The sequence below is a fragment of the Budorcas taxicolor genome, chromosome 15, assembly GCF_023091745.1.
Source record: "Budorcas taxicolor isolate Tak-1 chromosome 15, Takin1.1, whole genome shotgun sequence".
Lineage (NCBI taxonomy): Eukaryota > Metazoa > Chordata > Mammalia > Artiodactyla > Bovidae > Budorcas > Budorcas taxicolor.
Window position 1 is genome coordinate 75,762,076 of NC_068924.1, and position 71,635 is coordinate 75,833,710.

Here is a 71,635-nt window from a genome sequence, read left to right on the forward strand (position 1 = left end):
AGGACACAGACTGGAGTCAGACTGCCTGGGTTCAGACCCTGGTGCTATGGCTCAGTAGGGACCTGTGCCTCCCGTTTAGGGCTGTTCGGAAGAGTGAATGAGTTAGTGTCTGAAAGCACTCAGAACAGTGCTCTGTGCGTACTGGGCCAAAGGCGCTGAGAATACGGAGTCAAAGCACGATTCTAATCTTGGGAAACTTGCGTTTGGCCATGACTGTGACTCTTGGAATTTCATCTGTAGAACTCAGAGCTCTTTGACACGTTGTCCTGTGTCGTGACCAGCAGCCAGTCAGTGTTTGCCGAGTCTCGGACTGCAGAGGACCCAGACTGACGTGCACAGACGCTCTTCCCCTTCCGGGTGTGCCTCCCCTGACTTCCCTCGGCAGGTGGTACCGACCCCAGGGCACACTCCATCCGTCCCCTCCCTCCCTCGCTTCACCATGGGGCCCGGGACTCGAGGCCTGTCTGCTTTGGTTCTGAGGTTTTAGCCCAGTGCTTGGCACACACGGGCGCTCAAGAGTTGCTTGTTAAATGTCAGTACTTTCTACCTTGACTGACTGATTTACAGACGTGTCTCATTTCCCTTCCTTTTCTGTAAACAGTTTGAAGACAAGATCTTTATTGCTTTAGGCAATATTTGGTGGCATGGATGGGTGGTTGAATGGCTTCCCGGTGAGGACACAGCCCACAGATGCCCAGGCAGAGAGATGGTAACATTGTAAAGGGCTGGGACGTGCCACCCGAGGGTCACAACTCCAGGGCAAAAAAAAAAAAAAAAGTGTACTGCCCTGTGCTGCTTACCTAGCGACCCATTCCTCCTTTTTCTCCCTCGTGTGGTCCATCCTGGGTGGCGTGGGGTGCGGAGCATAGAGTGAGGGCGAGGGCTGGAGGGAGGAAGGCGAGCTGGAAACGCTTAGGCCTGAGATGAGGCGGGTTGAAGGCTACATGGCGGTGGTGGGAATGGAAAGTTTGAGAGTGGAGTGTGAGCAGGAAGGGAAATCAACAGGGCTCGCCCACCCCTTGCCTGCCCGCTCCTGCCCCCGGCACTCCGTCCCACAGGCTGGCAGGGAGTGAGGAGAGGAGGAATGCTGGATTCCTTTGAGTACTGGTGCCTGGGTCACTGGGAGACAGGGATGGGGCCAGGCCCCCCTTCTGCCCATCAACCTCATGAGACGAGAGCGAATGATCTTGTTTTCTCCGTTTGATAAGTGCAAACTTGTGGGATAAGTGGGAGGAATACGGGGCTGAGTAATCGGGCCCCTGGGACCTGACCGGCCTTGGCCTTGTCCTTGCTGTGGAACCTTGGGCAAATCTTTCCCTTCACTGGGCCTTAGAGATTGGCTCCTCTGCAGAATGAGAGGCTCGTTTGTTCCTTCGTGCCACGTACTGAGTGCCTACTGTGTGTAATAGCCTAAGCGTGGGCACAGACGCAGTTTCTCTCCTGGAGTGTGCATTTCAGTCGGAGGAGACTGACGATGACTCAGGTGAAGGCTGGGAGAAAACGCACCAGTCAAGCAGTGTGACTGGGGCTCATTTCCATCGGCTGCTGGCACCATCTGGGAAGGTCTGGATGGTGGGGTTGGGGGGTGAGGGCAGAGTGTTTTTGGAGAAGGGAATCAGTGCATAAAGGCTCCCGCGGAGAACCAGCTTCAAGAACATTGCAAAGGGCATGAGAGGTGATAACAGAGGGAACCTGTAGGCTGTGGTTAAGAGTTTGCATTTTATTCTAAGTGTGATGGGAGGTTTGAGGACATTTTTTCCACTGGAGTCTCTTTTGATTATTTTCCACTTTACAAGGGCCGTAGTTGGAAATATCCCACTAACCAGAAAGGTGTGATTTTACTAAACAACAGATTGAACAGTCTTGAATTAATTTAGGCTTTTAAAGTGTGGGGAAATAATAGGGACTTGATAAATATCTTTGAGGATCCTCAGGGATCTAAACAGATGGCAGATGGAGACACCCTCTGGTTCAAACATTTATTCTTCACAAAGTCGTTTGCCGAATGATTTTTAAAAAGATTCCTGCCGCCTCCTGATAGAAGATGGCCTTTTGCACAGTGAACATCTCTAACACGGTGGATTTCTGCTGCCACCTGTCTGGCTTCATATCCTCCGTTCTCAACCCAAAGTGGCTCTGGGGAAGGGGCGATGGGGGTGGGGATGGCCCTGCCTTCTTTCTTGGGGTCCAAAGAATCTCAACTCCTGTTGCGGTGTCCTTTTGCCTCAGAGTACAGTGTAATGACGGGAAGGAGCGCGGACCTGGGGAGTTGCTCTTATTGGGTGTTTCCAGGGGAAGAAACGCTGGGTAGCCAACAGCCGTTTGATCTGCCTATAACTGAGTTCATCCGTTGTTTGCAGATGGCTGGCGCTTACCCTGAATTCCCATGTTCAGTGGCCTCACACCCTAACCCTGGCTGGCAGGCCTTTGCTTAATGCATTTCTTAACACCCCACCCCAGTCATTAAATTTTCATCTGCTTTATTTCTGATTTGCAGTTTGCCCAGGCTGGAGGAATCTACTGACTTCCTTTTTCTTTTTCTGTTACAGATCCTGTGTGCAGGTGACTGTAGTAAGTACCACGGCCCACTCTGCTCGTGTGTTGTTCGCTACTGCCCCCTAATGGACGCATCAATATTAACAGGACAGTGAAAAATCGCAGAAGATGCTAATTTGCTAAAACTTGCTTAGTTCCAGTATTTCTTTGGAAGTGGGGTGAGGGTGGAAACAGCAAATGAAAGAAAAAATTTGATCAGTTGTGCAACCCTGACAAATACAAATTTTTTTTCTGTGATTTTTTTTTTCTAGCCTACATTTGTGAGTGATTTTTTTTTAAACAGACAACTTAGTTTTCATAATGTAGTATGATATATATTTGTTTCATGCACTGTTACCCTGTAAGTATTTTCTTGTGTTGCTGAATCACCCCATGATTTTTTAAATGATGTACAGGTTTTGTATATAATCTTTGGAAAACCAGACGTAGCCTCCTGTGTATTGTGCTTCCATGTGGAGGGTTGAGTCTCAGTTGCTAATTAGTTCCTGGTCCATTGACGTCTTCCCTGGTCTATAGTAAAATGAGAAAAATGGGGTTGCTATAGGAAATTTTTAATGGAACTTAATATATTCAGTTGAAAGCACTATTTACTCTGGGGTTATGTCCTCACCAGTTTTTTGATCATTATTCACTTCTATAAGAAATAAAATGAACAATATTTAGTAATTTTTTAATGTACCTCTTTGAAAATTAAAAATCGGTGGCTTTTGTCTGTCATCAAAATTCGAGGACTACTTTTTTTTTTCCCCCAGTTGGTAAAATCTCGGCCTGTGAACCATAAAGATAAAATTCTTAGAATATTCTTACAGTGTCATACAAAGGGGGCATCCTTGCTGAAACCTTCTAATAAAGAGAATCTCACTTAACAACAGTAATTATGCAAAGCCTGTGCAAACAATACGAAGAGTTCTGTAATTGCTTTCTCTTCCTTGTTAATCAGTTTGGTAAATAAGCTGGTAGGTTCCTTGCACAGGCTCAAATCACTGGTGCAAAAGAAGAAAAATCTGTGTGTAGAGGCCATATTGTAAGGTGGGGGAGGGGAGATGAAAGAACTGTGATGCATTTAAAAAATTATAGTTAAAAGTCTGTTGTACGGCCTGTATGTGGTGGTGGGGGGTGCCGTTTTATTAGCTTGCATTTTGTTTTCCTTTCCTATGTTCTAGGCACCAGCTGCAATGTGACTACATTCTCATCTACAACCAGTGAGAGTGCATGGACCGCAGCCCCAGAAAAGCTTGTAACAACAACTGTAATGGGTTTGAATGGCCAGTCCACTCCAGCCGACAGTGGGACATTTTCACCCCTGGATCCTGGTATGCACTATCTTCTCACCCTTTAAAATGGCTCCAGTCAGTTCCGTTGCTCAGCTGTGTCTGACTCTTTGTGATCCCATGGGTTATAGCATGCCACGTTTCCCTGTCCGTCACCAACTCCTGGAGCTCGCTCAAACTCATGTCCATTGAGTTGGTGATGCCATCTGACCATCTCATCCTCTGTCATCCCCTTCTCCTCCTGCCTTCAATCTTTCCCAGCATCAGGGTCTTTTCTAATGAGTCAGTTCTTCACATCAGGTGGCCAAAGTATTGGAGTTTCAGCCTCAGCATCAGTCCTTCTAATGAATATTCAGGACTGATTTCCTTTAGGATGAACTGGTTGGATCTCCTTGCAGTCCAAGGGACTCTCAAGAGTCTTCTCCAGCATCACAGTTCAAAAGCATCAATTCTTTGGCGCTCAGCTTTCTTTATAGTCCAACTCCCACATCCATACATGACTACTGGAAAAACCATAGCTTTGACTATACGGACCTTGATTGGCAAAGTAATATCTCTGCTTTTTAATATGCTGTCTAGGTTAGTCATAACTTTCCTTCTAAGGAGTAAGCGTCTTTTAATTTCATGGCTGCAGTCACCTTCTTCAGTGATTTTGGTTCCCAAGAAATAAACTCTGTCACTGTTTCCACTGTTTGCCCATCTATTGGCCATGAAGTGATGGGACCGGATGTCATGATCTTAGTTTTCTGAATGTCGAGTTTTAAGCCAGCTTTTTCATTTTCCTCTTTCACTTTCATCAAGAGGCTCTTTAATTCTTTTTCACTTTTTACCATAAGGGTGGTGTCATCTGCGTATCTGAAGTTATTGATATTTCTCCCAGCAATCTTGATTCCAGCTTGTGCTTCATCCAGGCTGGCATTTCTCATGATGTACTCTGCATATAAGTTAAATAAGCAGGGTGACGATATACAGCCTTGACATACTCCTTTCCCAGATTGGAACCGATCTGTTGTTCCGTGTCCATTTCTAACTGTTGTTTCTTGACCTGCATTTAAATTTCTCAGGAGGCAGGTAGGGTGGTCTAGTATCCCCATCTCTTTAAGAATTTTCCACAGTTTGTTGTGATCCACAGAGTCAAAGGGTTTGGCGTAGTCAATAAAGCAGAAGTAGATGTTTTTCTGGAACTCTTGTGCTTTTTCAATGATCTAGTGGATGTTGGCAATTTGATCTCTGGTTCCTGTGCCTTTTCTAAAACCAGCTTGAACATCTGGAAGTTCATAGTTCACGGTTCACGTACTGCTGAAGCCTGGCTGGGAGAATTTTAAGCACTATTTTACTAGTGTGTGAGATGAGTGCAATTGTGCAGTAGTTTGAGCATTCTTTGGCATTGCCTTTCTTTGGGATTGGAATGAAAACTGACCTTTTCCAGTCCTGTGGCCACTGCTGATTTTTCCAAATTTGCTGGCATATTGAGTGCAGCACTTTCACAGCATCATCTTTCAGGATTTGAAATAGCTCAACTGGAATTCCATCACCTCCACTAGCTTTGTTCATAGTGATGCTTCCTAAGACTCCCTTGACTTCACATTCCAGGATGTCTGGCTCTTGGTGAGTGATCACACTATCATGATTATCTTGGTCGTGAAGATCTTTTTTGTACAGTTCTTCCGTGTATTCTTGCCACCTCTTCTTAACATCTTCTGCTTCTGTTAGGTCCATACCATTTCTGTCCTTTATTGTGCCCATCTTTGAATGAAATGTTCCCTTGGTATCTCTAATTTTCTTGAAGAGATCTCTAGTCTTTCCCATTGTAATGTTTTCCTCTATTTCTTTGCATTGATCACTCATTGCTGTTCTTTGGAACTCTGCATTCAAATGGGTATATCTTTCCCTTTCTCCTTTGCCTTTAGCTTCTCTTCTTTTTTCAGCTATTTGTAAGGCCTCCTCAGACAACCATTTTGCCTTTTTGCATTTCTTTTTCTTGGCTGCCTCCTGTACAGTGTCACAAAGCTCCATCCAAAGTTCTTCAGGGACTCTGTCTATCAGATCTAATCCCTTGAATCTATTTGTCACTTCCACTGTATAATCATAAGGGGTTTGATTTAGGTCATACTTGAATGGTCTAGTGGTTTTCCCTACTTTCTTCAATTTAAGTCTCAATTTAGCAATAAAGAGCTCATGATCTGAACCATAGTCAATTCCTGGTCTTATGTTTGCTGACTGTATAGAGCTTCTCCATCTTTGGCTGCAAAGAATATATTCACTCTGATTTCGGTATTGACCATCTGGTGATGTCCACGTGTAGAGAGTTCTCTTGTGTTTTTGGAAGAGGGTGTTTGCTATGACCAGTGCGTTCTCTTGGCAAAGCTCTGTTAGCCTTTGCCCTGTTTCATTTTGTAATCCAAGGCCAAATTTGCCTGTTACTCCAGGTATCTCTTGACTTCCTACTTTTGCATTCCAGTCCCCTATAATGAAAAAGACACCTTTTTTGAATGTTAGTCCTGAAAATTCTTGGAGGTCTTCACTGAGCCATTCAACTTCAGCTTCTTTAGCATTACTGGTTGGGGCATAGACTTGGATTACTGTGATATTGAACGGTTTGCCTTGGAAATGAAGAGAGATCATTCTGTCATTTTTGAGACAGCATCCAAGTACTGCATTTCGGACTCATTGTTGACCATGAAGGCTGTTCCATTTCTTCTAAGAGATTCTTGCCCACAGTAGTAGGTATAATGGTCATCTGAGTTAATTTCATCCATTCCAGTCCATTTTTGTTCCCTGATTCTGAAAATGTACCTGGTGCCCAAAAGTGCAAACACATGAGCAAGACCTCTGGGTTAGGTTGTGGGTTTTGGAGAATGCCAATATCTTCATATGTGCACTGTATTCAAGATCACTTCATCTAGGCTTCAGTAGTAAAACGCAACTACTTATATCTCTTTGCTCCCTATTCTTGGCCTCATAGCCTGGCTCCCCTGGGAGCTGGTTTAACATGTGTCTTTCTGTCTGCCCTCTGAGCAGCACTCCAGTGGTGTAGTGGTTAAGAGCCCAGACTGAAAATCAGAGTCCTAGCTTTGCTTCCTGGATCTGTCCCTGTCTCACTGTGTGACCCAGGGCTAGTTTTACTCTTAGTTTATTGATTTATGTTTTTGCCCTCACCACACAGCTTGTGGGATCTTAGTTCCCCAAGAAAGTGAAAGTGAAGTTGCTCAGTCATGTCCGACTCTTTGCGACCCCGTGGACTGTAGCCCACCAGGCTCCTCCGTCCATGGGATTCTCCAGGCAAGAGTACTGGAGTGGGTTGCCATTGCCTCCTCCAGGGGATCTTCCCAACCTGGGATTGAACCTGGGTTTCCTGCATTGTAGGCAGACGCTTTTACCATCTGAGCCACCAGGGAAGTCCCTAAAAGAAATACTAAGTAATTTATTGAGGTTGGTTGGGCTTGAAGGGAACCCAGGAATCGAACCGGCATCTCCTGCATTAGCAGGTGGAATCTTCACCACTAAACCACCAGGGAAGCCCCTGGCCCTTCCAGCCAGGAACTGAACCTGTGGCTCCTGCCATGGGAGCCCAGAGTCTTGACCACTGGACCACTGGGTGAGTCCCTCACTGGTCCTCTTAGACCTCAGATTCTTCATCTTTATCACCAAAAATACATACATACACACACATATTTTTAAAAGATATTTTAAGATGTACTTTGTTTGCTGAACTATTGAAAGTTCAGAACTTGCTTTTTCAGGAATTCCCTGGCGGTCCAGTGGTTAGGACTCCACACTTCCACTGTAGAGGGCACAAGTTTGATCCCTGGTCTAGGAACCTAAGGTTCCATATGTCATGTGGCATGGCCAAAAAAAAAAAAAGAACTTGCTTTTCTAAAATCTTCCCAGAATCCTTGTGTTAATCAGAATTTAGGTCTTAGCACATTTCTTTTCCTTCTTAAAATGGTGCCGTCGCCTCCTTCGTGATTGTTATGACGCACACTTGGGACAATGTGTGCACAGCCCTGTGGCGTGGTCCTTGGGACCCGGCCAGCCTCCAGAATAGGGCTGCGGCTGTTCCTGCCGCCTCCGCGCTGTGACCGAGGCCGTTGTTTTATCATTCTCCTCCTCGCCATCATCATCACTGACTGCACATGGCATCCCAGTGATAACCCGCCAAAATGCTACTCTGACGCTGTGAGCGGTCACGTTTTAAAGAGGAGCTTCACGACTGGAGGGGATTCCTAACCTGCAGTTTATTGAAGTGAGGGCCACTAGTGGTCCCTTTCTCTTGTTTCCTCTCCTGCCCTTCTTCGATTGGGCAATGTTTGCGTCTCCCTGGCTCCCGATGGGGCACACCCCCGTGCTGTCGTTTGAAGGGCACGTCCATGCAGAGATGGTGTTGCCTGTAACCCCAGCCCTGGGTCCTTGAGAAGGGCCTTACTGCTTGTGTGTATGCTTCTGTTTCGAGTTGTTGCTCCTCCATCTAGGCTGTAATTAGGAAACACCCATCTTGAAGTTTTAATTCCTGTTAGTAACCATCATGGCTTCCATTGTGTTAAGATCCCATACATCTGCAGTTTGACAGAGGAGGAAGTGACGTTCAGAGCAGTGAATTTTACTCTGAGTAAAATCACATGCCAGTGACTAACCGGATTGGACTCTGAGCCCTGACTTTTGAATGTCCAAATCCAGTGACTGTGTTTACAATGTCGTGGTGTCTTAATAATAATCCTTTATGTTTAAATATAACATTCTTGAGCTGTCAGCAGAGGAAAGTGAGACTGAGATGTTCTCAGGGGCTACTTCCTGGTCACACAGCCACGGGGCAGAGCAGGTCCTTACATCCAAGCTTGGATTCCAAGGCCAGCCCTTTCTTCTTTATGCTCATCTGCCCTATGCCATCTTTATGCCAGAGAGCTGTGGAGCTTCCTCCTAAGATCTGAGTTTGGGAAAAAAGCTATCACATGCACAAAGTTTAGGTCTTTACGCAGTTTTTTCCTTCTTAAAATGGTGCCATAGCCTCCTTCATGAAGTCGTCATCAAGCATACATGGGAGAATGTGTGCACGGCCCCTTGGCAGGGTCCTGGGGACCATGTAGTGTATACACCTCTCCATAAGCAGCATTTTCTGAACGTCAGAGATGGATGCATTTAGCATCTCAGGTCAGCTTCTGTACAGATTTAACTCCATGTTCAAGTCGTAGCCAACAAGGCCAGATTCTATTATTTTTATCTTTAAAAAAACCTTTTTATTTTGTATTGGGGTATATGTTTGATTAACAAACAATGTTGTGACAATTTCAGGTGAACAGCAAAGAGACTCAGCCAGGTATCTGTTCTCCCCCAAACTCCCCTCCCATCCAAGCCACCACTTAACATTGAGCAGAGTTCCCCGTGCTATACAGTGGGTCCTTGTGGTTATTCCTTTTAAATACATCCTGTGTATGTGTGCACCCTAAACTCCCCAACTGTCCCTTCTCCCCATTCCTTTCCCTGCCAGCCATAAACGTGTTCTCCAAGTCTGTGGATCTCTTTCTGTTTTGTAGCTTCCACACACAAGGGATGTCATATAGTATTTCTCCTCTGTCTGACTTTCTTCATTCAGTGTGAATATCTAGGTCCATGCTTATTTTTATCTTTATTTTGTAGCCTTCTGTCTCACTGACACATATGTATGTATTATATACATATATGTATCTATCTATCTATCTATCTAAATACATGGAAATCTAAATGTATTTTGTTGGAGGGAAGTCCAGGAGGCAAATAAAGAGAAATGAAATTTTGTAGTTGCAAAACTCACTTCTGGAAAGTAGACATACAGAACAGCCTTTGCTCTTACATTTCTTTTTAAAAAATAATTTTTTTCTGTCCTTTTTTTTGGAAACAATATTAAAATAGACTCCAGTCCTATGAAAGCGGTTACCATCAGTCCAACCAGTGTGACCCCAACTTGGACAAACAACACAACTGCTTCTAATTCCATGGGTGGCATAAAGAGTACGAATGAGAATCTGCAGATGAGCTTTGCAAATCAGATAGGTGATAACAGCACGGATTCAGGTCCAGGAAGCAATGGGACTTCAGGAGATACCACAGCAGGTAAGATGAGTGGCTCCCAGGGCTGATCATGAACTGTCCTTCTCATCCTGTACCCTAGAGCCTTGCCCATTTCAAGTTGCCTGTTGGAAAGAGATTGATTTTTGTTGACTGTGGAAGATGAGGAAAAATTCTGTGTGGTTCATGCCCAGGAGTTCAGGTGGCAGGATCATTTAATACTAAGGTCCTGTGTGTTTTGGGGTATTTTAACTGCTTCCAACTGTTTGGTTTTTAAAAAAATGTATCATTATTAATGGTGAATACTTACTTTTCTGCGAAGACTCGGGAACAGGGACCTTGTTAGAAATGTGTCTTGATGCTGTCGGTAACTACTAGGCTTCTTTTAAGCTTCCCAGGAAAGTTGATGCTGTGTTTGTATTTCCAGAAGCTTCTGTTGGGCATGAAAGTTTGGATACTTTATAGAGGAGTATGTACTTCAAATGCAATAAGAGCCCAGTGACATTGGATTAAGCTTAGATTTTTATTTAGCTTAGGTGTCAGTACCCTGAGCCACCTGTTATAATTGCAAATAACAGCTTTTTTTTTTTAAGCTGAGAAGAACCAAAAACATAAAAAAGAGTTGAGATGATTTTTTTTTTTTTTTAAGAAAAAGAGGTCCTGTGTTGCTTTTCTGATCTGGAGGGGCGGTGATGTCATTGGCTGGTGGAAGCCACGGGAAGCTGACCTCTCGAGCCCAGGGCTTGAAGTGGCCCCCTGGCACAGCACCTTCTGCACACAAAGCCAGCCAGTGCTAGATCAGTGGTTTTGAACATGGCTTTTTTCCAAGCCAGGAAATCATTTCTTTAAATAAAACGTTGCCCAGGTGCCCAGAAACTGCAAAGAACTGGAGAAAGAGGAGCTACAGGCACCTTTTAAAGGTGTTGCAGGCACCTTTAAAAACTCCTGGAGGTCCTCAGAGCACAGTTTTAGAGACAACAAAACCTGCAGGAAAGCTTCACCGTATTGTGAGAGAGGCAGGAAAAGAAGGACAGGGCAGAGAGGAGATGGAAGAGAATGGAGGAGGAAGAAGAAAGGAGAATTTAGAGTTGGTAATGGGACAAGGTGACACAGAATTGGTGACTATGGGAACAGGGAGGTGAGCAGGTGACCCGAAGCCCCCAGCTCAGGGGCTGAGGCTCCTTACTCCAGCTTAAGACCCCCGAGGCCAAGGCTGTGTTTATCAGCTGCTATTTATTGAACATGTACTATGTGCTTCAGTTCAGTTTAGTCACTTAGTCGTGTCCTAGACTCTTTGCGACCCCATGGACTGTAGCATGCCAGGCCTCCCTGTCCATCCATCACCAACGCCTAGAGCTTGCTCAGACTCATGTGCATTGAGTCGGTGATGCCATCCAACCATCTCATCCTCTGTCGCCCCCTTTTCCTCCTGCCTTCAATCTTTCCGAGCATCAGGGTCTTTTCCAGTGAGTCTTTTCAATGTGCTTAGCTGCCCCTAATACATCAGAGTGCCCTCACAGTAACCCTGAGGGCTACAGAGGACGAATCTGTAATGCTGAGAAGCTAAGTTTCTTCTGCGCTCCTGGGGTCCTTGAGCACCATGTGGTGGGATCCCAGGAGCCTGATTCCAGAGCACCGTGGTACAGTAGTGTCCATAGCGGTCACCCAGATCACTGAGCTGGCTGGTTTATTCACGTTCCATTTCTTTAAAAAAGACACCTGCATGACCCAGTTCAGAAATCTTGGCCTCAGATATTGTTTGACATGAAGAATAAAGTCGTAGAAGGGATCAGTGCGCCTCAGAGCTGGATGGGGCCTGACGGGCATGCACGCCAGTGCCTTTGGGTTGAGCCTCCTCAGGCAGGGTTGCGGCTTCGTCTGCAGTGCTGTTGCTGCGGTTACTGTCTAGTTGCCAAGTCGCATCTGACTCTTTGCGACCCCATGCTTAAAGCTAGAGCCCTGGGTTCTAGTTCCCCGATGCTCCAAGTATGCTGTTTGATCTTGAGCAAGTCACCCTGCCGTTCTGAATTTCCATGCTCTCATCTCAAGACTGAAGGATGTGGATGTCATCTTGGCCAAAGTGGTTTGGTTTCGGTCACAATCAGCCAAATAAAGTGACAGAAAGGATGGTAGGGGGATAGTATAGATTGGAAGTCTTCAGAAAATTCCCCTTGGGGTTGGAATATGGGGATGAGGGTCTCGGTACTCTGACATATTTGTATTATCTGGAATTGAGACCTTTAGATGTAGCAGATGGTAACTTTTTTAGATGCTGCTTTCTGATACCTAAAACAAATATTAAAAGCTGCTGTTTAAAAGGGCAATTTAAAAGAGTGTCAAATCACTGTAGCAGTTGACTGTCTTGGAGAATAGTTCCTATCCTAAAAAGTTATGGCTTTAAGGATCATCCTTTTCTCCTTTTTCCTGCATAACGGTAAGTTTTCTCCCACTGTGAAGTGATAGAATTACACTGGACTCTGACATATAGGAAGTATCTGTAGTGGGCCCCACTGAATCATTGGTGCCCCCAGTCATTCATAATGAAGGGTGACTGCAGGCTTCTCGTTCCATCGGTGCCCACTGTGTGCTTTTCTTTTTTTTTTTTCCACTGTGTGCTTTTCAAATAGAACCTCATCCAGTGATGGATCTGCATGCTGCCTTCGTGGGGGTGACGCACGTGACTCTTACCTGGAAGAGTGATAACATCACGGACACCTGCCAGATGCTCCTTGAAGGAAGCCAGGAGTCAACCGAAAACTTAATGGTCAATATTTCTGACCTGAAGCTGGGGAGTCAGTACACGGTCACCCTGTATCCTTTAGGATCAAATGAAACACAGGGAAGCCCCCTGTCGACAGAAAATGGCTTGGGTGAGTCACAGAGGTGGGCTTCTGACCCACAAGGCCTTGAAGGAGGAGTTGAGGTGACTCTGGTCTCTCTTCCTGCTTCTTTTAACCGGCCTTCCCCCTGGTCCAGCAGTTCTGCCTTTTACCCTCTCTCCGGAGGGATCTGGTCCAGGGAAAGAATGCCTTGAGTGGGGCTCTGCTTAGCCCAGTATGAATCATAGGGTTGTCCCTGGAAATCCATGTTTGGAGTTGGGTGGGAGAAGATGGGTTCTTGGAAGAAGTTGGGGGGCAATGCAAGTATCTGCTTTGGAGAGAAAAGCACGTGTATCTGTGGTGCTACCTGGTCTTCCCCGGTGGCTCAGATGATAGAGTCTGCCTGCAATGCAGGAGAAGACCCGGGTTCAATCCCTGGGTTGGGAAGATCCCCTGGAGAAGGAAATGGCAACCCACTCTTGCCCGGAGAATCCCATAGACAGAGGAGCCTGGCGGGCTACAGTCCATAGGGTCACAAATACGCAAGTAAGCGACTTAACACACCTGTGCTAAAAGTACAATGCAAAATACCTGCCAAAAATGAGGCTCCTGGGACTCCCCCGGCAGGTCAGTGGTTAAGAAGCCACCTTGCAACCCTGGGGAGCGTGGGTTCAGTTCCTGACCGTTAAACTAGGATCTCACGTGTGTCACACAATCAATGAATCAGTCAGTACACACATACACACCCCCCTAATCCATTGCTTAAAAATATCAGGCTTCTTCCAGGAGCGTGGATCTCTTTCTGGGGAGAAAGGGAACAGGTGCTCGTGGAATGCCAGCTGTGGGCCCTGTCTGATGTGGCATCCTTCGCTGGGGAGGGCAGCGGCGCTGAAAGCAAGCAGGATGCACTCTGTCTCAGGTCACGTCTTCACCTTTTGTGTTTCAAACAGATGCCGGCAACACAGACAGCTTGCCTGGGGGTCCCGCGACCCCTGGGTCCAAATACCGACTGGAACGTGCAGGCCCGTCCTCTGACCCTTCTCTGGCCCAGGACACCGTGAAAGTCTTGCTTCTCAGGTTAAAGCCTGACACACAGTACAAGGCCACAGTCTATCCCCGAGCTGTTAATGGTGCTGAAGGACAGCCCCAGGCTACAGAGTTCAAAACGAGTATGTGGAGTTTTGTGAAATGGCTTCAGCCAGAGTTTCCTAGCGCAAAGTCTGTCTCCTGTGATTCTGGTCCTGAGTTATCTCTTGCTTCATAAGTCAGTTTGTGGTTGGCGAGAATTTTCTGGAAGCGATTTTGGACAGAGCAGGTCCAGTGAGTTTCTTCTGAGCTCTGTGGCCGAGGCTCTTCTTCCCTTGACCTCATCGTACAGCGTGTTGAGCAGCTACTGTGCGCGGATGCGAGGGGCCCCCTTGCTCATTCTTTTATGGCTCTGCATACTGGCCAGGGAGGCACACTGGCGTAAGGTTTTTCTCTTGAAAGTTGTTATTCATTTTGTCCACGTTGGTTAAGTATTTTCACCCTGAGAGGAGAAAATGAGTTTTCTTTTTTGACCTAAACTTGAAAGGCATACTGACCTTCCTGTGTCACTTGCTGACGTGCACGCTGCTGCTTTTTTAACCTAGAATCTGTCAGCATTCTTACTCTGTAAATTGAACAGTTTTGGAGACTTTTTGGATTAGCGCAAATGAGGGCATAAAGAAATGCATGGTTCCCAGGCTCAGGAAATTTCAGAACAGAAGGGGAGTTGAGGTAGAATACATGGAAAAGCACACAGCCGTGCTCAGTGGGTTCAGAAACGAATGCTGTAGCCTGTAGCCTTCGGGGGCTTGCTTGCAGGTGATACAGACCGATTTGGGTTATCTTATCAAAAAATACATCTATTTTGCATGGCAGTCTCTCTGCTGCACAGCAGAAACTAACACATTATAGATCAAATATATTCCAATAAAAACTAAAGCAAGCAAACACACACCCCCTCTCCTCCAAATGTATCTATTCTGGAAGGCTGTCATAGATCCGTAGAACAGAGGGAGGAGGGTGGAGGCTGGAGGACCAAGGTCAGAACACCGAGTAGCAGGCAGGAAACTGGCAGGCTGGACCACGCTGGACCTGGTGACCCGGAACAGGAGGTGGTCAGGAGAAGGCTCCAGTGGCTTTCTCCTTCAGCCCCCACTAGCCTGCCTGTTTCACTCACTGGTGGAACCTGGCTCCAGCTCGCCCGGCGGAGTGCCCCAGTGATGCAGTGTGTGGGGGTCAGCATTGCGGGGACACAGAGCAGGCAGGAGAAGCACAGAGGGTGGATTGGGAGGGTGGGGCGGACAAGGGATGAACGGCTAGCGCTCCTGTGTTTCCTTTCCTGGAGTTACGGCTGTTATCTTGATTTTTTTTAATAGATGAGGAAACTGAGCTCAGTGATTTTCCTCAGATCTACTAGGCTCTTCAATAGAGCTCACCTTGAAACCCAGACCTGCCTCGTGCGAAAGTCTGTGATCTTTACTTGATCGTGTAGATAGTGTTAATTCTTGGATGGATCTATGCCTGAGAACTTTTGGGGCCACCCAGCACTTAGACGGGCACGTGTAGAGTCTGTATTGTGGTCTGAGGCATCTATTGCATCTCTAGGATTAGTCAGCTTAACAGGGAGAATGAAGGGTAAATCAACTACGCAGTTGCAAATAGCCAGGCTGTTTCTTCACTGAAGATGCTGTCTGACTTTTGCTGGGACCCTGTCTACACTTGGGTCTGCTGTGTTAAATGGTGTCGAACAGGAAGAAGAATTGCTGAGAGTGTTTCTTGGATGAGATGCCTTGATGACAGCATCTCTCTCTCTGTCTCTCTCTCTGACTTGGCCATCCTGGTGGTGGTGAACCCTTCTTGTGTCTTCACAGATCCCAGTCAGGTTTTTGACATCAAATTTGTGAACATCAGTGCCACCAGCTTGACCATGACCTGGAAGATCAATGATAATGAGTCATCTTCAGTCTATACCTACAAGATACAAGTTGTGGGCGAGACAGATTCCTTCAATCTCACAGTCAATGAGACTTACGCCGTCATCACTGCGCTCAGCTCAGGCACCTTGTACAACATCACGGTGTACCCTTTCCTCGACGGTTCCGAGGGCACACCAGGCTTCATCCAGGTTTACACCCGTGAGTCCACTCATGGCTTTGCTAACCTTTCTTCCTGCCGGCCGTGTGCCTGGCCCAGATACGAGACAAACCCCATTCCTTTTTCGAGGAACGCACAGTGCAGCGTGTGGGTCCACAGGGACTCTTAGCACCTTCAAGATTTTCAGTCCTATAATGGTGACTGTTGACTGACCCTGCCCACACGCCCAGCATCGTGTGACATGTTTTCCTTTAATGTTCACACATCTGTGACGTGGTTGGCATTGGCCTCATTTTGTGGATGAGGAATTCCAGGCTGAGAGAGATGCTGTGGGCAGGTATCACATCTTGTAAGTGTCTGAGGTGGGATCAGACAGCTGGGCTCTCTCAGCCCCAGTCTGTGCTGGTGGCAACCATCCTAGCAAGGTGGAGATGGGGAGCAAATTGGTATGTGGAGATGAAAAGAACCTGGATATTCACATGCTTTTGTCCTTTGAATGTTGACAAAATAATGAAGCAGGAAGCAGCTATCTCTTTTTTTTTTCCTTCTCATTCGAGTCTCTCTTAAAGATAAGGTGATTGGCAGCAATGAAAACCTTTCTGTTCCAAAGAAGGGCCAATAATTAAAACAATAATGGTCTGCCAGTAATGTAATAATACAGTGTATTAATATTACACAATGGTATTGGTGTCACATTGTGCCAGGAGCTTTGCATATATCACAGGGGTCTTCATGGTAGCTGTTAGGATCCCTGTTTTTTTTAAAATTTAATTTAATTTTTTAACTTTTTATTTTGTATTGGGGTATAGCTGATTGGAAATGGCAACCCACTCCAGTGTTCTTGCCTGGAGAATCCCAGGGACGGGAGAGCCTGGTGGGCAGCCGTCTTATGGGGTCGCACAGAGTGGGACACGACTGAAGCGACTTAGCAGCATAGCTGATTAACAATGCTCTGATTGTTTCGGGTGAACAGCGAAGGGACTCAGCCATACCTATATATGTATCCATTCTTCCCCAAACAGGATCCCTGTTTTACAGATGAAAAACCTGCAGCCCAACATGGCTGAAGAATTTGCCTAAGACCAGAGAGCTGGCAAGCGGCAGGGCAGGGACTTGAATCCAGGGGTGCCTGGCTCTGGACCCAGGGCTCATCCCATCAGAATGCTTTATTCGAGTGTCTGATGCTTCCTGCAAGGCACCTTAGGCATTCTTACAAATGTCTTCTGACTGGGTCTTTGGAGTAAATGAAATCTGCTTCCTTTTTTTTCACCTTCTACTTTTTTAAAAAAAATATTTAATCTCTCTGTTAAGATTAGGTTCACTGTGAGTAACAAACTCCCCAAGTATCCGAGACAGGAGTTTGTTTCTCTCTCACTGTAAAAGAAGCCCAATGCTAAGCCCAGGGCTAAGGACAGGATGGTAGAGTCTTAGCTACGGCTCAGAGCAAGAAACAGGAACCGTGAGCTCACTGCAGTGTTTTTGTTTTTTATTTTAACTTGTGGAAAATTGCTTTCCAGTGTTGAGTTGGTTTCTGCCGTACGACGACAAGAGTCAGTCGTAGTTCTCTCTATATATATATCCCTTACCTCTTGAGCCCCCCTCTCCTCCCCTCATCGCACCCTTCTAGGCCATCCCTGAGTGCCAGGCTGGCTGGGCTCCCTGTGTCATATAACGGTTCCCCACTAACTGTTTTACACCTGACAGTATATATATGTCAATGCTACTTTCTCAGTCTGTCCCAGCCTCACCTCCCCCACTGTGCGCACAAGCCCGTTTCTACTGGGTTCATCAGTGCTGTTTCTCTAGAGTCCATATACATGTGTTAATGTATGATCCTTGCTTTCCTGACTTCACTTCAGCCTATATAACAGGCTCTAGGTTCCCTCACAGCACTATAACTGACTCAAATTCATTCCTTTTTGTGGCTGAGAGACTATGAGCTATTTGAGGCTGAGAAGGATCCAATCTTGGGAATTGAGAGTTTATAGAATCATTGGAAGGGCTGATGTGTTAATTTGCTAGGGCTGCCGTAACAAGCACCACAGATTGGGAGGCTTTAGCAGCAGAAATCTGCTCTCTCACAGTCTGGAGGCAAATAGTCTGAGATCAAGTGATTCAGGGCTGGTTTCTTCCGAGATCTGCCTTCTTGGTTTTGCAATGACCAGCTCCTCCCTGTGTCTTCACATGACTGTCCTTTTGTCTGTGCGTGCCTGTGTCCCAATCACCTCTTTATTTTATTTTATTGAAACACTGTTGATTTACCATGTTGTATTTCTGCTGTATAGCAAAGTGACTCAGTTAAACATATTTATATTCCTTTCCATTATGGTTTATCACAGGATATTGAATATAGTCCCTTCCAATTTCTTCTTATAAGGATACTAATTGTTGTGATTTAGGACCTACCTTAATGGCCTCATTTTACCTTAAACACTTCTTTAAAAACCTTATCTCCAAGTATAGTCAGATTCTGAGGTACTATGGGTTGGGACTTTAATATAAGAATTTTGAGGGGACATAATTCAGCTCATAACATGTGAGGTGCAGGGTCTAGGCTGGGACCCAGAAGTGACCCCCAGTCTAAGGGTGCAGAACTCCCCACCCAGGGAGTCCCCAGCAGTGTCACAGTCAGTACCAGGCTGTAGTTGTTGGCTCTTAGAATGTATACAGTTGTTTGCTGGGCATCACGAGGCTGCAGCTACTGCCACATTGTTGGTTCTAGAGCCAGGTAGCCTGAGTCCAGGGATCACACCCACAGTTCAGCTACAAGGAGTAGAAAGGATAGAAAATAGTGCTCCCTCCTTTAAGGTTGCTTCTTAGGAGCCATATTGTTCTTATACTCACATCCCATTGGCCGAAACTTAGTCAACATGGCTAGTTTCAAGGGAGGCCGGGAAATGTAGTTTTTTAAATCTCCAAGAGTCATGTGCTGCTGCTGCTGCTGCTAAGTCACTTCAGTCGTGTCCGACTCTGTGCGACCCCATAGACGGCAGCCCACCAGGCTCCTCTGTCCCTGGGATTCTCCAGGCAAGAATATTGGAGTGGGTTGCCATGTCCTTCTCCAATGCATGAAAGTGAAGAGTGAAAGTGAAGTCGCTCAGTCATGTCGGACTCTTAGCGACCCCATGGTCTGCAGCCAATCAGGCTCCTCCACCCATGGGATTTTTCCAGGCAAGAATACTGGAGTGGGTTGCCATTGCCTTCCCCGCCAAGAGTCATGTACATTGCTAAAAATCTGGGAGTGTATGTTTAAAGAAAATGGAGGGGGATGAATTTTGGGAGTCAACAGCACCTTCTGCTGTACATCGTTAAAAAAAGACTCTGGGTGGCTAAGTGTTGTATGCAAGATAAAACTGCTGGCAGTGGCCAAGGACCCACTCCAGGGTCCGAGCCCCTAACCCTCGGGGATTCATGCCTCTTCTCATTTCCTTTGAATGACTTTGTACAACTTAACTGGTGTCTGAACTCCTGTGGCCAATTGTTCTCCTGATGGTTAGAAACATGAGTTCCTAAGGGGCTTATGTTGCAGATGATGATAAAAAGAAGAGGAAAAGAGAGGTCAGGTGTTACCAAGTGTACATTTAATCTCTGTGTAAATATTTTGTGAGATTCAGTCACCCTTGTCTTCTGGAGAAATAGATTCTTAATCTAGTCATTTGCTTTCTGCACACAGCCCCCAGTCCAGTTTCTGACTTTAGAGTGACAAGTGTCAGCACAAGGGAAATTGGCTTAGCATGGAACAGCAGTGACTCTCATTCTTTTGAGATACATATCACACCTCGTGAAGCTGGAAAACCTCCAATCATCACCACCACCAAACAAAGTATTGTTATTGGTGACTTATACCCTGGAACCAAGTATCATTTTGACATATATCCACAAGGACCAAATGGAACTAAAGGGGATTCCCAAACAGTTTCCACTACAACTGGTAAGCAAATAGGCTATATTTTCTGTGAATTAGTTATGTTTCTCAAGGGAAATCAGTATAAACCTTCCATGTCAAAATTTCCAAATATTGCTCTTCGATTAATTATCTAAGAAAGACCTTTTAAAAAATTGTTAATGACAGCAATGCATATTCATTATCTAAAATACAGATAAACAAAAAGAAAAATCGCCTGTAAACCAACAGCCAGAAATAGTCACTAATAGCTTTTGATGCATGATGTTTTAGAACAGGGGTCCCCATCCCCCGGGCCACAGACTGGTACTGATCTGTGTCCTGTTAGGAACCAGGCTGCACAGCAGGAGGTGAGTGGTGGGTGAAGGAGTCACTCCCCATTGCTCGCATTTACTGCCTGACCTCCACCTCCTGTCAGATCGGCCATGGCCTTAGATTCTCATAGGAGTGTGAACCCTCCTGTGAACTGCGCATGCGAGGGGTGTACGTTGTGTGCTCTTTATGAAAATCATCCCCAAACCACCCCTCTATGGAAACCGCCCCTGTCTGTGGAAAAATGTCTTCCATGAAACCAGTCCATGGTGCCAAAAAGGCTGTGGACTGCTCTTCTAGAATGTTAAGATATATAAAGGTGTATGTATGTATGTGTGCATGTGTGTTTAACACGTATTAAAATCCTCTACACGTGTTTTTTAAAATCTGCTTTTTTTTCTATTCAAGTTTATTATGACTGTTCTTCCCTATCAGCATAAATATTCCTGCAGATTAATTTTAATATCTGCCTGGCATTCCATTGTCCAAATCAGGAGTCAGCAGACAGTAGTGGTCCATGGGTCAAATCTGGCTCACTGCCTGTTTTTTTTTATTTGGTGAAGTTGCTCAGTCGTGTCCGACTCTTTGCGACCCCATGGACTATAGCCTACCAGGCTCTGTCCATGGGATTTTCCAGGCAATAGTCCTGGAGTGGATTGCCATTTCCTTCCCGACCCAGGGATGGAACCCAGGCCTCCCGCATTGTAGACAGACGCTTTACCATCTGAGCCGCCAGGGAAGTCATGAGCATGAAGCCATGCTCATTTCTTTATATAAAGTCTCTGACTTCTTTCATGCTAGAAACGAATAGTTGCAACAGAGAATACATGGCCTGCAAAGCCTAGGATATTTGTTCTGTGGTCCATATAGAAAAAGTTTGCTGACCCTTGGTTAGATCAGTGGTTCTCAAAGTGTGGTCCAGGGACCTCTGGGGTGGTCCGCTAGACTCTTTCAAGGGGGTCTGTGAGGTATTAGTATTATCATAATACTACTAGAATACTATGTGGCTTTTTCACTCTCATTCTCTCATGATAAGTGTACAGTGGAGTTTTCCAGATGCAGTGTGACGTGGGATGACATCATCCTTCTGTTGGCTCATGGAATGTATGATTTGTATTCTTACATTTTAAGCATTTCCTCATTAAAGATGTTCTGTTACAGCATACATAAATATAACCTAAATAAATAAAAATTCCCTGAGAGCCTCAATATTTTTTCAGAAGGTGAAGAGGTTCAGGCTGCTGGTCTGGATGTATTATAAATTGCTTGACCATTTGCCTGTTGTTGGACAGGGAGATCATTACAGTCTTTTATGAACAATATTGTGATGCAATGGTCTTGTTAGTTTTATGAGGCTGATTGATGTTGATAAAAGTATTTCATGAAACCAATTCATTGTTCATTATTGTTACCTTTGAAATTTGAAGTGAAATTTTTTGGGAAACCTTGGAGAACATCCAGTATCCTTGCTCTTTGATTGAAGGGGACTTGAAATCCTTTCTACAGAAGGAAAGAGTAAAGAAATGGGACTGATTCCTTGAGCCATGTGTGAAGTCAGTTGGGCTTTTGAGATTCTCCTTGTGTGGGTTTTCTCAGCTCTGTTGGTTGGATTAAGCATTGATGGTTATTTGGAAGATCTGCTTCCAAAATAAGGGAACTGCTAAAATGCATGCCTCAGATGAAGTGCATAATTCCTTTTCAAGTCTCATTTTCAGATTAGACTTTTGAGATCAGGTTATAGTATCAACATATATATTTTTTCTCTCTTTTTGAGAATGTAGCTAATGGTAAGGGGATCACAATTTGGGTCCCTTTGATGTGTGACTTGCCAATTCCCAGGGTTTAATCCAATAATAACATTATGTAGTGGGGGTCTACAAAGTGCTGGGCTCTCAGCCTTTGTATTTAAACATTTTGAACACAACTCTATGAGGTAGGTACTATTATCATCTCTATTTTATAGAGTAGGAAACGGGGAGTCTGTGAACTTAAGTAACTGACCCAGGGTGACAAGGGAGTGAACTGGCCTCTGTCTGACTTTGAAGACTGAGGTCTTAACCACGGTGTGGACTGCACTTCGATATGGAGCAACTGCAGAAGTAATTTAGGACTATTTGTAAGGAGAAGGCATCTCTTGTACTATTGCTTATAATCGTCCCAATGAATGGAAATCAAGAGCTGTTACTGGGGGAGAATCAATGTAACAGCATTAAAGGTGATTTTGAAAAAGGGAAGCAAGTACTGGATGACCCAGCAATTCCACTCTTACATGTATACATATTTCTAAGAGAATTGAAATCAGGGACTTGAACATATTTCTCTACACTAACATTCATAGTAGCATGATTCACAATAGCTAGAAGGTGGAGGCAGCCAAGTGTCCATCAGCAGATGAAATGTGTTATATCCATACAATAGAATAGTTGTTGTTATTTAGTTGCTAAGTCGTGCCTGACTCGTGAGCCCCGTGGACTGTAGTCCACCAGCCTCCCCTGTCCATGGGATTCTGCAGGCAAGAATCCTAGAGTGGGTTGCCCTTTCCTCCCGCAGGGTAGCTTCCAGTCCGAGGGACTGAACCCGCGTCTCCTGCGTTGCAGGTGGATTCTTTACCATTGAGCCACCAGGGACGCCCCACAATAGAATGTTATTTAGCCACACAGGAATGATGTACCAAGACATGCTACAGTGACAATAAGCCTTGAAAGCATTATGCTAGGCGAAAAAAGCCCGACATAGAAGAACAGCTACCACGTAAATCCACTTATGTGAGGCGCCTGGAACTGGCGCATTCATAGAGACGGAAGATAGAGGAGCGGGGAGAAGGGAGGAACGAGAAGTTCTTATTTCACGGGAACAGAGTTTGTGTTGGGCATCATGAAACGCTTTGTGTTTAGACAGTGATGATGGTGTTACCACACTGTGAATGTATTTAACGCTGCTGAGTTGTACACTTACAAATGGTTCAGATGCTAACTATTGCACCCTTTTTATTTTACTCCCACAAAATTCAATAAAGACTTTAAAGATGTCCTAGTTAAAAAAAAAAATCTTAAAAAAAAAAAGATTCTGTGCAATTATATTGCGGCTGGTTCAGTGTGTAGAGGTGAGACGGTGAGTGCAGAGCCCAGAGCACTCTGGGTAGTTTCGCTTCTGACTCCCTGCTGTGAGGATGCGGCCCCGTGGCTTCTCCGCCTTCCGCACTCCAGCCTCAAGTGATCCCACACAGTGTCAGCTCTCCATTTCAGTTTTTCTCTTCAGTATGCCTGCCTATGTTATAGAAAGATGTTTTCTTCCGAGGGAGTGGTTTTTAAAAAACTTTGCTGAGATATAATACACACGTTGAAACGCACACACATCCTAAGTGCATAATTTGATGCATCTTTACAAACCGAACCCATCTGGTCACTAGCACTCAGATTAAGAAAAACTGAGCATGGTTTCCACTCTAGAAGACCCCCTCCCAACCACCCCCAAACCAAGGGGATGTCTCTATGACAAAAGCAAAAGGCCAGAGAACTGATAGGATAGGTTGGTAAATTCATTGGTGTTGCAGAAGAGCCAAGATTCTTGAAAGAAACTGTTTCTCGCCTACGTGTTAGAGAGGTTGCCCTTTGTGAACTCATTTGATGACAGAAGAGCAGGTTCTCTGGGCAGATACTTTAGAATAAAGCTGGACATTACGATGGTCATTGACAGACTTCCCTTTTTCTTCCTTTCCTCTGCCCAGATCCCAGTGCAGTGTTTGACATCCATGTTGTTAACGTCACCACAACCGACATGCAGCTGCAGTGGCGGAACACAGACAACGCTACCGGGTACATCTACAGCGTAGAAATATGGTCTGAACATGGCTCTGATTTGAAAAACAGTTCTCACACAGGGATCACCTTCCACGGCCTGACCCCGGGCACCTTATATACAATCACAGTCACCCCTAAGATGAACTTGGTCCAGGGGGTGGCCAACTCCACTCTGCAGTACACACGTGAGTGTTTTAGGACACCCTCCTGAGGAAGCATTTTCCCAGCCTTTCACCTGGAGGAGGGGAAATAAGCACAGGTTCAGTGATGAGGCAAGAGGCCCTTATGTTTCTGGGCTCCAGGTACAATGTGAAACCAAGTAAGCTGAAGACATTGGGCTCAGCCAACGTTCTGCCCTGCCCTGGCAGCACTGGTGCTAAGCCATGTGAACTTGGAATTGTCTTCCGAAGCAGAGGGGCATCCCATAAGCATGGGAAGCATCACTATTCATTCATTCCTTGGGAATACAGACTGGAGGAGGGGTCACCCAGTCATGTTGGCATGGAAGATGCTGCCCAAAGGAAGCAGTTTCGCATGCACCTGTGAGGGACATGGTTTGCTAATATTTGACCTAAATATATGGTAGAGATGGAAGTTGATAATGTCTTTTTTGTATATTTTTGTTTCATTAATCATATTTCAAGTGGGAAATTACATCTTGAAAATAGATTTCAGATAAAGTATTAAAAGAAGTCTGAAAAGCTTCAGTTCTTTTGAGATTTAATCTGCATAATTATTTTCTAAATGTCTTTTTGGGGAAGCCTCCTCTTTTTTGATCCCAGCAAGTATTAGCTTTATTTATTCTTTACCCAAGGGACCAGTCTATTTTTATTTTAAATTTAATGAAAAAAAAAAAAGAAAAAAAATTTCCAGGCTATTTTTAGATGCAGTCAATAAAATGGCTCAAGTTAATCCATCCTTTTTTTTTTCCCCTAAAACTTAAGGGCCCAACAATGTGTCCAGCATTGAGATAACGACCAATACCACAGCAGCAACCTTAAACTGGCAGAATGTTGATAAAGCCTCTTCAAACTACACCTACTGCCTTCTTATTGGGCAGAATGGAAGTTCCAGCAATGCCACGCCAATAGTCACAGGCATCGGCGTTACCCATGCTACAGTCACCAAGTTAATACCTGGTTCCTTCTACACTGTAGAGATCTTCACGCAGGTGGGAGATGTCAAGTCACCTGCACCCGGCAGGCAGTCATTCTGTACAGGTGAGTAGTCCTCAGGGGCCTCTTGGAGTCCTTCTTGTATCATGCTGACCTTGCACATAGGTCCGTGCAATAAACTCTAGTTGATCAGTTTTCTTGCCGACCACCATGGCATCTTAGTTTTCCAACCAGGGGAAGAACCTTCACCCGGCTGCAGTGGCCCACCAGGGAAGCCCCTCGAGTTGGTTAGCTTCTGTGTGGTGTGTGAGCATCCTATTATCTCATTAGTGCTGTCTTGCTGCCCTCGTTGTTCATTCATTCAGCAGATATGTCCTGAGCATTTACTGTGTGTCAGGTACTGTCAAAGGTCACAGATGAGTCCCTGCCTTTCTGAAATTTTCATTCTGGTGGCAGAAGACCTAATAAGTGAGAAATGTCAGTTATTAGGTGACGATTACTGCCGAGGAAAGAGAAGTAAAAAGGATAGGAGAAATGAGATGTTTATCTTGGGGAAGGCTTTGTCGAAAAGGTGACTTTTGAGCAAAGACTTGTAGGAAGTGAAGCCAGTCACGTGGACGGGAGAGACGGGCAGCCCCAGTGCGGAGGTCCTGGGCCTGGAGTGTGCCTGCTGTGTTGGAGGAAGAGCAGGAGGTCAGGATGGCAGAGGTGGAGCCACGGCAGCAAGAGGGGGAGGTGGAGGAGGTGAGGCCCACGGGGTGAGGGGCCAGGGCACAGCTGATGTCAGGCCTTGCAGCTCAATAGTTTGGCTTTTACCCTGAAGAAGACAGAAAGGATATAGTTAAAAGGGATGCTCAGTGTCTTCACTTTTCTTGATCCTTATCTCTCAATGCAAAAAGTGTGATCGTTTAAAGAGAAGAGCCCTGTGTTTAAACTGAAGGAGCTTTCAGAGAGTGAGTGGGGGGATGTTTGGTGAACGGCTGTGAGTCCTTCTGCTCACAGTTCTGATGGCGGGACCTTTATCCCTCTGGACCTGTGGGCCATCTTATCCCCTACCCGCTTTGCACTTGCTTCCTTTCTTCCTTAGGCTAAGCCCTTCAGGTGTGTTCAGGCTGATCTGGAAGTGGGGCAGGGATCTCAGCAGATCAGCCTCCCTGGTAGTGTAGGGGCTGGGACCTCGATGACCTCTGACCTTTCACGTGGAGTGGCATGAGATGCTGGCAGCTCTGAGCCCCCTGTGTTAACTCGAACTCTGTTCACTGGGTCTAGACTCTGATCTTCGGCGTGTGGGTGGCTTCCACTGCTAATATTTATCTTAGCTGCAGTCATGGTTCCCTGTAGCAAGAGAAAGATATCTGTGAGCATTTATGAGTCGGGGGGTGGATGGACAGGACTGTGGGAGGGGGATTGTATCGGGCAGGTGGTCCTTCCAGGCCTCAGGTGGAAAATGTGGGCGCTGTGCTTGGGTGACGCTTTAAAATTTTTCTGCTTTAAAACACTGCAATGTTCAAGTCATGATAATATCCCCACCCCCAGTACATTAACACAGAGTTTTCCATTTATTTATTTTTGGAGACACCACTGGGATCTGAAAGAGTTTTCCATTTATGTCAGCTTTCTGTGGACACTTCATAAAATCCTGATGCTGCTGTTTAGTTGAGTCGGTCGTGTCTGAGTCTGAGACCCCATGGACTGCAGCCCGCCAGGCTCCTCTGTCCATGGGGTTCTCTTGGCAAGGGTACTGGAGCGGGTGGCCATGTCCTCCTCTGGGGGATCTTCCTGGCCCTGGGATTGAACCTGGGTCTCTTGCGTCGCAGGCAGATTCTTCACCGCAGAGCCACCAGGGAAGCCGTTCAAATGGGTAGAGACAAATAACACCCCATGGTAAAGATGAAGAAACGGGTGCCGTTTACCATTGATTATTCAGCCTGTTGTGTATGTAGAAAACACCCTGGACTTGGATTTAGAAAAGCCAGGATCTGGTTTGGCTTTGCCGCTGGCCAGCCATGTCATTTGAGCAAGTTACTTAATCTAAGTCTCAGTTGATTCAGCTGCAAAATGGGACAGTGGCAACCCTGCCTGTTCCAGAACGATGGTCAAGAGGGTGCCCAGGTGAGGGGATGCAGGTGGAGAAATTGCTACCACTCCCAGCGTAAGGTAGCCACGTCTCACGGGCCCTTGTGCCCTCCCAGCCTGGAGCCTGATGGCCACCGTTTCATTTAATGCTCAGATAGTCCTGCAGCTGGGGCTGACCCAAGGTCACAAAGTTCAGTAAGGCCTGATTCAAGGTCAGCCTCTGCCTCTTCTGCCTTTCCCCACTGCTGTCTCCTCATCACCAACGGGCCAGGCATCCCAAGCTTAAGTGTTTGCAAAGGCAAACGTCCAAGAATCTCATGATGTGCTGTGCTTGCCTTGCAGACCCTGAGCCGGTAGCCTCCTTCAAGTGTGAAGCAGTCCCCAAGAAGGCCACCTTGGTCCTTAGGTGGGCCTGCCCTTTAGGCACCAACGCAGGCTTTGAGCTGGAGGTCAGCCATGGATACTGGAAAAATACAACAACTGTGGAGGGCTGCTCCTCAAAGAACAGCTCTGAGTTCACGATGGAAGTCATGCATTTGAATTTTTCTACCTTGTACGACATCAGCATTGCTACCTGGTCCTGTAACAAGAAGGCACCGCCCGCCCGAAACACCTGCCTCTCTGGCATCACAGGTGGGCTTCCCGGAGGGCAGGGTAGCCAGCAGGTCATTTGATTACTCCTGGAAAGCTGACCCAGAGGCTCTGCCAAGTGTTGTTGGAAACCTGTTTCTAAAAAAATTTATCCAAAATATTTGTTTTTGTTAACCCAGTTCTGTAGAAATCTAGTCTATATAGTCTATAGAAACTATAGTGAGTGAGTGAAAGTTGCTCAGTTGTGTCCGATTCTTTGCGACCCCATGGACTATACAGTCCATAGAATTCTCCAGGCCAGAATACTGGAGTGGGTAGCCTTTCCCTTCTCCAGAGGATCTTCCCAACCCAGAGATCGAACTCAGGTCTCCCACATTAAAGGCCGATTCTTTACCAGCCTAATCACAAGGGAGGCATAGAAACTGTATAATCTATAGAAATTTAGTGAGAATTATCTTTTACATTCCAAAAGTTGCCTTTGTTTTATGCAACAATTTGTTGCCACATATTCTTTTAAGTGGTAAGTTCCTCTACTGCATTAAAACAAAGAATTTTTATAGAAATGTTCAAATAGACACGAAAGCACAGGACAGTGTAATGGGACCCACGTACCATCATCACTCAGTTGACCATTTGTGGGCATTTGACCAATCTTGTTTCATTTATATCCCCTCCACTCTCATTGGATTTCTTTGAGACCAGTCCTGGTTATTCTATAATTTTATTTGTATGTTTTCCACATGTATTGATGCAACAGAGGGACTCCTTTCCGCCCCTTTTCTAACATAACTACATTACTATTCAGTTCAGTTCAGTTGCTCCGTCGTGTCTGACTCTTTGTGACCCCATGGACTGCAGCACGCCAGGCCTCCCTGTCCATCACCAACTCCCGGAGTTTACCCAAACTCATGTCCATTGAGTTGGTGATGCCATCCAATCATCTCATCCTCTGTCGTCCCCTTCTCCTCCTTCCTTCAATCTTTCCCAGCATCATGGTCTTTTCAAATGAGTCAGTTCTTCGCATCAGGTGGCCAAAGTACTGGAGTTTCAGCCTCAGTCCTTCCAATGAATATTCAGGACTGACTTCCTTTAGGATGAGCTGGTTGGATCTCCTTGCTGTCCAAGGGACTCTCAAGAGTCTTCTCCCACACCGCAGCTCAAAAGCATCAATTCTTTGGCATTCCTATGACCATTACATTAAAAAATTTAACGATCCTTTTTTTTTTGGGCCAAGCTGCACAACTTGTGGGATCTTAGTTCCCTGACCAAGATTTGAACCCCAGTTACAGCAGAGAAAGCACTAAATCCTAACCACTAGGTCACCAGGGAACTCCCAACAATCTTTTTTTTTTTTTTAAACTATTATGAGAAACTCAGTCAAGATTCATATTTCGCTAGAATCTGGGTCAACAAATTCCCCAGCTGTTTTGGGGTCATTCACAAGAGATTCCTTCTAGTGAATGTTCTCATGTTGCTGCTTAGTTACTCAGTCGTGTCTGACTCTTTTGCAGCCCCCTGGACCGTAGCGCTACAGGCTCCTCTGTCCATGGGATTTCCCAGGCAAGAATCCTGGAGTGGGTTGTCATTTCCTTCTCCAGGGGATTTTCCCAGTGCAGGCAGGCAGGGCCCCTTGAGTGTAGGACTGAGAAAGGCATTGAGAAGGAAAGAATTTCCAGGCTTGGAGGTGAATGCTGTCTTGGGGCAGGGAGCTGGGGACTCCCAGCTGGCGGGCTAGAAGGCAAAGAGCTACCGGGGGTGTGGCAGTGGGTGTTACAGTGTCTGATGAGGCAGTTGACACCAAGACGTGGGAACAGCGCCTCCAAGTTGCCACTGCTGTCAGTTACTTGAGAGGTTGCCAGAGGATGGTTTAGAGCTGTGCCTTCCAGTAGTAAATCATATGAGCCTCTTGTATAATAAAAAATTTCCTAGGCACCACATTAGGCAACTGAAAAGAGCAGCTGAAATGAAGTGTTTATTTATTTTTTCTGCTCTATGTGGCATATGGGATCTTAGTTCCCCGACCAGGGATTGAACCCTTGCATTGGAAGTGTGGACCACTGGACTGCCAGGGAAGTCTCTGAAATGAGTTTTGAGCATATTTTATTTAACCCAGTATATTAAAAATGTTATCATTTCAGCATTTAATTTCATTTAATTTGTATAATGTAAGTTATTAATGGGGCTTCCCTGGTAGCTCAGCTGGTAAAGAAGCTACCTGCAGTGCAGGAGACCCAGGTTTGATCCCTGGGTTGGGAAAGATCCCCTGGAGGAGGGCATGGCAACCCAGTCCAGTATTCTTGCCTAGAGAATCCCCATGGACAGAAGACCCTGGCGGGCTACAGTCCATGGGGTCGCAGAGTTGGACATGACTGAGCGTGCGTACACGCACACACACACGTTATTAATGAGATACTCTACGTCCAGAGTTGGACTAGTTACTTTTCAGAGTGATTTATTGTTGCTTAGTTGCTCAGTCACGTCCGACTCTTGCCACCCCGTGGACTGTAGTCCGCCCGGCTCCCCTGCCTATGGGATTTCCCCAGCAAGAATACTGGACAGCATGCGTTTGGAGAATTGGGCTGTGGGCTTTGTCTTTTTGGAGTTCACTTTTCTGAGTCTCTCTTGATTATAATAGCGAAGACACTCACACTGTACATGGGAGACAGGTTAGGTAGAGTGTGTATGAGGAGAGGGATCATCTTTATTCAGCTTTTCTTTCCTTTTGTGTCTTAAGTGGCTTAAGGCCACTCAGAATGTTTCTGTGTGGGCTCTTCTGATTTCCAGGAAGAGGGTCAGCTGGGTTTCTCTAGCGGAGTTTTAGACCATCCCTAGCGAACAAATGACGCAGAAGGCAATGGCACCCCACTCCAGTACTCTTGCCTGGAAAATCCCAGGGACGGAGGAGCCTGGTAGGCTGCAGTCCATGGGGTTGCTAAGAGTCAGACACTACTGAGCGACTTCACTTTCACTTTTCACTTTCATGCATTGGAGAAGGAAATGGCAACCCACTCCAGTGTTCTTGCCTGGAGAATCCCAGGGATGGGGGAGCCTGGTGAGCAGCCATCTATGGGGTTGCACAGAGTTGGAGACGACTGAAGCAGCTTAGCAGCAGCAGCAGGGAACAATCAGGACTTTGGTATGAAGGGCAGAGTAGGACTGCAGTCAGGTCTCAGGAGGAAGTGTGTTCTCTCCACGTGGTCCTTGCTTCCCTCTGGGTACCTGCTCCGTCATTGTTCTCAGCTGACCGACCAGTCCTGGGGCCAAGTCCAGCTCCCAGGTCCCCACCTGGACGTTCCACCTACACAGCCTCTGTCTCATTCTCCTCCTTCTGCCCCCCTTCTCAGGGTAAGCAACCTGGCCTTTCTGGGTCAGGAAGGACCAGCGGAAAACAGGAAAGACACATTACCTTCTAGAAACGAGGTTGCCAGGAGGCCCCCTTGGGAATGTGGCTGGACCCACTGAAGGGGTGCTTGTCAGCTAGGCAGGGTCCCCGAGGACCCCCCACCTCTGTCCCCACCAGTTCGCTCCCTCGCCCTTTGCTTCTGGATTTGCTTTGTGTGAGCCCAACACACAGCATGCAGAACCAGGGGCGATCTTGAGGGGGGCACTACAGCAAATCCTCTCCTTAATAATTTTGTTCCTTCTTTGGTTTTAAGTATTTTGTGTTGTCCTGTTTCAGACCCCCCTCTTCCAGATGGGTCCCCCAATATCACATCTGTCAGTCACAATTCAGTGAAGGTCAAGTTCAGCGGGTTTGAAGCCAGCCATGGACCTATCAAAGCCTACGCACTTGTTCTCACCAGTGTGGATGGTAAGGAGGGGTCCTGATGGGTTCTGTAGCTGGTGGGTGATGGCGTGACCAGGCACCACTTCATGCTCACTGAGGCACATTAGTGAGACAGACACATGTCGGATTTGACACCGCGGCCCACACTTTAGCACTCACCCGGGGATGAGTGGGTGTAATTCTGATGAGTGCAGTCAGAGGTTGACAGACTTCCTGCAAAGCGCCAGACGGCAAACCATTTTAAACTTCGCAGGCTCTGCAGTCTCCTTCTCAGCTGCTCAACTTTGCGGCTGTCGCGTGAAAGAAACGATAGAAGATACAGAAAGAGTGAGAGTGACTATTCCAGAATTTACCAAAAATGGGTGGGTGGCTGGCTGTGGCCCTTGGATTTGAATTGCTTACCTCTAAGCTAGGTTTTTCATCTCTTTTGCAACACAGAGTCTTTTAGGTAGCAGATTAGTAGTTTTAACCAACTTTGTCTCTTGCACATGTGCATGCATATGCACGCATGCACACACACACACACACACACGCACACACACGCCCAAATGATCCTCAAAGGGTGACTTTTTCTTGGGAGAAAACAACAAAAAAATTGCATTTGCAGTGGGAACTGGCAAAGAGCATCGCCACAGCTGAGAGAGGAGGTGGATTAAACGCCGCCTTTCCTTAAAGGGCTCCGTTACATTCCTTGGAAGTAAGAAGGGAAGGCTTCGAGGATGGGTGGGTGGGACTGGGTGCTCTGTTCAAGGCTTGGTTCAAGGCTCTGAGTTTTGGAACTTCCCTGAGGGTCCAGTGGTTAGGACTCTGAGCTTTCAAGGCCATGTACCTGGGTTCAATCCTGGTTCGGGAACTAAGCTCCGCAAGTTACGTGGCATGGCCAAAACACAAAAAAGGGCCGGGCTTTGCTCTTTGGTGATTCTTTAACTGTGAACAATGCCGTGCCGTCCCTGCCCAGCCGTGCGGCCTGTGATTCCGTCCTCATCTCCCCGAGGAAGACAGAGATCAAACCCACTGTCAGGGCAGTGCACATCCAGGAAGACAAGGGATTCGCTGGTGTCGTCAACCTGTGGCTTAATTTCAAAAAGAGACGTTGAGATCTCGGTCGCTCTCTTTCTTTCTGTCTTTTGTTTTGACTCTGTTTCAGACACCTGGTCATTTTGCTGTGCAGGTTTTCAGCAAATCCCAAGCTCAGATCTTTGCTGAATGGGGGAGATGAGGTTGCATACTGACCAGCCTGATCAGGACCAGCCTGGGATGGGTGAGGTCACACACACTCCCCGTCGGATGGTCTGGGTTAGAAATACGACTCCACCACCTTTGGGCCCAGGTCTCTTTTAGCCATGCCATGTAACTTGCGGAGCTTAGATCCTCAACCAGGGACTGAACCCAGGTACATGGCCTTGAAAGCTCAGAGTCCTAACCACTGGACCCTCAGGGAAGTTCCAAAGCTCAGACCTTCTTACTGTACAGATGTATCCCCGTCTGCACAGTGGGGATAGTCAGCCTGTGCAATGAGATTATTGTGGGGATTAAATAGGTAAGTAAAGCTCTTAGAACTTAATACAAGGAAAACCTGGCAGAGAGAGCATACGTAAGAGATGGCAGGGGTCACCACCAACATTCACTGTCAAGGTCATTGTTTAGAAATGCTGGAGACACAGTGAACCTCTGGGAACCTCACTTTCTTTCTCTTTAAAAAAGATGTATACAGTGTTTAAAGGTTACACTCCGTTTACAGCTGTTACACAGTACTGGGTGCATCCTCTGTGCTGTATAAGGCATCCTGGAGCCTGTCTTACACCAGCAGTTTGTACCCGCCTCCCCACCCGACGTGCGATCCCTTTCTCACGTTCTTATGCCTTCCCTTCTGTGTGCCTTTCTTAGCTGTTTCGCCATCGGCAGATATTTTGAGATTCACATATGATGACTTCAAAAGGAGGGCCTCGAATACATATGTGACGTACCTCATAACGACAGAAGCAAAGAGACGTGCTCAGGGCTTGTCTGAAGTCTTGAAATACGAAGTTGATGTTGGCAACGAGTCCATCACACATGGCTACTACAACGGGAAGCTGGAACCCCTGGGCTCCTATCGGTAATGCCTCGTGGTTCTTGCTCCGCGGGCCGGGCCTCTGAGTGCGGAGCTCTCTGTGCCTGGGACGGCAGGCCCTCTCTGTGCCTGGGCCTCTGAGCACGGAGCTCTCTGTGCCTGGGACGTCACGTCTCAGTCACCTCTTTTTTTCCCTTGTCACCCCACAGGGCTTGTGTGGCCGGATTCACCAGTATTGCCTTCAGCCCTCACGGCAAGGGACTCATAGATGGGAACGAGAGCTACGTGTCCTTCAGTCCCTGGTCAGAGGCCGTTTTCTTGCCCCAGGATCCAGGTAGAGGGGCAAGAATGCTGTTAGCAATTCACTGAGGCTTTGCTTCCAGTATCCACAGAAGGACGGGCATCTGCACCCCTCCCTGGGTCCCCAGGAGGCTTGGAAAGCCTGGTCTCTTTTCGCAGAAGCTGAGATGTCACTTGGCCATCAGGACCCAGCTCAGCTTCCTCTTCTGGGGTCCCCCCAGCCCCTGCCCGCCACGTCCCTCCTCCGAAGGCCCGTTGCACTTCCAGTCGGCACGCCCTATTTGCTCCTTTCTCTCCAATGCAGTGGTTTGTGTTCCCGTGTGCCAGACACACATGCCCCTTGCAGTGAATGGAACTCTTGACTATTAGGATCAGAAGGAGACATGGAAATCATCTTGTCGGATGCGCATTTTATTTTTAAAAAATTTTATTGAAGTACAGTTGATGTACAATGTTGTGTTGTCTCTGGAGTATGGCAGAGTGATTCAGACACACACACAGACGCACACACACATACTCTTTCTTACGTTCTTTTCCTTTACGGTTTATCACAGGGTGGGGATGCAGCTCCCTGTGCCATGTGCAGTAGGCCTTGCTGTTTATCCGCCCTGGACATGATACTCTGCCTCTGCTGGTCCTAAACTCAGTCCTTTCCTCCCCCCGCCCACCGTCCCCTTGGCAACCGGAAGTCTGTTCTCTCTATCTGTGCAATCCCCGCTTTAGAAATGAGGGTGTTAAGGCCCAGAGAGGGGCAGTGACTGGCCCCAGGTTGCACGGTGCCTTTAGGGGCCGGCCCAACATTCTGGGCTTGGACTCCCTGTCGAGTGCTCCTGTCCTTTATCACAGAGTGAAGTGACTTAGGAGCTTCAAGGGCTGAAGCGGGCAGGGTGCATCCCCTCTGCTCAGGCCAGAGGCCGACTGGCCAGCCAGTTTATTTGTCTGGTCTCTGTACTTGGTAGCCGTTGGCTTCAGCAAAGAAGCCCAGGAGCCAAGTTCAGGGATCCCCAAAGCCTCCCCCGCAAGCACACGGGTTTGATGTTACCCGGGCGTGTGGGCGTTAGTGTCGAAAAGTCAACGGTGGAACTGCGTGTCCAGGAATTTTCAAACTGTGGCTGCTCCCGCACCCCCACACCCCCCACAGCCCATTCCCCGGGAGCTCCCGCCCAACTCCAAGCTCACTAAGAGCATTTCTGCCTGCTTGGCATCTTGTATGTTGGGGTGCTGCACACACCTCCGTGGGAGGAAAGGAAGTGGCGGGTGAGGACAACCCGAAAGTCACCGGTAGCTCAGCTGCCTCAGTTTGCAGGTGGAGGGAGTAGCACCTTTCCCAGAGCAGCCAGGCAGCAGCGGCCAGGAGCCCAGGACTGCTCCCAGACACCTAGGCTAGGTTACATCCAGAGCTGCCTACCTGCCCTGTGCCACACACACACACACACACACGCACACACACACATGCACACACACACATGCACACACAGACACAGACAGACACACAGACACCACACAGACCACACACACACAGACATAGACACAGACAGACACAGACACACATTGACACCACACACACACAGACACACACACGTGCATACACAGACACAGACAGACACACAGACACCACACACGCACACACACAGACACAGACACACACACAGACACGCACATAGACACCACACACACACAGACACACAGACACACAGATACACACAACACACGCAGACACACATCATGGACACACAGACCATACACACACACACAGACACACAGACACACATACAGACAGACACACACACAGGTGCACACACAGACACACAGACAGACAGACACACACAGGTGCACACATAGACACAGACACAGACATACACATAGATACACCATACGCAGACACAAACCACAGACACACACAGAGACACATACACAGAGACACACAGAGACACAGACACACACATAGATACACACACCACACGCAGACACACACCACATACACACAGACCACACACACACAGACAGACACATAGATCCACATACACACACAGACACAGACACAGACACACACACACACAGATATGCAGACACACACCACACACACACAGACAGACACACACATAGATACACACACAGACAGACACACACCACATACACACACACACGTACACACATAGACACACACAAGACACCACATACACACACAGACACAGACAGATACACACACACCACACACAGGCAGGATACACACAGACATACACAGACATACTACACACAAACACACATCACACACATAGACACACACACCACACACACACAGACATACTGCACATAGACATACACGTTTTGTGCCCAGAGCTATTTATTACCTGTCCTCTGCCACACACGCACACCGACACACACACCACACACACACACACATATACTACACACACACACACACACCACAGACATACACACAGACATACCACACACATACACACCCCCAACACACACACACAGACACACACACGTTTTATGTCCAGAGCTATTACCCGCCCTCTGCCACACACCCCCCCTCCCCCCCACACGAGCTGTCTGTGTGTCTGGCTGTGAGCACCTCCCGATGTGCCTCCTGTGTGGACTCTCCCCAGGCGTCATCTGTGGAGCAGTGTTCGGATGTATCTTTGGTGCCCTGGTTATCGTGGCCGTGGGAGGCTTCATCTTCTGGAGGAAGAAAAGGTGACCGCTGCTTATGCTAATCATGATATGCTACATGTATTATCAGTTGATTGAGCAAGAGCCTGCGTGAGTGCGTTGCGGTGCGTCTGTGCCCTGGGCTTCCTCCTGGCCCAGAACTTCTGATGCGTCCTGTACCTGGTTTTCTCTGACGCCTTGCCCTCCAGGGTCGATAGGCAGTGCCTCTGGTCTAGCTTTTTGCATTAGATTCTGTTTTTTTTTTTTTGAGGGAGAGGTCAAAAACAGCTTTATCATTTCTTGTTAAAGTAAACTTATACATACTTATGACAAAAGCAACAATAAAAAACAGAAAGACAAGAAATAGCCCATACTTACACCGTGGAAAACTGCTCTTAACATGGATGTGACTACAAAACTCATAAATACACACACCCACAAACCATCATATTATACATGTTATTTTCTGGCTTGCTTTTGTTCTTAAGACATTGTGGACAGCTCCAGGTCTTCATTTTAAGTGGCTATCGAGTGTTCAGCTATATGGAAATTATTCAACCAATTTTCTGATGTTTTTGTGTCCTTATTTGCCACTGTTACTTATCCTTGTGTGTAAATCTGGCACAATCATAGTTATTCCCTTAGGCCAAATTCCAAGCTGGGTAATTGCTGGGCCAGTAGGTATGCATATTTTAAATTTTAATACATACTGCAAAATTGCCTTCCAGAGTTATTTCATTTTTTTTTTCTTTCAAATACCAGTATGGAGCTTAGTCAGCAATACAGAAGAGCTCCAGGTCCCTCCCCCCAGCCCCCCCCACCCACCCTGGTCCCTGGTCCCTCACCAACACTGGTTATGTTTTCTGGTTTATTACAGTAACTTTTTCAGAAAGGCTTACTCAAAAAACAAAACAAAAACAAAAATCAGAGTATGAACTAGTGAGCTTGACTGTATAACAGGGTGATGCTGCTGATCTGTATTTACTCAGAGAAATTCCTACAAGTTGCTTGAGTAGGATCCTGTGATACTTTTAGATGGTATAAAAGCGAGTAACTTCACGGGTTTAGACCGTTAAGCTTCCGTGTTTGTGAACAGGATCTGATGTGCTGTATAATCTAAGGCTAGGGAAGAAGCGTCTTGTAGATACACACAGGGAACAAAGCACAGTATTGAGCCGTTTTGATCTAATGAGCCTGTTTTTCTTTCAAAATAGGAAAGATGCAAAGAACAATGAGGTGACCTTTTCTCAAATTAAGTAAGTCTCTACATTTATGAGCCTTAAGACATTTAAGCCCCCAATCTGTTCAGTGACTATTTTGAGATTTTTTTTTTTTTGATGGGAACCGCTGCCATTTTTCCAGATTGACACGTTTGGACCTGATCGTGCAGAAGTTCTTATTAGCGTTGTTATCCTGCAAGGACCCATGTTTACTTGTCTCCCGAAGCTGGCTTCCTTGCCACGTTCTACCATGCCAAGTAGAACTATACTTGCCGTATTCTACCAATAGATATATATTTTGTGATTAAAAACATGGTTATTCAAGGTCTAGGAGGAGAGAACTTGCTCAGAGTCAGGAAGCCACTCAGTTATAAAACAGGGTCTAGAAGTCAGATGTCCTGATTCACATTTCAGTGTTTTGTGAATTACGTTACAGTGAACCTCCCCCAAACACCCCCTTCCCTTATACTATAGGTTTTCTTTTTTGGGGAAAATCTCTGGAGTTATGGTTGAGTCATTATTTTTTTTTTCCCTAATTGTCTTTTTTTTTTTCCTTTGCTTTTCTATGGTGAAGACCTAAAAGGTGAGTACACAGTTTGCTTTTTAAAAAATAAGTTGCATGTTTCTATCTTGAGTGTGAACTTGATTGAATGCAGCCAATTCTGACACGTTGCTTTTTCCCCTAGATCCAAGTTAATCAAAGTGGAGAATTTTGAGGCCTACTTCAAGAAACAGCAAGCTGACTCCAACTGTGGGTTTGCAGAAGAATATGAAGTATGTGCTTGTTGAGTGTCATAGTTTTATTTGCTTTATGTTTTTCCTGAAAGTTGGGAAGCTGCCTGTTTCTGTTTTATGGTGAAGCTTTGGGTAAGAGGTAGCCCTCTTTGAGGGAAGAGAGAAGGTTTTTTTTTTGGCCATGCTTCATGGCATATGGGACCTTAGTTTCCCAATCAGGGATTGAACCCATGCCTCCTGCAGCGGAAGCGCCGGAGTCTTAACCACTGGACTGCCGGGGAAGTCTCCTGCCTCCATCTTTACGTGTCTCCCTTATGTGACTCTATCTCAGTGTCTTTTCTCTTCTTATAAAGGTATCAGGGATTTCCCTGGTGGTCCAGTGGCTAGGACTCTGTGCTCCCGGTGCGGGGGGCCCAGGTTCAATCCCTGAGCAGGGAAGTGGGTCCCACATGCTGCCGCTAGGAGTTTATATGCCGCAACTAAAGATCCTTCATGCCGCAAATAAAAACAGACCCTGCGTGCTGCAACTAAGACCTGGAATAACCAAATTAAAAGAAAAAAAAAAAAAGACATCAGTGATACTGGATTAAGGGCCCCGCTCTCTGCAGTATGACCTCATCTTATCTTGATTTACATCCACAAAAGCTGTAATTTCCAGCCAGGCTGTGTTCACAGGTACCAGGGCTCAGAGCTGCTATGTCTTTCTGGGGATGCAGTGTTACCCGTAACATCTCTGCATCCCCGCTTTATTCTGCTCTGCTCTTTGTGCTGTGTGAGTACTGTCTGGACACGGAGTGAATGAGCGGTTCTCATGGTCTGCCTTCAGGATCTGAAGCTTGTTGGAATTAACCTGCCTAAGTATGCAGCTGAACTGGCTGAGAACAGAGGAAAGAATCGCTATAACAACGTTCTGCCCTGTAAGTTGTGTTTCCCACATCTTCCCTTTTTCACCCCATCTTGGACATCACGTCTCTAAGAGCAGGGGGCAGAGGAGTCAGGATACTAACCAGCCACTCCCACAGCCATCCATCAGTCACCTACTGTGTGCTCAGCACCGTGTTTAGGGGTAAGCCGTTGGATTCAGCCTCACAATAGCCTTATAGAATAGGTAGTAGGCTATTCTGCAAAAAAAAAAAAAAAAAAGCACAGAGTGGCTGAGTGATTTGTCTGAAGTCCCACTGAGAGCCATGGTGGGACCAGACTTGGACTGGATCTGGCCGTTTCCTGCAGGGAAAGGGCCACAGTCCGTGCTTTGAGCCCCTTTGCTCTCACAGCCCCTCTATGCCCCTTTATTCCGACATAAACAGTTCTGGAACAAAAGGGGAGCCGGTGGAGGACAAGTGGGGAGCGACGCTTTCTGCTTGTCCAGACCTGTCTCTGGTTGCCTGAGTACACTCTGTGGCTAGATGTGAATTATATTTGGATTCATCCCTGTTTTTGAGGATTGAAAATGTCTGTAGCCTCACAGGAACAACAGCACATCAGTTTACTCTGTGAGTTTGTTTCTGTTTTGTAAATAAGTTCATTTGCGTATTTGAGATTCCACACATACCACTTATAGTAGTCTTAGGCACTCAATTTATTTTTGCACTTGGGACTATCTTTTTATAACAACTTTTTAATGAGAATAGGGAAAGTGTGAAAGGCTTAACTTTGTACCCTGAGGATCTACCCTGCCATAGTGGAAAGGGCACTGGATTTGAATTCTGGCTGCCACTCACCAGATGAAAGAGCTTGGAAAAAAATCACTTAACCTCTCTGACCCTCAGTTTTCTCATCTGTAAAATGGGCACAGAAGCTCATAGGATGGTTATGAGGGATAAATAACTATGCAGGGCCTTCCCTGGCTTGTGGCATACACCCAAGGAAGGAAGTAGTTGGTTTCATCTAGAAGGTGGTCTGGAGTGGTTCAGAGCTTGGGCGGTGCCAGACTGTCAAGGTTAGAACCCTGGCTCTGCCACTTACTAGCTCTGCCCAGGAATCATGCAACTTCTCTGTGCCACGGTCATATCTGGTGACGGCGGGAATGCAGTAAGGCCGTGGATCTAAAACACTGAGCCACGTAGCGTCAAGGTGTGATGGAGCCCCTGCGTTGCCGTTTTGCACTTGTTTCTCTGTTCTGAGATGAAATATTCTCTTCCGTATCCTAACGTGGAAATCTTCTCTTTGAATGTCACAGATGACATTTCCCGTGTCAAACTTTCAGTTCAGACCCATTCGACCGACGACTACATCAATGCCAACTACATGCCTGTGAGTGGGGAGCGGGGCTCGCGTGCTGGAGGAGGTCCTCGGGCTCCTCCTCCGTCTCTTTGAGATCGACCCTGTGCTGCTCTCCGTTTTCTAGGGCTACCATTCCAAAGAAGATTTCATCGCCACGCAAGGACCTCTGCCCAACACTCTGAAAGATTTTTGGCGTATGGTTTGGGAGAAAAATGTCTATGCCATTGTCATGCTGACCAAATGTGTTGAACAGGGAAGGGTACGTAATTTTTGCTGTGATTCAGCTCAGTTCATTCATTCATAGTTACTGTGGTGGAGGGTGTTTTAAAGCCTATTTTTTAAAAAAAGACACTCCCCCAAGCATTAGCACTTCTATTCTTAGAAATGTGTTTTTTGTCTTTTTTTCCTCTAAAAGTTTAAAAAAAATGCTAAAAAAAAAATCTGTGTTATTGTTACCTTCTTTATGGAGAGAAGAATGTTCTCTATACATTAAGTCATTGCTGCTGGAGTTAATAGACATCAAGATTTGGGTTAGTGCCGCAAAAGAACTTCGTGCAACTCCATCCTTCATCAGCTCTGTGTTAATGCATTTTTTTGGTCATGCCCGTGGCTTGTGGCATCTTAGTTCCCTGACCAGGGATTGAACCCATGCCTCCTGCATTGGAAGCACAGCGGCATAACCACTGTGCCACAGGGAAGTCCCCATCAGCTCTGTGAATGGGTGCAAGCCTGTCTTGTCCCCGAGCAACCAGCTGTACCTGTGAGATGACCAATATGAGTGATTCAGTGATTTTCAAACTCAGTTTTTAACATCAGAACCCTGCAAAATTTCCAACTTATCTCCCAATAAGTCTCAGCAGTTCCCTCTCCCCTGTGATGGCCTGGAATCCTCCCATCAAACACAAGATTTCTTCTAGTGATGAAATCCCTCGGCTTCCCTAGTGGCTCAGATGGTGAAGAATCTGCCTGAAATGCAGCGGGCCTAGGTTCAATTCCTGGATTGGGAAGACTCCCTGGAGAAGGGAATGGCAACCTACTCCAGTATCCTCCTTGGAAAATCCCATGGATAGAGGAGCCTGGCAGGCTGCAGTCCATGGGGTTGCAAAGAGTCGGACACCACTGAGTGACTTTCACTTTCACCTTTCCACAAATAAACCAAGGGGAATTGAAAACCTTGGCCTAAATTCAGAAAAGTCCGTGCCTGAGGAATAGGACCTCATGTGCTCTGTGAGTCTTTTCATGTAGGTCTGTTACTTGAAGAATAGGGTGGGAGTCAAGTCCCTAAGCCCATGGTTCTGAAACATTAACATGCCTCGGAGTCACCTGGAGGGTTTCCGGGTTTCCTGGAGGGTTTCCGCCTGCAGCGTCTCTGGTGGACCCCAGAGCTGCGTTTCTGCCTGTTCCTGGTGCTCCTGCTCCAGGGTGCTCGCACTATCCTGGGGAGAGTGGGAACCTGACAGGCATCATTTCTCTCCGTGTTTTTTTCTTTCACTTTAATTGAGCAGATGTGTGTCTGGCCCCAAGTGTGTATGTAAGGCTCTGTGCTGGGGGTTGGGGATGGAGGAGGCAGAGGTAACAAAGAGCCATTAGAGATGGTTCCCATCTTCGCTTTATTTGTGATGCAGAAGGTTGGGTTCTGTACCTGCTTCTGACGGTAGAGCAGGTTATTATGCAAATGAAAGGCCACTGCTTATTTGTATGCAAATAAGCTTTATGGTGCTGTTGAACCCAAGGCTTCACACATGGAACATTCTCCTAAATATCTGTTGGATAAATGAAAACAGCATAGTTAATGGAGAGCAAGACAAATTTAAATGGGCCCTTGTTCATTTTTAAAGAAAAAATTAATATTTGGCTGTGCTGGGTCTTCGTTGTGGCTCATGGGCTCAGTCGTTGCGGCTCGAGGGCCCCCGTTCATCTTACATTGGGAGGGAAGTGGATGTTAATGACTAAGTGAGAGGAGAAGGGAGCCTGTATTATTGTTGTTCAGATGCTAGGTTGTGCCTGACTCTTTGTGACCCCATGAACTGCAGCACGCCTGGCTTCCCCTCTCCTTCACTATCTCCCAGAGTTTGCTCAAATTCATGCCCATTGAGTCGGTGTGTGAAAAGTGTGAAAGTGAAAGTCGCTCAGTTGTGTCCGACTCTTTGGCAACCCCATGGACTGTAGCCCACCAGGCTCCTCTGTGGATGGAATTCTCCAGCCCAGAATGCTAGAGAGGGTAACCTCTCCCTTTTCCAAGGGATCTTCCCAACCCATGAATTGAACTGGGGTCTCCTGCATTGCAGGTGAATTCTTTACCAGCTGAACGAGTTGATGATACCATCCAACCGTCTCATCCTCTCTCGCCCACTCTCTTCCTGTTCTCAATCTTTCCCAGCGTTAGGGTCTTTTCCAGTGAGTTGGCTCTTCACATTAGGTGGCCAAAGTTTTGGAGCTTCAGCATCAGTCCTTCCAATGAATATTCAGGGTTGATTTCCTTTAGAAATGACTGGTACTAGATTCTCCATATATGTTATTTTTCCCTCTAACAACCCTGGGAGATGTTACTATTTTATAGACGGGGAAACTAAAGCTTAGAGTTTAAGAACTTGCCCACAAGTTAGCAATGTAAATCTAGCTGGAAAGAGACCAACTTAGGCAAAAACTCCACGCCAGTGTATTCCCCAGTCCCGTGTTCTTTCTTGGAGCAGTGGTCCAGAAGCCGGGATTTTTTTTTTTTGGCATCAACCAATAAAATTTATTTAGTGTATCATTTGGCAAAGTTACTAATATCATGAGCAACTTAAATTATTGGTTTTCAATTGGTTTCAACAAAGAGAAAAATTACATCAAAATCAATATGTCTTTTAACATGAATTAACTCAAAAAATGTCAGAGGTGAACCTTACTCTTTCATGAAGAAAATGAAATGGCAGTTTAGTGTTTCCTTCTCAGCTTTCACCAAGTGCTGACATCAGGTACCATTTAAGTCAGTTTCTTATCTGAGTATGAGGTGTTATGTGCCGTGCTTAGTTGCTCAGTCGTGTCCGACTCTGTGTGACCCCATGGACTGCAGCCCGCCAGGCTCCTCTGCGGGGATTCTCCAGGCAAGAACACTGGAGTGGGTTGCCATGCCCTCCTCCAGGGGATCTTTCCGACCCAGAGATCGAACACAGGTCTCCTGCATTGCAGGCGGATGTTTTACTGTCTGAGCCAGCAGGGAAGCCCATGAGGTATTTCTGATTTTCTACAAATTAAGACTCTTTAAAAAGCAGAAGCTGGGATCGTTTAATAAATACAGACCTCTGGGCCAGAGTTAGCATCTCTGGAGTTGAGAAGCAGGCATCTGTTTTTAAAGCAAAACAAACCTCTCATTGGTTCATGTTTGGGAACACATGTAAGAATTAAAGATTTTAAAATTAAAAAAAATTAAAAAAAAAAAACAAAAACAAAGTTAAAAAATAAAAAAAGTCAGTGACCAAGTAGGGATTCAGATACTTTCAGAGAGCGGTTGTTTCTTGATTTTTATTTCTGTTCACATTTTGACAGCCAGTGGACTGTCAGAGACCCCAAAATGATTTAATCTGATTTTTTTCTTTTGGTGTCCATATTTGTGTTGGAGTTAGTGTATATCTAAAAGTCTTGAGAAAAGCTCTCATTTCTTCTGCATGTGGAGAAGTTTAGTTTAGTGAACAGCTGGTGGAAGGGCTGCTGTAGGGCTGGGGAACCAGGGGGGCACAGGGTCCCCTGTGAAGGAACAGTGGCTGCTCAGCTGTAAGTCAGTTTCTGTGTAGAAATGGGGGCTCAGTGTTGGCTAGGTCTTCTGATTTCTCAAGAGAGACCAGAAATCTAGATTTTTTATAGAAAGACTCCCAAATTTATAAAGTTGGTAGGAATTGAAAATTAAAATACAAAATTTCACGGGTCAGGCAGAACCCACAAAAGGCTTGGATTCAGACTCTGATGCCTGGTTTTAATATCTCATCTCCTGTGAGGTTTCAGTGATGGCAGACAGTGTGATCTGAGTGTTTGCATTTTATTCTAGACCAAATGTGAGGAGTACTGGCCCTCCAAGCAGGCTCAGGATTACGGGGACATAGCTGTGGCAATGACGTCTGAAATTGTTCTTCCAGAATGGACCGTCAGAGACTTCACAGTGAAAAATGTAAGTAAGAAGTCAAGATGCATAGATCTCATATAAAATTAGCATAAATTACTTTTGGGGTGACACTTTTAGGTTGATATTGATATAAATCATTTTTTTAATGCATCAGGAGAATATTTTTGCTTTCTTCTTTATAGAATGTAACAATCTGTATCTGCATACTCTAATGCAACCTGTTGGCTCTGCTTGCTTGAGAGTTTCGTAAATTATTCTTTTTTTTTAATTTAAATTTTATTTTTTTACTTTACAATACTGTATTGGTTTTGCCATACATTGACATGAATCCACCACAGGTGTAAATTATTCTTAAATGAATCTAAGGAGCATGGCTCAGCATCTTTATCTTCTCTTCTTCCCCTTCCAGGTGACCTGCTTATAGAGTTTTTCTTACAGATCAAGGCCCTTTTGGATTGTTTGGTCGGAAATTTGACATCAGGAGTGTCCATTTGGTGTTGAAATAGTTTATGATGACAGTTACGTTAAGAGGAGTTCAGGACATATCCATATGGTCTCCTTTCCCCTCAAAAGTTATGAAAACACGTGCAATTAAATTGTGTAGGCATTCTAAGAAGTCAGTATATGTCCTTTTTATTTTTAAACGGTATTTAAAAATTGGATCACTGTCATGGGTGACTCTGTTATCTTTTGATGGCTGTGTAAATCAGTATAGCCCTCTATAGTTTATATCAAAGGCATAAAAATATCTGTTCCCCTTTGATCTGCTGGTTTCAAGCTTGAGAATCTGTCCTAGAGAAATAATCTGAAATCTAGGAGAAGCATTCTTCTGTTTTTAAACATTTATTTATTTATGCGGCTGCACTGGGTCTGAGTTGCAGAATGCGGGATCTAGTTCCCTGACCAGGGGTCGAAACCCAGGCCCACTGCATTGGAAGCACGGAGTCTTAGCCACTGAAGCACCAGGGAGTCCCTGATATATGTATATATTAAAAAAGAAAACAAATATGCTTCAAAGGGTAGTTGTCATTGAGCAAATGCCTGCCGTCCAGGTGCAGTGCACACAGATGAGGTCAGTCCCCAGGTGTAGGCTTAGTGAGTACAGTTGACTCAGGAATGGGAATGGTTCAGCCAGGGCAGAGTTCTTATAATTAAAGGTATGTGCTTTGGTCCACTGTAGGAAGGCAGTCTGTGTCATAACTAGCTCTGTTATAATGAGCTTCACTTTCTATTGTCTGTCTGAAGTTGAAATAGATGTCTTTTTTGGGAGGGAGTGCTTTCTCAAACCCCTACAGTTCTAAATATTTACTTGATGCTTGCTGTTTGCTTATCACTGTATTAAATTCTTTGGAAAGTGAAAGTTGCTCAGTCATGTCCAACTCTTGGCAACCCCATGGACTATACAGTCCATGGAATTCTCCAAGCCAGAGTACTGGAGTGGGTAGGTTTTCCTTTCTGCAGAGGATCTTCCCAACCCAGGGATAGAATCCAGGTCTCCCACATTGCAAGTGGATTCTTTACCATCTGAGCCACAGGGGAAGCCCAAGAATACTGGAGTGGGTAGCCTATCCCTTTCTCCAGCGGATCTTCCTGACTCAGGAATTGAACCAGGGTCTCCTGCATTGCCCCTGGAGAAGGAAATGGCAACCCACTCCAGTACTCTTGCTTGGAGAATTCCATAGACAGAGGAGCCTGGTGGGCTCAGTTCATGGGATCGCAAAGAGTCGGACACGACTGTGTGACTAACTTTCAACTTTCAACTTTCTCCTGCATTGCAGGCAGATTCTTCACCAACTGGGCTATCAGGGAAGCCTAAATTCTTTGGAAGACATGTGAATTATGAGACAGTTCTTGCCGTGAAGGCACTGGTTATCATAGTTACATTTGCATAAATTTATTTCTGGCTGGTGACATTCCCCCTGGGGCTCAGGGATGGCGGTTTATGAAGCTCTGAGGAGGTGTAGGTATAAGAATGTGAGTGCACTGTTGGCAGAGGACTGTGGTAAAAAGGGAAGATTCTGAACTCAAAACTGAAGGATATGAGATTTCTGCCTCTGAGCTGAGTGTCAGAGATTGTCACTTCACAACTTGTAAAGTTGGTTTCCCCTTCTTAAAAGGGAGATAATAAGCCCTCCTGCTTGGCATGTTATTTGGATTTGCAGTCCGTGCAAGCACTTATTAGCTATTTTACCAGCGTACAATTCTAATTTGTAGTCATAACCACGTCTGAGCTGCTTTTCAGCTGCACCACGCAGTTCCGCCTTCAGGTGTGGCTCGATCTAGCTCGCCTTTCTCTCTGGCTCTAACCTCGTTTCTTGGTGTTTAGACTCCGACAAGTGAGAGTCACCCTCTGCGTCAGTTCCACTTCACCTCCTGGCCTGACCACGGTGTTCCTGACGCCACCGATCTGCTCATCAACTTCCGCTACCTTGTTCGTGACTACATGAAGCAGAGTCCGCCTGAGTCGCCAGTACTGGTGCATTGCAGGTATGCATGCATGACAGATTTCAAAGGTAATCATAAATACGGACACTTCTGAAAAAAGAAGAAAGCCTGAGAGGGGATGCAGTAGGTATTTAGAAGTTCAGGAAGGTTTGGATATGGGACAATGGATTTATTCCCTAAACCTTGAGACTTTAGAACAGGGATTGGCAAACGATGGCCTATGGGTCAGATTTGGTCAGCTAACTGTATTTTAGAAAGCATTGTAACGTATTTTATTTCCTATTTATAATATTTCCCTTTGAGATATTTCAACCTTACAAAAATGCAGAAAATAATTTAACAGAGCTCAGCATGACACCATATATGTTTCTTTTTGTTAATAATGCATTACAGGTATAATTAAAGTCTCTACTTACTAGCCTCCTATGCTACTCTCCTTCTTACACAGGTGAACATTTGGTCCTAAAGTTGCTCTGTATTATTCCCTTGCATGCTTTTATATTTTATTGCATGTGTAGGTAACTCTATTGTTTTATATAGCTTTAAACTTTTACTAGATTTTATAATGTACAAATTATTCTGCAGCCTGTTTTCTTTAGCATTTTGGTTTGCTGTTTAACGGTGTTGAGATACATAATTCTAGTTCATTTTATTTACTTAAAAATATGTTTTCCACATACAATAACCGTCTGTATATGAATGTATACAACCTGATAAGTTTGGAGATGAGTATACGTCCATGAAGCCATCACCATAATCTATTTGGCTGCCTGTTTTCATCAATAAAGTTTTATTGGAACACAGCCATGTCCCTTTGGTTACATAGTTTCTATGGTTACTTTCACGCTGCAGTGGCAGGACTAGTCTGCAAAGCTGATGATGTTTTACTTTCTGGTCCTTAAGAGAAAACTTTGCCACCCCCTCCTGCAGAACAACAATAGATTAGCTTTGGAGCTAAAGGAATTGATTCTGGGACAGAAGACAGGGGGACTTTGTTACCCTTTGAGAGTAACATTGAAATGGATGAAACTTGCCATCCTAGATACAGTGGCAACTTCGATGGGACTGAGATTAAAGACCTCTAACAAGGTGTTTTATTTGTGGCATCTGATTTGAAAGTAACTTTAGGACTTGGGTCCCAGTTCCAAGCTAGTACAGTCAGGCTTGCTGAGGTTTTAATTAAGCCAGTGGCTAATGGTCCTGGCCTTGACCCTCAAAGCCTGATAGCTGGGGAGAGCAAGACACATGCACAAATGGGGAAGTGGGAGTTTTACAGCAGAGGTGACCCATGCTCGGTGGTGCTAGTGGTTAAGAACCTGCCTTCCAACGCAGGAGGTACAGGAGACTCAGGTTCGATCCCTGGGTCAGGAAGATTCCCTGGAGGAGGGCATGGCAAGCCACTCCAGTATTCTTGCCTGGAGAATACCATGGACAGAGGAGCCTGGTGGGCTACAGTCCACGGGATCACGAAGAGTCAGACACGACTGGAGAGACTTAGCACACTCAACCCGTGCTGACCTGCTCCTTTCCCCTTTTTTTCAGTGCTGGGGTGGGAAGGACGGGCACTTTCATTGCCATCGATCGTCTTATCTATCAGATAGAGAACGAGAGCACTGTGGACGTGTACGGCATCGTGTACGACCTTCGCATGCACAGGCCTTTAATGGTGCAAACAGAGGTGAGGCCCTTCCTGCCCGTGTTTTTTTTAAAATAAAAATTTAATTAATTTATTTAAATTGGAGTATCATTACTTTACAATGTAAGTTTCTGGTGTACGATAATGTGAATCAGCTCTATGTATTCCCTGAAATGTTCCAGATAAACAGCATGCTCAAGGCGTGTTCTCAACAAGGGAATTGGGACATAGCCCTCCTCAAAGCTGTCAGGGTGAAGGTGTCCTGACCCGGATAGAGCAGAATACTAATCTGGTATCAGGCCGTCACCCTGAACCAGTTTAGAACTCTGGGAAGAGGTGCTGTGTTTCTGAGTCCAGCAGAGAATGTTCTAGAGGCCTTGGGTACATTGTGTGCTGTGGGGTGAGCAGGTGGCTGGGGTGGAAAGAGTGGAGTCACCTCCTGTGTTGGTTGGTAGAGAGATCTTCTTTTTTCTGCTCTAATTATATGGAGTCATAAGTTCTTCATCTTTTAGATTTTGGGAAGCACAGAAATCTTATGCCCGTTTACAGATGTTCTCATCCCTTTTTAAAATATTTTGAAAATTGCATACATTTGTTCATATCAAAAAACTTAGTGCAGGATTATATAGAGGACATATTTCTTTCTTTCTTTTTTTTTTTTTACTGCTTAACTTGTTTATTAGTTCCAAAACTGTTTACAGCATTCCTTAGGGTTGTCTATATACAGGATTTTGTTGTCTAGGAATAGAAATATTTTTCAGTCTTCCTTTTCAATCTGGACATATTTCTTTTTTGCCTTTTCTTTTCCATTTCCGGGCCCTAGAGGTTGTTAGTGTTTACAGTCTGCATAGCTCCAGTACTTTGGCCAGCTGATGTGAAAAGCTGACTCACTGGAAAAGACCCTGATGCTGGGAAGGATTGAAGGTGGGAGGAGAAGGGGATGACAGAGGATGAGATGGTTGGATGGTGTCACTGACTCAATGGACATGAGTTTGAGCAAACTCTGGGAGATGGTGGAGAGAAGCCTGGGGTGTGGAGTCCATGGGGGTGCTAAGTGTCAGCATGACTTAGCAGCTGAACAGCAGCAACAATGTGTCTTTACAGGCTTCTTTATGCACATCTGTTAAAAAAAAAACGTGTATTGTGTACAGACATGGAGCGTATTTTATTTTTTTGAGAATTTATGACTAGCTTTTTTTTTTGCCTTTTAGTGACTTGGGTATTTCATTTAGTATAATGTCCTCAAGTTCATTCATGTTTTAGCATATTGCAAATGTTCCTTCCTAGAGCATGTTTGAAAAACTGGAAACTATTTTATATATAATGCTGTCCCATGATTTTTTTCCCTCTTAAAGTTTGTGGCTGTCTTTCAGCAAACACCTCTTCTTTTTAATGGCTACCTGCAGATTTTGATGTGCTTGTCTGAAGGGTGGGGATCCTGATCATAGCCCCAATCTCTACACCACCCCACCCCCCCGAAGGGTAGGAGCCCCCAACTCAACCCTGATCAGCCACCTTTATTTCACCCCTTTCGTTGAGAATCACAGTTTACTCCTTATTCTTCACATCCTCTGTAGCAACTGTTGGGCATTTTGGTGAATGAATATGCATGTGCCTTAGCTCCTCCACATATTGTCTTTGCCCTTCCTTAAGATTCTGGTACTTCTTGAGGAGCCGAGCTGTGTGTGGGGTGCACCCCTCTGGTTGATACTCATTAGTGACGAGAGCCTTGCTACCTCTAGTTTCAGATTTCCCCACTATGTAATTACTCCTTGACCACGTGAACTTGGAGTGTCCGCTTGCGGGGTGGTGAGTGGGGTTGGAGGGTGGGAATCTGAGAAAACCTTGGGTGCTAATCTTTGGTGCTCCTTTTTTTTTTTTTCCTCTTTCTTTTTCTAACAGGACCAGTATGTTTTCCTCAATCAGTGTGTTTTGGATATTATCAGATCCCAGAAGGACTCAAAAGTGGATCTTATCTACCAGAACACAACTGCAATGACAATCTATGAGAACCTTGCGCCCATAACCACGTTTGGAAAGACAAATGGTTACATCGCCTGATTCCAAAGGAAACCCTTTCTGGAGTTAACCAGACCGTCACACCCACAGCAGAGGAAAATGCCCCGATGTTGACATGTTTTTATATGTCTAATATCCTAATTCTTTGTTCTGTTTTGTTAGAACTAATTTGAGAGTGTGAAGCTGCACGTGTAAAGCATGACAGATGAGAGGCTGGGGCTATCAGGGGCTGTGGATGGCGGGTGAGCAAATCAACTACTTTCCTGATTACCAATGGGATGAGTTCACTTTTTGTTTTTGTTTTTTTTTCTCTTGAGAATTACGGAATACCAGGAAAAGTGAGCTATGATTTTTTTTTTTTCCTTTTACAAGACATTCTTTTTTAAAAAGACTATTTTCTATGATTCACACTCTAAAGCCAGGATTGTGTTGGGTTGAATATATTTTAAGTATCAGAGGTCTATTTTTACCTACTGTATCTTGGAATCTAGCTGATGGAAAATACATAATTGTGGATGATTATCACGTAGGGAGGGGTATGTGATACCTCTTCTGCCTGTGTTTTCTATTTGAACATGTGCCTTTTCTGAATTATGCTTCCACAGGCAAAACTCAGTAGATATCTCTATTTTTGTACTGAATCTCATAATTGGACTATGTGGAATATTTAAACAGTAGTTTAGTATTGGAGGTTCAGCCTTCTCAGTAACATTCCTGTTCTCATTTGATTAGAGATCTCGCCTCCACCCCCCACTTCCCCGTCTCCTGTTTTGTGCTCTATTCTCTCATTCCTTTTCCCCAAAGATGTTTCTGATGACCACATTTTCTGCCCACTGGTTGAGCAAGACAAGAGTGGAAACTAAATTATCATCTTGAAAATTATGGGGGTGGGAGTCGGGTGAGCAGAGGAACCCTTCAGTGACACAGTAATCTTTTATTGTCCCTGTTTTATCCCCCCCCCCCCTCATTTCTGTATTTGGTAAGAAGGATTATTTAAAGGTGCAATATGTGACTTAGTGACTCATGATGCTCTAGGTTTTTAGTAACGTTTTACTCAGGTTGGCATTTTATGTGTCTCTGTGTGTCCGTGTATGTGTGTGTGTGTGTGTGTTTCTAAAACGTGTGGCAGTCTGTGAACACGTCCGTGTGAAAACGGTGTCAGATGAATCCCTTCTTAAAGTCTACTGGCTTCAGTCCGTATCTGCGGTGATACATCCCATATCTACTGTATATATATATGCTAAACTCTTAAAACAGTCATTCCTTGGAATTGAGGTGTAAAAAGTTTGAATTTGTATCAAAGATGTAATTATTATTTTTAAAACCTCTTTTTCACTATACTGCTGCTGTAATTACTTTGATTTTTAAAAAAAATGTAGATTAATTTTTGTTTATTGTTATGTGGCTTTCAGGTGTGTATCCACCGAGAGTTTCCAAATCTATGTGGATTTATTTTATTGGTACATAATCTGTAAACTTCTCAAGGCATTAATTAACACGAAAGGATTTGTTTCTTGTTTTGTTTTATTTTATATTGTGGCTCAGGTTCTATTCTGAAGATGTATTAAGTTTCTCCTCCAATAAGCAATGAAGTATTCAAGGTCTTAGGAAGGATCGGTCAAGTCCCCAAGTCCTGTGGCTGTTCCCACAGTGACAAATCCTGCTGTAAGTGTAGGACGACGTGTCCTGTTGGAAATGGGAGTGGGGTCTGCTCTGAGCGCCCCGGTCACGCTGGGCCACGGGAGCCCGGCTCCTGGCCCTGCGCCCCGGCTCGCTGGCACTTTGAGCGCTGATGGGGCGCTCCGGAGGGGGACCACAGCGTCCGGAGAGCCCTTGGGTCAGTGCCGGGCTCGAGGGCCACACGTCTTTTGTCTCCCTTTCCCTCTGAGGTACTGCAAGGAAGAGAGGAGGGGGAGATGGTGTTGTGTTTTGGGAGAACCTTCCTTCCCAAGTGGAAATTGCACTTTTGGCTCTGTCCTTTGCTGTCTCTGTGGTGGAAAGCAGTTCATTCCGTGTCAGGCCCTTCGAGGAGCGGGCTGGCCAGGCGGGGCCGGGTCCTCTTTGTTCCTGTATCAGGGAAGCCCCGCCATCCTGGGCTGCTGAGTAAAGCTGGGTTTGGGGGATGGCTTCCAAGTCTTTCACGCGGGTCCGCCCCTCTCGCGCCGATCTTGGAGAGCTCCCTAACTTCTTCAGGGCTCGCGGTCCAGGCGGCAGTTCCGGGGTCCCACCCCTTCCCACTCCAGTTTGCCAGGAAGCCACGCTGGTGGGTGCCGAGGTATCGTCAGGCCCCACGTAGGCATGCACCCTGCCCACGTCACTGCTGCTGCCCTGGAGAAGTCGGGGGGAAGGACTTGACTCCAGAAATTCCTTTAAAAGATGAAACAACAATAATCAGAAACATATGGGGTAAAAAATGCAAAGATCAGAAACCCTCCTCCCTTCCGCCTGAGATGAGCTTGGGAAATGGGCCGTAGCCCGGTCAGCCTCCCTCAGACGTCACCCCCGGTCCCGGGAGGAAGGCTTGCGGTGGCCAGGTCTGGCTTCCAAGTGGGCAGGTCACACGAAGGTCATTCACGATGCTTCTCCGCATCCTGAAGAGGCCTGGCGACGGGCCAGGGGGCGGGGCGGGGGGGGAGGGGGTGGTGAGGGTATTTATAGCACAGTGATTGAAAAGGGAAGATTAACGTGTAAATATAGAGGACAGGCGGGCTGAGGGCTGGTCACAGCAGAGAGAAGGTTCTTTTGAGCTCCTGCCCCAAACCGTCCCAGGAGCGATGAGCTAAAATCGGAGTCCAGTGGAGTCACGGGGATGGCGTGATAACCCCTGCTTAGTATTTGACAAGTTTAGAAGTACGCCAGCCAGCGAGGGTTGAGCTGGTTTGAGGGATTTCGGCCTCTAAAATCTTCTTCCAAGAGCAAGGACGTTTGTGTCTGCAAAGTTAAATCTAGCGGTGGTTGGCAGCAGTGTGAAATGAGATGCAGGTCGGTTCCCTGTGGCCACGTGACAACCACCAGCTAGATTTTGGCATACTTGACCACTGGACGTGGGCGTCACAGAGTCGGAGGCTCCTGGGGCTTGGGCCCGACTATGCAGCTGATTCACGTTTGCTTTTCATCTGGGGGTGGAAAAGCCTGGTTTCCTTTTGAAATGCTTGATTGCACTTGCTGAGCTAAACAAGCCTTGGTGACTGATGTTGATTTGCCTCCAAAGTCCAAGTTCTGAATTTTCAGAGTCTGTGTAGCAGTTGAGTATTCAATATACTGTAGCTTTTTATCCCCTCGGGGGCACCTGTGAATAGGATGTGTTGATGTGGACTCTAAAACTGTAATTTTCTTGTAACTATTTTGGAATGATGCATATTTCTAATGTTTGTTATACTTGTACAGAGTATTGCTGTTGGTTGCTTTTTTTCCCCCTCTTTGGTTTGTTTTTTAAGGAAAAACATGGCCTGAAAAAAATTTTTTTAAAAAGACTTATAAATACCAAATATAAAAAATTGTCAACACATTGTGCCTCTGTTTGCTTGTCTTTCTGCCTCCTTACTTTACATCCACATCATATCGTTTACCCAGCAGTTTATTGGCCTCTGTTCAGGTGGGGGATCCTTAACAAAAGCATGTTTCCCTTGGGATTTTTCCACATTGTTTTGGGGTGCTAGGGGCTGCTGTAACAAAGTACAGGATGCTGAGGGGCTTACACATTAAAAAAGGATCATCTTCCAGTCCTGGAGGAAGTCTGAGAAGTCTGAGATTGAGGTGTCGGCAGGTTGGTTTCCTCTGAGGCCACCCTGGCTGGTGGACGACCGTCTTCCCCCCGTGGGTTCTAATCTCCTCTTCTTACAAGGACACCAGGCACTGGGGATCACAGCCCATGCTAATGACCTCAGATGACCTGATTTACCTCTGGAGACTCTTATCTCCAAATAGAGTTGCACTGGGAGGCACTGGAGGTTAGGGCTTTAGCATATAAACTTTGGGGTCACATAAGTCAGCACAAAGGGCTTCCCTGGTGGCTCAGTGGTAAAGAATCCCCCTGCAATGCAGGAGATGTGGGTTCAGTCCCTGGGTCGGGAAGATCCCCTGGAGGAGGAAATGGCAACACACTCCTGTATTCTTGCCTGGGAAACCCCATGGAGAGAGGAGTCTGGTGGGCTATAGTCCATGGGGCCACAAAAGAGTTGGACCACGACTTCGCAACTAAGCAACAACAGCAGCAACAGCAAAAGTCAGCCCAGAACACACATGGACGGTGATGAGGTGGGGGCCTGGGGGAGCGAGCGGGCCTCTAAAGTGTGGTGGCATATTCCCAGAGGGCGGGAGGCAGGGGTCTGCAGGTGGACAGACACCCACTTGGGGGCAGCTCACATGCCTTAGGCAAGCCTCCAGGATCTGTAGAGGCTTTCTGGTTGAGGGATTTGGGGAATCTCAAAATTTCCCCGGGGGACGGTAGCAGTTTGGGTTTTTTTTCTTTCATCTCACTCCCTTATGCCTTGATGCAAACTCTTAAGTAGACTGAGATGATTTTCAGATGCCCCTTGCTCCTCTTTCCTGAAATAAATCAATCCATTCACCAGTGATGTGTTGAACACATACTGTCCACCAGCAACTATACCTCGGTGGCTGAAGGCTCAACTGTGAACAAAAGAGAAATCGCTGCCCTCGTGGAAAGTGAAAGTCACTCAGTCATGTCCGGACTCTTTGCAACCCTGTGGGTATACAGTTCATGGAATTCTCCAGGCCAGAATACTGGAGTGGGTAGCCATTCCCTTCTCCAAGGAATCTTCCCAACCCAGGGATCGAGCCCAGGTCTCCGGCACTGCAAGCAGATTCTTTACCAGTAAAGTGAGAGGAGGTGGGCAAACGTATGTAAATTAAATCCTTAGTATGTTAGAATCTCGCAGAGGATGAACATGTGGAGAAAAATAGTGTCTCACGCCCGGATGCACGAGCTCATTTTCACTAAGGCAGTGCAGCCACAGTGTGTCAAGGAGAAAGTGTCGCTACCCGCTCATCACTCAACCCCTGCTTCAAGCCTGTCAGGAAGATAAAGGTGAACACTGCACAAGTCCTGCCTGGAGGAAGTGGACAGTCCAGAGGGCCGGGGCATGAGCGGTGCAAATGCAAAATGAACCCGAAAAATACCAGAAGCGATTTAAAGGAGCAGGGGACAGAAATCCCAGGAGCATAAGAGAGGGGATGGCAGGTGGGCTGAATCCTGAGCAGGATTTTAGGAGGAGGACACATGGGGGGAGGCAGAGGGTGAATGTGCCCCCGTGGAGGCTGGTGAGACGTGAGCTTGCAGGGAGGGTGGGGTAAGGTGAGGCGAGGTGCTGGCTGATGACCCTGGCAGGGAAGAACCCTGGGATTGTAAGCCTGGTTGATGAAAATGGCCTCACCTTTAAGATACTGTGTGTGTGTATGTACTGTGTATACACATAAATAAGTTAACTTACTGAGACATATGGGCTTCCCAGGTGGCTCAGACGGTAAAGAATCTGCCCGCAGTGTGTGGGACACCTGGGTTTGATCCCTGGGTCGAGAAGATCCCCTGGAGAAGGGAATGGCAACCCATTCCAGTATTCTTGCCTGGAGAATCCCATGGATGGAGGAGTCTGGCAGGCTTCAGCCCAGGTTGCAAAGGATCGGGCTCGACTAAATGACTAACACACACACACACACACACACACACACACACACACACACACACACTCTATTTCGTCCTCACTATTTTCTTTGCACGGATAGCGCATGGTGATCACAGAGGCGAGTAACCGCAGTAGGATGGAAGCAGGGGCCACACCAGACTCTTGGCTGGCTAGTGGGAGTGAATGGTGTGCTTTACCGCACAGAACAGACCACGCTGGAGCACGTTCACCCAGAGCCTCCAGGTCCCACGAGGTCCTCCGTGGTCATCGCCGTTGGCAGAGGAGGCAGGGGTCCTAGCAGACCTTTCGTTTGCTTTGCTGATCACCTCCCCTCAATCCTTTTCTCTTCCCCCACTTCCCTTTCTCTATTTCTCATCTTCCTCGCCTGTGCCAGCCATCTGGAGACAACAGCTAAATGCTGGCCTTCTTGCCAAGTCAAAATAATACTGGGAGTTCCAGCACATTCCTGAGTTGTTTGTTTGAAATACTGGGTGAAATCAGGTCAGTTTTCCAGGCATGGATTCCTGTAGTATGTCCAGGTCTGCCCGAAGTCTGTTGCTGTAATTACTTTTCTGATTAGGCAGAGAGCACAGATCTGGAGCATATGACAATGTAATTGTTCCAGACGTGATTACTAGCCTCGGTGAGGACAGAAAATCTTTTGCTTTTAAAAAGAGGCTTCCAGATGTACGGTGGTAAGAAGGAAGTTGCGGGCCCAAAGTTCAGAGGCCTGATCACAGAGTTCCCTGTGCTACATGGGAGATCCTTGTTGGCTATCCGTTTTCAATGCAACAGTATGTACTCGTCAGGGGGACTTCCAAGTTGACTCAGCGGTAAGGAATCTGCCTGCCAGTCTATGAGACACAAGAGACGAGGGTTTGATCCCTGGGTCACGATGATGCCCTGGAGGAGGAAATGGCAACCCACTCCAGTATTCTTGTCTGGAAAATCCCATGGACAGAGGAACCTGGTGGGCTATGTATATATAGTCCATGGGGTTGCAAAGAGACATGCCTGAACACACACTCACACCCACCCACCCTCTCTCTCTCTCTCTCACACACACACACACACACACATAAATACCAAACTCCCGAACTATCCCTCCTCTGAAATGCTTACTCTCTGGTAACCATCAGTTTCTTCTCTTAAAAAAACATGGGAAGCAGTAGGTGGCAGAGAGCTGAAGTTTGCCTGGGGAGTTTGGAGAGCAACATCTGTGGCTTGTTGAGTCCACAGCCTCGAGGGCCCGAGTGGACGTGGGCCCAGGTGGGCGTCTTCTTATTAAATCCGAAGCGGTCTAGAGACTCAGTTTCTTCGGAGGGCATCGTCCTGCCTGTATTTTGAATCCATCCGCGTGTCTTGAATGGTCCCCTGACCATGACTCCTTCAACTGGGAAGCTTCCAGGGCCTACCTTCGTGCCCCAGCAGAGAGGGGCCTTGAGGGTTAGCTCAGAAAGAAGACGGAGGAGTGTGGGGACGTGCCGAGACACTCAGCGTGTTGCCTAGGACATCTGAAACACCAGGTAGGTGCAGCTGTTTTTTTAATCAACTTAAATTTGTTTTGATCAAGTATTGTGGGCTGGCAGTGGGCCCTTGGTATGTACCTTTATGGGGAAAAAAAAAAGGCATGATCACTGCCCTTGTGGAATTTAAGGGCCTACAGACAGGCAGGAAGTGAAGAAGGAATTGAAGACATATCTGGTGATCCCTTCTGGCTGGGATGAGGGAGCTAGCCCCGAGGGAGTGGGCAGGGGGGCAGCCTGGGACAAACTCTGCGGCAGGAGTAGGTTTGGCATTTGAAGAGCAGTGTGGTCTTTGCGGCCTTGCTGGTAAAGGAGCTAAGGCACGATATGAAGCCAGAGAGGCAGTCAGGGCCATCGAGGGGAGCTTCGTGAGCTGAGGTCTGGAGAGGGGAAGTTCGTCTGTGAGCCCTGGGAGGCCATCAGAGTTTCCAGAGCAGAGAGTCCTGACACGCTGGTCCCTGCATGGAGCTCAGGCTGCCGGGAGCCTGAAAGCAGGGAAGCCTGTTAGAGCCTCTGGTTTAGCAATGGTTTTGGAAATAGATGAATCTATAGCCCGTGAGGCCTTCCCTTGTGGCTCAGACGGTAAAGAATCCACCTACAGTGAGGGAGTCGTGGGTTCGATCCCTGGGTTGGGAAGATCCCCTGGAGAAGGGAATGGCTGTCCACTCCAGGATTCTTGCCTGGAGAACCCCAGGGACGGAGGAGCCTGGTGGCCTACAGTCCACGTGGTTGCAACAGAGTCGGTTATGACTTTCACTTCAAATTCACAGCCCTTGAGGAGGACTAAATGTTCTTGACTTTAAAGGCTAAACTGCTAATCTTTTGTCCATTTGGCTGCTTCTCTTCTGTGTCCTCTCACTTCTCTGATTAAATGTACCCTGTTTCTGGCCTTGTTGTGTCTTACTGCTGCGTGGAGGCTTTCTCTAGTTGCGGCGATCGTGGGCCTCTCTCCTGTGGTGGAGCATGGGCCCCCGGGTGTACAGGCTTCACTGGTTGGAGCCCCCAGGCTCTATGGTTGTGGCGTCTGGGTTTAGTTGCTCCACGGTGTGTGGGATCTTCCCAGACCTGGGGTGGAACAGGAATCCCCTGCCTTGGCAGGAGGATTCTTAACCACTGGACCACCGTGGAAGTCCCTAGGTTTATTTTTCGGCTAAAATTTTTCTGCAGACAAGAGGCAGGCAGAAGACACGGTGGGGAGGGTGGGGGAGGTCTGTCCTGGGAAGGGCCCAGTGGGTCCAGCTCGGGTACAATGGGAAATAAAAATCAAGTGATCACCCGGGCTCTTATAACGTGTAAAGCTGAAGTGAGAAAAGCAGTTTATAGAACTATAAGAAAATAATTCCAGGAAGCAGTTAGGTAAGCACATAAGAAGACAAGAAAGACAACACCACAGTGAAGTAATGGTGGGGTTATAATTTAAAAAAAAAGTATTTATTTTTGGCTGTGCCGGTCTTCGTTGCTCTGAGGACTCTTCTCTAGGTGCGGTGAGCGGGGCCTGCTCTCTAGCTGCAGGGAGCAGGCGTCTCATCTCAGCGGCCTCTCCTGGTGCAGAGCCCAGGCTGTCGGGCCAGGGGGCTCAGTGTTGAGGTTCTGTGGCTCTAGAGCACAGGCTGTGTAGTTGGGACACATGGTCTTAGTTGCTCTGTGGCCTGTGGGATCTTCCCAGACCAGGGATTGAACCCATGTCATATGCATTGGTGGGCGGATTCTGTACCACTGAGCCTCCAGGGAAGCTCCCAATGGTGGGGGGTTATGAGTGGCTTTTACTTTTACTTTCCTAAATTTTATAATTTTCCCCAGAGTATGGAGTTCTTGTTGAGACTAATTTAAAACTTTAGCATTTTTCTTCTTGACTCAGAAAAGTAAGCTATAACATATTTCAAGATATATTTGTCCAAATTTACCAAGTTCTTCAAAATGAGTGTGAATCCAAGGCTTTTTTGAGTACCTCCAGTTGCAAGGAGTTTGTTAAAAAGTGAAAGTTAAATTTACAGTATTAGATTCTGAGCTGTTAAGCTGGAGGGAACGGGGCCCACTTTCTTGCTCCTGGTAGAGTGTGTGTCTCCCAAGGTGGAGGGCCTGGTGGGCCCCTGGGGGGCTGGGGGAGGAGATGGGGGAAAGGAGGATGATCTCTGCTCCTCAAAGTTCTTACAGCTCTCCCACCCCATCTGGGGTTCCACAGCTCGCTTCCTAGATGGTCCCTGTGCCCTCGGAAGGAAAACAGGAGGGCCTAGGCGTTACTCTATAAATGGTGTGTGTGCTCAGTCATCGTGTTCAACTCTTTGCCGCTCTGTCCACGCAATTTCTATTTCCTACACCAGGGGATCTTCCCGACTTAGGGATTTCCCAGCATCTGTAGACACAGCCTGACTTACTTTTTTGCAGGCAGGTGAGGCCCGGCAGCGATTCTGCATATCGCCACTAGATGGCACCAAAGGACTGAGCTGAGAAAGCAATTCAGGTTGTCAGCCGGCAACGGAGGAAAACAGGTTTGCAAAAAAGGAAGTCAGAGAGCTGGCTGGCTTTGAAGTGAGCACGCGTCATATTGTCCCCGAGGGTGTACAAGCAACTACCACCTTGGTGGGAGGTAGGGGTGGAGGTGGAGGAGCTGGAGTCAGGGCCAGGAATTTCTGGTGCTCAGTAGCAGTCACCCCTCTACTGGGAGCGTGGAGAGGGCCCGAGGTGTAGGAGCAGAAACCCTGAGGATCAGGTCTGAGCTGGTTCATGGATCCCTTCCAGGCGAGTGCGCATTCCTCAGCCGCAGCCCTTCTTCCTAGTCGAGAACAGAACCAGGAGCAAGAGCGGCTGCAGTGGCCTCTCTGTGTGGGTGGGGTGCGTACTGGGGCAGCACTGAGAACCCAGTCAGAGCCCCAGGCAGTTTTCAGCCTCTTTCTCTACGCTCTTCCCAGGAATAAGCAAGCATACGTGTACAATCTTCACAAGTGAAGTCACGCTCTTCACAAGTGGAGTCTTGGTTACCTTTAGACCTCCTGTATGTCTCTGGTTTTAGAACCAGCTAAGGGGACTCTTATAACCGGGAAAAGTAAAACCCAGCTCCACGTTGGATCTGTTTCTTTGACTTTAACCTTTGCTTTTCATTGCTTTTGTTATTATAAATTGGTAACGGGATGTTGTCTATAGCTGTGGCATCCCACTCTAGTACTCTTGCATGGAAAATCCCATAGACAGAGGAGCCTGGAAGGCTGCAATCCATGGGGTCGCGAAGAGTCGGACATGACTGAGCGACTTCCCTTTCACTTTTCACTTTCAGGCATTGGAGAAGGAAATGGCAATCCACTGCAGTGTTCTTGCCTGGAGAATCCCAGGGATGGGGGAGCCTGGTGGGCTGCCGTCTATGGCGTCACACACAGTCGGACACGACTGAAGTGACTTAGCAGCAGCAGCAGTTCAGTTGCTCAGCTGTGTCCGACTCTTTGCGACCCCATGGACTGCAGCACACCAGACCTCCCTGTCCATCACCAACTCCCAGAGCTTGCTCAAACTCATGTCCACTGAGTCAGTGATGCCATCCAACCATCTCGTCCTCTGTTGTCCCCTTCTCCTCCTGCCTTCAATCTTTCCCAGCATCAGGGTCTTTTCCAGTGAGTCAGTTCTTTGCATCAGGTGGCCAAAGGTTGGAGTTTCAGCTTCAGCATCAGTCCTTCCAAAGAATACTCAGGACTGATTTCCTTTAGGATGGACTGGTCTATAGCTGTAAGCGTATATAATGGCCTGCCTCTGGGAACCTGCCCCTCTGTCAGAATGTCAAACTAAAGTGCCTTTGTTCAACTCTCAGGGAGACCTTCTGACCGTGCCCACCTGCGAATGGCGGCAGGGAAGAGGAAATTAATATATTCCACCCCTGCACTACCCCATGCTGGCCAAGCCAAGAGATGTTTTGCAAGATTGATTCCCCGTTTGGGCTTCCCAGGTGGCGCTAGAGGTAAAGAACCTGCCTGCCAATGGAGGAGATATAAAGAATTGCAGGTTCAATCCCTGGGCCAGGAAGACCCCCTGGAGAAGGAAATGGCAACCCACTCCAGTGTTCTTGCTTGGACAAGCCCTTGGATAGAGGAGCCTGGTGGGCTACAGTCCATGGGGTGGCAAAGAGTTTTTTAGTGACTAAACAGCAACAACGGCCTTTTCACTTCCTGCCCTCCTCCTCCCCTCTCTGTTCTATAAAAGAAACTGGCCTCCAGACCCCAGAAGATGTGTTCTATGGCACTAGCCTGCCATCAGACACCAGGCCTCAACACCTCCTCTCTTGATTACTGGCCTGTCCTGCAGCCAGCAGACTGAGCTTCGATTTGGAAACAGTCTTCCCAGTGTCTACTGGGGGGTGGCACCCAGTAGAAATAGTAACAGACTTTATTTTCTTGGGCTCCACAGTCACTGTGGACAGTGGCTGCAAGCCATGAAATTGAAGACACTTGTTCCTTGGAAGGAAAGCTGTGACAAACCTAGACTGTGTATTAAAAAACAGAGACATTACTTTGCCGACAAAGGTCCATAAAATCAAGCTGTGATCTTTCTAGGAGTCATGTACAGATGTGAGCGTTGGACCATAAAGAAGGCTGAGTGCTGAAGAATTGATGCTTTTGAACTGTGGAGCTGCAGAAGACTTTTGAGAGTCCCTTGGACTGCAAGGAGATCAAACAAGTCAATCCTAAAGGAAATCTACTCTGACTATTCATTGGAAGGACTGATGCTGAGGCTGAAGTTCCAATGCTTTGGCCACCTGATGCAAAGAGCTGATTCATTGGAAAAGACCCTGATGCTGGGAAAGCCTGAGGACAGCAGGAGAAGGGGACGACAGAGGATGAGATGGTTGGATGGCATCGCTGACTTTGATGAGTCAGAGTTTGAGCAAACTCTGGGAAATTGTGAAGGACAGGGAAGCCTGGTGTGCTGCAGCTCATGGGGTCTCAAAGAGTTGGAGACGACTTAGCAACTGAACAACAACTGCTTCACTCCAGAAGGATCCACGAAAATATGATAGCCCCTCCTCTTCTGTGCATGCTCCGCTAAGGCATGGTTCTGAGCTGATCACTTCATCTCATCCCCAATTCATTATCAACCTCTCTTTACAGTCTTGTAATTATTGTTAATATTCCCTTGTGAAATCTGTGACAAGGTTGGTTGAAAGTGTCATTTTGATAATCAAAGAAGAGATTTGGTGAAAGGAAGATACAGTTTAGCTGTTTATTTTCTAGCATCTTTTGGTCTTTATCTTTCAATGATGACCAAAGTTAGATTTCATCAATCTGTGGTTTGTCAAGGGACATAATTTAAAAACAAATAAAAGTTATTGATGATGATGATAAAAAAAAGAAAAGGAACTCAGAAGTTGATGTTCTGAGAAGAGACAGTATCCATCATTGTGTGAGAGATAAAGGACTTCTGCTATTAAGGCAGAGGTGGCCTTGAGCCATTAGTTGGGTAAATAAACGATGTGATTTAATTTGTGAAGTGAAAAATGGTGAAATAGATTGAATGGTGAGATTTCACCAGATGCTGAAATAGATTGAATGAGTTAGCTAAACTAACTGGTTTTATAAGGAATAACTCCCAGATCTCAGTGGTTTGATGCCTATGTCACAGTTTAATGTGGCTGGCACTGTTCAAGGACGTAGACTGGTACAGGCCTCCCAGCTTTAACCCAAGCTTGTCGAGGTCATGCAGGGGTCACCATGCAGCTGGCGGATGAGCAAGAGAACTCAGGAGTCAGTGCGAGGGAGGTTTCTCTGGGCCAGGTTTGTGAGTGACGTGTACCACTTCATCCACCTTCCATCGGTGGGGAACAGCATCTGACCGGGTACCCTGGAAAAAGAGAGCCGTGGGTCCTGGTGACCGTGTGCGCCCTGTGCCACTCATGTCAGGCCAGTGGGTACAGTGCTCAGCACAGTGCCTGGCACTTCACAGGGATTCCACAAATGGTGGTCTCCTCCTCCCTTCCAGAGCCACCTGTCTGGGGAAGAAGTAGATGGGAAAGAAACGGCTTCTGTTCTGTGTTGGCATGGCAACCCAGCTGCTTCTAAAATGTATGGTTCGTGGACCTAATGGACTGGGAGATGCTGTGTCCTGGTGGAGGTCCACAGCACGCTTACAGGTGTCGGGGAGTGTGAGCTCATTAGTGACTTGCACATTCAGTGTGGATGTGCTCTTGAAGCTTCCAACCATGCCTTTAATTACTTACCTGAAGCTCCTGGGGATCTCAAGGAGGCAAAGAAACTTCTTCGTTCTGAAGAACCCCCAAGGGATGCCTTTAATTTGCTCCTTCGCAAACTTTTCCTAACTCTTTGCCTCAGCTCCTGAGGGCGTAATTAATTGCCTGAAGTTGTCATCATGCCAGAAAACCTGAGTGTGGCCTCCAGAAAGTGGAGGAGTAACTGATCATTGTAGTCACAGAGCAGAAAACTAATTGGCTCTTTTTCTTCCCTTGATGATCCTTGTAGCAGCAGAGAACTTTTTCTATTAAATGCGAAGAGGCTAACATCTGAGTTGTGGAGTGTTAGTGGAAACCGCTGAGAATACATGGATTTGATCAACAATTTTCTTTTTTACATTTACATTGTATTACACATACGTTTTCTCAACTTTTAAAAAAGTTTTGTAATACATTTTGGAGCTCTTTCAATATCAGTGTATGTAGATATGCTTACCTGTATTAGGCCTAGTTGCCATAGCAAAATATCAGCTGGGGTGGCTTAAGCAACGGGAATGTAGTTCTCATAGTTCTGGAGACCAGTAGCCCAAGATCAAGGTGCTGGTGGACTTGGTCCCTTGGTAAGGACATGCTTCCTGGCTTGCAGAGTCTCCCAGCTGTGTCCTGACATGGCAGAGAGAGAGAGAGAGAACGGGTTCTTCTGCTAATTCCATCATCAAGGTTCCACCCTCATTGCCTCCTCTAACTCTAATTACTTCCCAAAGACTCCATCTCAAATACCACCACAATAAGGGTTAGAACTTCAACACAGTTGGCAGACACAGTTAGTCCATGGGCTTCCTTCATAGCTCAGATGGTAAAGAATCTGCTTGCAATGCAGGAGACCCGGGTTCGATCCCTGGTTTGGGAAGATCCCCTGGAGAAGGAAATGGCAACCTTCTCTAGTGTTCTTGCCTAGAGAATCCCATGGACAGAGGAGCCTGGTGGGCTACAGTCCATGGGGTCTCACAAGAGTCAGACGCGACTGAGTGACGAAAGCACCACCACCAGTTAGTCCATAGCACCGTTCTTTATTTTCTATTTTTTATTTTATTTATTTATTTTAATTGGAGGCTAATTACTTTACAATATTGTATTGGTTTTGCTGTACATCAACATAAATCTGCCACGGGTATACACGTGTTCCCCATCCTGAGCCCCCTCCCACCTCCCTCCCCGTACCATCCCTCTGTTTTTATTTTATTTTTAATTTCAGCTTTGCTGAGGGATTGACAAATGAAATCATGAGGAAATTAAAGTATCTGTGGTAGTGATTTGATATATCTATATACACACGTACATTGTAAAAGGACTCCCCCGTCTCGTCATGGCACATCCATCACTCTGCAAACTCACATATTTATCTTTTTTGGTGAGAATATCTAAGGTTTACTCCTTTAGTGAATTTTGATTATACAGTATGGTGTTGTCAACTTTAGTCACCATGCTGTACATTAAATCCTCTGACCTTATTCAGCCTGTAGCTGAAAGTTTGTACCCTTTCACCAACTTTCCCTATTTCCCCCACCCTCCAGTGCCTAGAAACTACTTTTCTACTCTCTATTTCTGAGTTTGACCTTTTATTTTAGACTCTGCATATTAACCTCTTTATTACTATCATGATGTGCTTTTTCTCTTGTTACACTCTTTTTTAAACAATCTGTTTATTTATTTGGCTGCGACAGGCTGTAGTTGCAGCCTGTGGGGTCGCTCAGCAGTTGTGTTGTGTGGGCTTAGTTGCTCGGGGGCATGTGGGATCTTAGGTCCTTGACCAGGGATCGAACCTGAGTCCCTTGCTTCAGAAGGCAGATTCTTAACCACTGGGCCACCAGGGAAGTCCCTCTTATTATATTCTTTGATGAAAAGTCTATTTTTTTCTCATATAAGAGCAGCAACTCCTGCTCCCTTTTGGTTTCTATTTGCATGGAATATCCTTCTTCATTACTTCACTTTCTGTTTATGCCTTAAAGTTGAAGGGGTTATAGGCAGCATATAGTTGTATTTTATCTTTTTAGTTCACGAGACACTCTGTGTCTTTTGATTGGGGAATTTGTTCATTCACATTTAAAGTAATTGTTAATTGGTATGGACTTACTTGGGGAAGGCAATGACACCCCACTCCAGTACTCTTGCCTGGAAAATCCCATGGAGGGAGGAGCCTGGTAGGCTGCAGTCCATGGGGTCGCAAAGAGTCGGACACGACTGAGCAACTTCACTTTCACTTTTCACTTTCATGCATTGGAGAAGGAAATGGCAACCCAACTCCAGTATTCTTGCCTGGAGAATCCCAGGGATGGGGGAGCCTGGTGAGCTGCCGTGTATGGGGTTGCACAGAGTTGGACACGACTGAAGCGACTTAGCAGCAGCAGCATGGACTTACTATTGCCATTTTAATTTAATTGTTTTCCAGCTGTTTTATAATTCCTTTGTTTCTTTCTTCCTCTTGGTCTCTCCCTTTGTGATTTAATGATTTTCTGTAGTAGTATGCCTAGATTCCTTTCTTTTTTTATCTTTTGGGCATCTACTCAGAGAAGGCAATGGAGACCCACTCCAGTACTCTTGCCTGGAAAATCCCATGGATGGAGGAGCCTGGTAGGCTGCAGTCCATGGGGTCGTTGAGTCAGACATGACTGAGCAACTTCACTTTCACTTTTCACTTTCATGCACTGGAGAAGGAAATGGCAACCCACTATGGCTTTTTGTTTGTGTTTACCTTGAGGCTTACATGAAACATATTTATAATAGTCTCTTTTAAGCTGGTGACAACTTAAGTTCAAATGCATACTAAAGCTCCACATTTTTACTACCCCAAACGTTTATGTTTTTGATGTCACAATTTATGTCTTTTTACTATGTGTGTCTGTTAACAAACTATTGTAGTTACAGTTATTTTTATACTTTTAATGTTTAGCCATAAAGCTAGAGCTTTAAGTCATTTACTCACCACTGTCACAACACTGGAATATTTTGAATTCAACTATATATTTAACTTTATCAGTGAAATTTATATTTTCATATGTTTTACTGTTACTAATTAGAGTCCTTTCATTTTAGCTTGAACAATTTCCTTTAACACGTCTTATAGGACTGCTCCAGTGGTGATCGATTCCTTCACCTTTTGCTTGTCTGGGAAACTCTTGCTCTCGCCTTTAGTTCTGGAGGACAGCTTTGCTGGGTAGAGTGTGCTTGGGCGGTGCTTCCCCCTTTGCATGTTGTCTTCTCTGGGCCACAAAGCTTCTGCTGAGAAAGCTGCTGATAGTCTTATGGGGGTTCTCTTTTGCATAAAAAGTTGTTTTTCTCTTACTGCTTTTAAAGATTCTCTCCTTGGCTTTAACTTCACCAGTTGAATGGTAATATGTCTTGGTGTGAGGCTCTTTGTACTCATCTTATGTGTAACTTCCTGGGCTTCTGGGATATGGACATCTGTTTCTTTCTCCAGGTCAGGGAAATTTTCAGCTGTCATTTCTTTTTCATAAATTTAATTCTAACTGTAAAATGAAGACCAAATAATATTTCTGTGAATTTAAGTGCTTTTGTGAACATCATTTTGACAATTAAGAAATAAAAATCTTAACTAAACCAACCTGTAAAAAAAATTGTTTATTTATTTATTGGCTATTCAGGACCTGGGTGTTCATTGGAAGGACTAATGTTGAAGCTGAAACTCCAATACTTTGGCCACCTGATGTGAAGAGCTCATTTGAGAAGACCCTGATGCTGGGAAAGATTGAGGGCAGGAGGAGAAGGGGATGACAGAGGATGAGATGGTTGGATGGCATCACCGACTCAATGGACATGGGTTTGGGTGGACTCCGGGAGTTGGTGATGGACAGGGAGGCCTGACGTGCTGCAGTTCATGAGGTTGCAAAGAGTCGGACATGACTGAGTGACTGAACTGAACTGAACAGGACCTCAGTGGATTGGATGTTATATTGTCATGGGGGAGGGAAATATGCTTTACTCAGTCTACTGAGTCAAATGCTAATCTTTTCCAGAAACGTCTTCATGGGCACACCCAGAAATAATGTTTAACCAGATATTTGGCATTGTGTGGCCCAGTCAAGTTGACACATACAATTAATCATCATAGACATCTACTGAGACTCAGTATTATCTGCATCCAGGCAGTGGCAGAGGAAAGAGTGTGGAGCATGTTCATGGGAGGCTTCCTGTGGTCAGGGCTGAAAGTTGTCCATGTCACTCCTCACCTTCTATTGGAGAGATCTTATTTACGTTCACTCCTGACTACAGCAGTGGTCAGCAGTGTGAGCTAGCTGTGTGCCTATGGGAGGAAAGAGCAGATCAATGAGAGATATTTCCTATTGATGAGATATTATATAGTATGAGTAGTGATTTCTCACTCTCCTTTGCGGCTTTGGGCTCATCTTGGCTCATCTGAATCTCAGCCATCTCCTCCAGATGGCCTCTGTGTTAGGTTATTGGTCCTGCAGCCTCTGTTGTAGGGATATCTCCTCACTGAAGCCCCCAAAGAGGATTCCCTGACTTCCAGCCACCTTTCACCTCCTTCATACGATTTTCATACCACACAAAAGATCTATCCATTAAAATTTTTATTTTGCTGTACTTTATGCTTATCCATGTACCAAAGATCTCCTAATTTCATGATTTAAAGTTTCAGTATGTTTTGATATTTGTGTATAATGTTTAACCACTAAAAATAAGGTTTGTGAAGGTGTGATTTTCAGAATAGATGATTAGTTCAGTTCAGTTCAGTCACTCAGTTGTGTCCGACTCTTTGCAACCCCATGAATTGCAGCACGCCAGGCCTCCCTGTCCATCACCAACTCCTGGAGTTCCCTCAGATTCACATTCATCGAGTCAGTGATGGCATCCAGCCATCTCTTCCTCTGTTGTCCCCTTCTCCTCCTGCCCCCAATCCCTCCCAGCATCAAAGTCTTTTCCAATGAGTCAACTCTTCGCATGAGGTGGCCAGACTATTGGAGTTTCAGCCTCAGCATCATTCCTTCCAAAGAAATCCCAGGGCTGATCTCCTTCAGAACGGACTGGTTGGATCTAAGCAGCTCACAAAACCTATTCAAGAAGCAACAACAAAACTGGACAAAACTGTCAAAAATAATGATTAAAACCCCTGGATATTGACCAGAAGCATACAACAAACCGGGAAGTGCTTATTCAAGGAAACTTACCCAACCTTGGAAAGAAGAGCGGGAATCTTTGGGCGTTTTATTTTGAGGCTGTCCCCATCCACTCACCTACTTGTTACATGGTGTAGACATTCTACTGGGGCGGAGCATCAGTCTGCAAGGACAGGGATCTATGCTTCTAGAGAGGGTTGACTATTTATTTGGAGCGGAGTGAAGACAATTTCATGTCCAGGGTCATTGTTGAAAGAGATAGTGATCTCAGTGACTAAAAATCAGAGACACTCAACATCGCATCTCTCCTGAGGTCTTGAGACTTTTTTGAGGCAAGTGACAGTTTGGCAGAGAAATGAAAAATGTGGCAGGAAGATCTGGGGAGTTATATCTCTTCTCAGTTTTCTTTTTATTTATTACAGTAGAAAAACTCACTGAAGCAGTCCATGAAGGTCACTGCAGAGCACCATCATTGCATAGTGAATCAGAGTGGAGAGTGGTTCTGGAGCAAAAACAGAAGGGTTTGGGAGTCCGCTGTTAGGGCTCTCAGCATCTGCTCTTGACCTTATTTGGTCTATAGTTTATGTTCTCTACAAAGGAAATTAATCATAGTTCTGTGGGATGCTGTCAGTTCAATCATGATCTCATCCGAATTCTAAAATGTTAGCTACTACTGTGCTCTTGATATAAGGTAGGGGAAAAAAGGAAGGATAGCATACAACAATTGGAGAAGGAAATGGCAACCCACTCTGCCGGGAGCCAGCACGGGAGATCCCACCCATGACAAGGTCATGCGAAGGAGACCTGACAAGCAAGGCTTCAGGACTCGAGGGACCCCCTGGACCTGCTCGAGCATCTACCCCCCAAACCAGAATCTGTATGTCTTACTATTTTATGCCTTTCACCAACTCTTCTGACATTAACAGGGGGCTATCCGTGACCACCTTTCTCTGGAAAAGGTCAACTTAGGGCTCTAGCTAATAAGTCTCCTGGGCATGATAGGAGTGTTTAAATTCAAACCCCTCTGATGGCTTTCTAGCTTGCCTGACAGGTTTATCCAGACTTTTGCAGCTATGCATGTGATTGTTCACAGCCTCCCAACTGTGAGAGGCATGGGAAGCCTAAAACATTCTAAAAATATAGAGCCTTTCGAGGAGTTAAAAAACTATTAAAATAATACTGGTGAAGGGTTTAATTGTTGAGCCAATGCTTGCTGCTAAGTTTCCATATCTTTTATTCGTTGTGTGCCTGGGAGTGCATTAATTAATATAACTGGTATATAGAAAAAATAAGCAGTAGCCTTGGCGTAAGCAACAGTAGACCTTGAGTTAATAAGTTCTTTCTTTGATGTAACCCACTGTACCTTTGACCCGTAAGAATGTAACTCTGTTTAGTACTTTGAGGGTGATGCAGATTAGAAATATAAAGAAAAAACCACTTCAAGGGAAAACAAGTTTTTTGGTTGATCAACATTTATCAAGGAAAGAGCCATAAAATGTTAACAGGCCTCCTGGCCAGAAGATAATGTACATAACATGAGACCCTTGTTTATGGAAAGGCATACAGAAAAAATCCTGGTTTCGATAAGGGCAAAACTGCTGGAGTGTTTGGGCTGATTCTGCATGACCTTGCATCCTTCATTTCCCTCTATGTACAAGTCAGGGTATAAAAGCTCCTTTTGAAAATAAAGTTATGGGCCTTGCTCACCGAAGCTTGGTCTCCCCGTGTCACTCTCTCTCTCTCTCTCTTTTTGCCAACAGCGTCCATCCTGAGGGTACCCGTGGATCCTGCTGGGGCTGGACCCCGGCACCACTCCAGTGTTCTTGCCTGGAGAATCCCAGGGACAGGGGAGCCTGGTGGGCTGCCGTCTATGGGGTCGCACAGAGTTGGACACGACTGAAGTGACCTAGCAGCAGCAGCAGCATACAGCAATTACTACATGCATACATACAACAATTAGCACACAACAACTGCTATAGTTTCTGCTTCTGCAGCCAGTCAATAGTCAGCAACCGGCCTATAGCCTGTACTGCCCTTAGACACAGGAGTGTGGGATCCTGACACCAGGTGCTATGCCCCAGGAGGTCAGCTTTTCAGAGCACCTTTCTCGAAATTTTAAAAGTCTCCATTTAGTGCTCAAAGGATAGCACTAAATGGAAAAGTATCCAGGATAAGGATACTTCCTTATCCCACAGGAGATTTTTTAATCTCCTGAAAGATAAAGAAGCTCACTACTCAGAACTGTTCAAACTTCTTGGGTTTCAGTGATGAGAGGTTGAAGGTACTAGGCCATCATGTAAAAATCACATGCTGTTTATTGCACTGCTGCTGCTGCTGCTAAGTCGCTTCAGTCATGTC

General features: G+C 46.1%; 1 protein-coding gene across 1 annotated transcript; it reads left to right on the forward strand.

The window, feature by feature from the left end:
• The first annotated feature begins 3,793 nt into the window (after positions 1 to 3,793).
• On the forward strand, positions 3,794 to 50,956 carry PTPRJ (protein tyrosine phosphatase receptor type J). Its single transcript, XM_052652830.1, has 23 exons — positions 3,794 to 3,869; positions 9,714 to 9,914; positions 12,497 to 12,739; positions 13,639 to 13,857; positions 15,586 to 15,849; positions 19,482 to 19,739; positions 23,752 to 24,009; positions 24,769 to 25,044; positions 27,358 to 27,648; positions 31,286 to 31,417; positions 33,281 to 33,491; positions 33,656 to 33,780; positions 36,362 to 36,449; positions 37,619 to 37,660; positions 38,199 to 38,207; positions 38,311 to 38,398; positions 39,186 to 39,276; positions 40,539 to 40,612; positions 40,707 to 40,841; positions 44,610 to 44,729; positions 47,011 to 47,171; positions 48,672 to 48,807; positions 50,668 to 50,956. The coding sequence occupies exons 1-23, from the start codon at positions 3,809 to 3,811 to the stop codon at positions 50,824 to 50,826; spliced, it is 3,642 nt and encodes a 1,213-aa protein (XP_052508790.1). The 5' UTR covers positions 3,794 to 3,808; the 3' UTR covers positions 50,827 to 50,956.
• The last annotated feature ends 20,679 nt before the right edge of the window (positions 50,957 to 71,635 follow it).

Excerpts from the sequence above, each read along its gene's own strand:
- PTPRJ (XM_052652830.1), top strand. The coding sequence starts at position 3,809 with ATGGGTTTGAATGGCCAGTCCACTCCAGCCGACAGTGGGACATTTTCA. Across the intron at positions 15,850-19,481 it reads CTTCATCCAGGTTTACACCC|CCCCCAGTCCAGTTTCTGAC; the intron begins GTGAGTCCACTC and ends TTCTGCACACAG. Across the intron at positions 25,045-27,357 it reads CAGGCAGTCATTCTGTACAG|ACCCTGAGCCGGTAGCCTCC; the intron begins GTGAGTAGTCCT and ends CTTGCCTTGCAG.